Below are 72,089 nucleotides of genomic sequence, written 5' to 3' on the forward strand. Positions count from 1 at the left end.
TCTCCAAGGCAACAACTGGAGGTGTCCTCCAGTCCGTCCAATTGTAGTACTGTTACACCAGAGGTGTCAAACTCTTTCCACAGAGGGCCGAGTGTCTGCAGGTTTTTCCGTTCAATTAAGACCTAGACAACCAGGTGAGGGGAGTTCTCTACTAACTAGTGACCTTAATTCATCCCTCAAGTAGAAAAGGTGGAGCGAAAACCCGCAGCCGTTCGGCCCTCCGTGGAATGAGTTTGACACGTGCGTTTACACCATCCTTCCTTTACGCAGCCAAGATCCTCACTCCCAGTCCCCTCGCTCTCCCATGCCTTTCTGTGAAGCTCATCAGCACATCACTTATGACTGTTCAGAAGATATAGGACATGCCATGTATGAATAGACCAGTGGCCAGTAATGAGTGAGTCACATTTGATGGATGTACAATCTGTTCAGTAAAGTGTCCGACTATGTTCAGTTTCATGTTGAGCGCTTACTTGTGAAAGCATAGATTTGTATAGTATTCTATTGTAGACGCTGTGCTATACACACAGTAGATTAATAATAAACTAAACATGTAGATTAACAAGTTGATACTGGATCAAAAGCAAAAGTAGTTAGAAAGACTAACTTCAATAGAATCCATTTAATCATTTTCAGTAGCATGCACTGTTGTCTTTGGAATTAAGTCAGTGATTTAAGCTAACTTTAAGGTTTGGCCTTTAGCAGATCTAACACGACTAGTGTTATTCCAGTTTACCCCTCATGGCATTCAGTTGGTTATTTACACCAAGTACTAAAACAACATGGTTGCCCATTTCATGTCAGCTACTGAAATTGTGCTGTGTGTGTTAATTTGGTATGACAATTCTGAGTTGAAAAATAGTTATATTCAAGCTTTGTATTGTATTGTTAATTTTACCTCCCGTCATGTAACAGTTAAATAAAAGTTATCGCTCAAGATCAACATTGTCCACTAGGTGGCATCTGAAATTCAAGTTTCACAATTGCATCCACTTTCCTACTTCAAGGAAGTGGTGTTTGAATTTGTTAGATTATTTCATTTAAAAGATCACTGAAATATACAATATCTGTTTATTATTCAGAGAAACCATACATTTTTCCTATTTACATTTTCACATACATTATTGTGCAAGAACACAGGCCCAGTAGCGTGGCGCAAATGCAACTGAATTGGTTCATTTAGAGTAGTCATGGAGCTATGGCACACTGTCAAATACATAAGGAATACTCTCTATACCGGAGGGCTCCAAATTACAATCTCAGTATCCTTCAACATCACAGAACATACACATACAGTACAGTACGTATCTAAAGATACCTCCAGTCTCTCATACGTATCTATCGGTATCTGAGGTACTTTACAGGTACAGTGATGGCATACATTGCAATGTGTTAGATTTAAAATGGAACATTTGTTCAAGGATACTTGGCACAATATACATTCTTATGGAATTATTAGGAGAACTGTTTTAGTGCGCCCACAAACAAATACTTCTAAGAGAAGGCAAATCTCTTGGCAAAACTAAGCAAACTACAGTACAACAGAACTCATTCATAGAAATAACACTGTGCCAATTACATAAAAAAGCTAAATAGTGGTGACGGTTTATATGCAAACGCTTTGAGAGAGGTATAGTATGTCAGAGCTTTACTACCTTCCACTGTCAATGCAAAGTGTAAAACAAACATTTGTGTAAAAGGAGAAGCTGCCAATTAGACTTTCTAGACACGTACAGATGTAGGATCTTCACTTGATCACTGCTGTTGCTGAGAATCTGTGCCCCAGAATTGACATAGATTCACTAAAAACTCACATTATATTAACAGTATTGCACTTTTCATGTAGCCTAATCATGTAGCCTAATCTAGCAACATTACGTCGGCAGAAAAGTTAAATGGACTAAACGTTCAAATCCTGTTGCTGCAGGATTATTGTGCTGCGACAATACTGGTCAAATTAGGATCCCACATCTGTAGTTGACTACTGGTAAATCGTCCCGACATTACATATACAACACAGTAAACCTTATTACATTTGAGGGATAAGCTAATCTATTCATCAAATTGATCTGAAATGATCTGACAAATGTTATAACCCTTCTCTACTATTGGAAAATGTTAAATTGGTCCTGAACGAAATTCAGATTTCACGAAACCTAACCCAACTATTAACAAGGTTTACTTTTATTTTTTCAGTACATTTGTCAGACAGTGTAAACTGTACTGAATTAAATATAAAAGTAGTATAGTTACTGGTTTTGACTTAGCTAGTTGAAAAAACATTTTCATTAAAAATAAGTTGTCATTAGGAAAATCTATATTTTATTATTGTAGTGCAAGACTGTCTTTTTAAAAATGTCATTATCCATGTATGGCAGTGTCAGCACCTACCCTGGCCCTTTCATCGTGTGAAATGCTAAGACATGTTTATTTTTTATTTTTTTACCCCCTCAAAGACGTGTTTTTTTTTTAAAACCACAGATTCAAGAAACAGGTGTTCACACCGTAGGTGGACTGGGTGACAGTGAGAGGTATAGTGCTGTAGATCTTTGAGTTCTGAAGGAACTCTAGTCAGAATATACTGTATATTTAATTAGGTGAGTTCACCATCACCTTGTGTGTTGAGAAGATAGAAGCTAGCTAGTAGCCTTCTTGTTGCTAGCAGCAGGACCTCTTCTTATGTGAAGAGCCGTTTACCAGTTGGACTGTCTTCTCTTTCTCTCTGTCCTCCTGCTCTTTCAGAATTCTAGGGGACACAGAAGAGATTTTACTCAGAAATTAGCTAAAGTCACATACTGTAGGTTAATTGTTTATTACTGAGTGTGAGAACCCAACATAAATTACAGTGCAATAGACTTGACTATAGAAATGTCACAACATTAGATTCCGATACTATTATTGAAGTTGGGAGCATTAACTGCTAGGATAAAGTTGTTTATTATGTGTGTTGTGGGTATTTAGGAATGATACGATTGGTCATTGTTTGCCTTTCTTTCCCTGTACTTGTTAATATCAACACAGAGTTTTTTGTACCTCCAGACACACCGACACATTTGGCCTAATGTGAGTGTCAGATTTCACTGCAAACCACATAAAGCCTAGCTTGGATGAAGCCCAAGCAGACAGTTATTACATTTTTGGCCTGACAGTGTTAAGCTTGCTTTCCCTTCGTATAGCCTTGCTAATGGCCAACATTGAAATGACAAACAGTCGTGTTAAGACAATAGTAAGATGTGGAGGTAGTAAGACTTATGTCCTGTTAAAACGCTGGGCAGAATCCCACACAGCGCTCAACTTAACTCACCTTGCCAAATGTACCAGAGAGTGTACAACGTTTTGTCCAGAGCAAGCACTGCACTCATAGAAAATCAACTGGCAGTCCTGCAACAGAGATTTCATAACTGTCATTAGCAAATGAAAGACCGGGAAGTCAATGGGATGTACAGTAGAGTGCTCTGATTGGAACTGGCTGTAGTAGGTCGATCATGCTCTCCTCTTCCACACAGCCTCCTACTCAGGCCTGTTTAGTAACATTAAAGGTAATCATTGTCTGGACTAACGGCCATTGGAGCAAAATGAAAAATAAGAGCAGCTCGACTGATCTAAGGCACTTAGCAATTATCTATCACCATAGAAACTTCAGACCCAAAGTGGAAAAAAATGGAATATACAAATATACAAAATTATAGAGGGATGATAGAAGTCAAAAAACAACTCCTAGATCTTTAAGGCCCACACACATCTTGTTAAAAAAATAAAATAACAAAATTGTGTTGCTTTTTCTTATTCCGTGAGAAGATGGCCTACTACTTTGTGGCTGTGGGCACTGAGAAGCCTGTGAGTTGAAGACAGCGCCCAGGGAATTGCCGATAGACAGACCTTGGCCAATTTTTCGCCTACTCTCGTCTGAACCTCCCGCTCACTCTCCTTGTCCGTTTTGTTTCCCAGCAGCATGATGGGAATATCCTCGCCGGCCCCCTCCTGTGAAGAGAGATGGAGATGTTGGGCACTGATGCACTCCATTAGGGCTAGAACCTCAGTGGTATCTTTCAGATCCCCAGTGGGTGAGCAGCATTCAGCGTTGCAGGTTTTTAACGTCAGTGTTACACTGAGCAAGGTCACGGACAAATAACGGTAGTACATGACACACAATCCGTAACGATAATGAATGGTAACTTGTATCGTGCCGCTTTACAAATACATTGAATGTGCTATTGAGCAGGAGGAGGCTCTCCGTATGATCTACATTTCTCTGAGCTTGTATGTGTAGGCCTGCTATTTCAGAGGTGAGCAGTGAAGTGCTTGGGCTCGTCTTACCTGTACACTGGTCAGCCACTGTCTCACCGCAGTGAAGCTCTGCTCATCAGTGATGTCATACATGACTGCCACACCGTCAGCCTTGCGGAAGAACTGCTTGGTGATGCTGCGATACCTGAAGGGGTGGAGAAGGAAAACTGAGAACTCCCCCATTTGTACCTTATCCTCAAGCATAACAAAATTATTATGGAATTTGATCTTATACTAAAAATGTTGTCTCATTAGATACTATTGTCAAGTGTCATGTGCAACATGGTCTCATTAGAAAATACAGTAAAAGAAAAAAAGGAAAAGCAGTGCAGTAGTATTTCACTTCACTGACATCAGCAATGTGCCATGCAGCCTAACTGCATGTAGCAAAACAAAAGCTGCTGAGGTAAAAAGTTGAATGTGTTTAAATTCACTTATTATGGTCAAGCTCCCACCTCTCCTGTCCTGCTGTATCCCACATCTGCAGCGCCACCTGGCTGTTGTCCACCGTTATCGTTTTCACACTGTAGTCTATGCCTGTTGATGCAAGATGGACAAGATAATATTCCTCTGATTTAAGTCACCCAAGTCATTTACTAGATTTCTCCTTCCAATTATATTTTTTCTTGTCATTTTCTGTCAGTATTATTTGTAGAAGTGCTGGGTTTGTAGAAAAATAGAAAAGGTTGAACAATGATGAAAGGAACCAACAATTGATTTCCGGGCAAACTCTGGTAGAACAAGGAACTTCAAAAGGATATGTCCTTCTCTGAGTTTTTGAAATGTTACTCGATGGTTGCAATCAACAATATTTGTCCCCTGTGCTCAAATAGAAAAGGAGAAACATGTTTTTTTGTCAATGATTGCATCACAATTGCATCAATGAGAGTTGAGAGTATATTGCCCATTGTTCTAGAGGGACCATACAATTCAAAATCCATCTGACTCTCTCCTAAAAATGACTATTTTCAGAATCAAATCATTTTTGTGTGCTTCCAAACAGGGTCTAAATAGAGAGGAGATTAGAGTTCTGGAGCTGTTCGTACTAGGATTCTGAATAATTCAGTATTCTCGCAGTCAGTCAAAGAACAAACTAGGGTTGGGTGTGTAAAAATCTACTGTACAACAGAAAGGCCAATTGGAAGTATCCAGTTATGGTCTGTGTCACTGCAAGTCAGTCAATACAACAGTACCACAATATGGTTTATCCGCTTAGGCTGTTGCCTATGTAGTGCAAAATCAACAACAGTTGGCCTTCCACAGTGTAAGCAATCAGCATTTAAAAGAGCTTAATGAGCAAAGCCAGTATGAGGTGTGAGAGGGAGGGTGAGGTCAGCCAGCCACATGTCTGTGGGCTCAGCTCTGCCCTGCCCTGGGTCATGTTGATTAGAACCACACCGTATCAAAACAGTTTGCAACATAAAACTAGAGATTCTTATTCTTAAGTCCAGGTAGTTCCTCCCGGGTTTTCGTCCGCTTTGTTCCGTTGGTGCCTAATGAAAATCCTGCTCTGCTGTAGAAAAGGAACCCTGGAGAGGCCAGCCACTACTCACCCACGGTGGCAGAGGTGCCTGGGTAGAAGCAGTCGTCACAGAACCTCATGAGGAGGGAGGTCTTCCCCACGCTAGAGTTCCCTACCAGCACGATCTTAAACAGGCGGTCTGGGGGTGGTGCTGCAACCTCCTGGAAACAACACAGAGAGATAAAGCAGAGGGAAGAGGTCATTCTAGAAGTTTCATTGCATTTTGCCATACTCCCTTTTGTGCTTAGGTTAACTTTTCCTCAAGTAATAAGCAAGATATTTCAGATTGCGGCTATCCAAGTCGACATATGCTGGGAGAGGGTATACTAAAACGATGACATGGCCCTAGCTGAAGCACCAAATATTTGAGCAACATATTTTAGCATATTTTGAATACATCATATACCCCCTAATTCTAAGTCCACGACATAACTACTATCCTAGAAAACCATAAAGTTGTACATTTCTTGAAATACAGTGCATTCGTATTCAGACATACAGTGGGGCAAAAAGGTATTTAGTCAGCCACCAATTGTGCAAGTTCTCCCACTTAAAAAGATGAGGCCTGTAATTTATCATAGTACACTTCAACTATGACAGACAAAATGAAAAAAAAAAAAAATCCAGAAAATCACATTGTAGGATTTTTAATGAATTTGCAAATTATGGTGGAAAATAAGTATTTGGTCACCTACAAACAAGCAAGATTTCTGGCTCTCACAGACCTGTAACAACTTCTTTAAGAGGCTCCTCTGTCCTCCACTCGTTACCTGTATTAATGGCACCTGTTTGAACTTGTTATCAGTATAAAAGACACCTGTCCACGACCTCAAACAGTCACACTCCAAACTCCACTATGGCCAAGACCAAAGAGCTTTCAAAGGACACCAGAAACAAAATTGTAGACCTGCACCAGGCTGGGAAGACTGAATCTGCAATAGGTAAGCAGCTTAATTTGAAGAAATCAACTGTGGGAGCAATTATTAGGAAATGGAAGACATACAAGACCACTGATAATCTCCCTCGATCTGGGGCTCCACGTAAGATCTCACCCCGTGGGGTCAAAATAATCACAAGAACGGTGAGCAAAAATCCCAGAACCACACGGGGGGACCTAGTGAATGACCTGCAGAGAGCTGGGACCAAAGTAACAAAGCCTACCATCAGTAACACACTACGCCGCCAGGGACTCAAATCCTGCAGTGCCAGACGTGTCCCCCTGCTTAAGCCAGTACATGTCCAGGCCCGTCTGAAGTTTGCTAGAGAGCATTTGGATGATCCAGAAGAAGATTGGGAGAATGTCATATGGTCAGATGAAACCAAAATATAACTTTTTGGTAAAAACTCAACTCGTCGTGTTTGGAGGACAAAGAATGCTGAGTTGCATCCAAAGAACACCTATACCTACTGTGAAGCATGGGGTGGAAACATCATGCTTTGGGGCTGTTTTTCTGCAAAGGGACCAGGACGACTGATCCGTGTAAAGGAAAGAATGAATGGGGCCATGTATCGTGAGATTTTGAGTGAACCTCCTTCCATCAGCAAGGGCATTGAAGATGAAATGTGGCTGGGTCTTTCAGAATGACAATGATCCCAAACACACCGCCCGGGCAACGAAGGAGTGGCTTCGGAAGAAGCATTTCAAGGTCCTGGAGTGGCCTCGCCAGTCTCCAGATCTCAACCCCATAGAAAATCTTTGGAGGGAGTTGAAAGTCCATGTTGCCCAGCAACAGCCCCAAAACATCACTGCTCTAGAGGAGATCTGCATGGAGGAATGGGCCAAAATACCAGCAACAGTGTGTGAAAACCTTGTGAAGACTTACAGAAAACGTTTGACCTCTGTCATTGCCAACAAAGGGTATTTGACAAAGTATTGAGATAAGTATTTGGTCAATAACAAAAGTTTATCTTCCACCATAATTTGCAAATAAATTCATAAAAAATCCTACAATCTGATTTTCTGTTTTTTTTCTCTCTCATTTTCTCTGTAATAGTTGAAGTGTACCTATGATGAACATTACAGGCCTCTCATCTTTTTAAGTGGGAGAACTTGCACAATTGGTGGCTGACTAAATACTTTTTTGCCCCACTGTATACATGTTAGCCTTATTCTAAAATGTATTCAATTAATGGTTTTCCTCAATCTACACATAATACCCTATAACGACAAAGCAAAAACAGGTTATTCAAAATTTTAGCAAATTTATAAAAAATGGAAAACAGAAATATCTTGTTTACATAAGTATTCAGATCCTTTGCTATGAGACTCAAAATTGAGCTCTGGTGCATCCTGTTTCCATTGATCATCCTTGATATGTTTCTACAACTTGATTGGAGTCCACCTGTGGTCAATTCAATTGATTGGACATGATTTGGAAAGGCACATACAGTGCCTTGCGAAAGTATTCGGCCCCCTTGAACTTTGCGACCTTTTGCCACATTTCAGGCTTCAAACATAAAGATATAAAACTGTATTTGTTTGTGAAGAATCAACAACAAGTGGGACACAATCATGAAGTGGAACGACATTTATTGGATATTTCAAACTTTTTTAACAAATCAAAAACTGAAAAATTGGGCGTGCAAAATTATTCAGCCCCCTTAAGTTAATACTTTGTAGCGCCACCTTTTGCTGCGATTACAGCTGTAAGTCGCTTGGGGTATGTCTCTATCAGTTTTGCACATCGAGAGACTGACATTTTTTCCCATTCCTCCTTGCAAAACAGCTCGAGCTCAGTGAGGTTGGATGGAGAGCATTTGTGAACAGCAGTTTTCAGTTCTTTCCACAGATTCTCGATTGGATTCAGGTCTGGACTTTGACTTGGCCATTCTAACACCTGGATATGTTTATTTTTGAACCATTCCATTGTAGATTTTGCTTTATGTTTTGGATCATTGTCTTGTTGGAAGACAAATCTCCGTCCCAGTCTCAGGTCTTTTGCAGACTCCATCAGGTTTTCTTCCAGAATGGTCCTGTGTTTGGCTGCATCCATCTTCCCATCAATTTGAACCATCTTCCTTGTCCCTGCTGAAGAAAAGCAGGCCCAAACCATGATGCTGCCACCACCATGTTTGACAGTGGGGATGGTGTGTTCAGCTGTGTTGCTTTTACGCCAAACATAACGTTTTGTATTGTTGCCAAAAAGTTCAATTTTGGTTTCATCTGACCAGAGCACCTTCTTCCACATGTTTGGTGTGTCTCCCAGGTGGCTTGTGGCAAACTTTAAACAACACTTTTTATGGATATCTTTAAGAAATGGCTTTCTTCTTGCCACTCTTCCATAAAGGCCAGATTTGTGCAATATATGACTGATTGTTGTCCTATGGACAGAGTCTCCCACCTCAGCTGTAGATCTCTGCAGTTCATCCAGAGTGATCATGGGCCTCTTGGCTGCATCTCTGATCAGTCTTCTCCTTGTATGAGCTGAAAGTTTAGAGGGACGGCCAGGTCTTGGTAGATTTGCAGTGGTCTGATACTCCTTCCATTTCAATATTATCGCCTGCACAGTGCTCCTTGGGATGTTTAAAGCTTGGGAAATCTTTTTGTATCCAAATCCGTCTTTAAACTTCTTCACAACAGTATCTCGGACCTGCCTGGTGTGTTCCTTGTTCTTCATGATGCTCTCTGCGCTTTTAACGTACCTCTGAGACTATCACAGTGCAGGTGCATTTATACGGAGACTTGATTACACACAGATGGATTGTATTTATCATCATTAGTCATTTAGGTCAACATTGGATCATTCAGAGATCCTCACTGAACTTCTGGAGAGAGTTTGCTGCACTGAAAGTAAAGGGGCTGAATAATTTTGCACGCCCAATGTTTCAGTTTTTGATTTGTTAAAAAAGTTTGAAATATCCAATAAATGTCGTTCCACTTCATGATTGTGTCCCACTTGTTGTTGATTCTTCACAAAAAAATACAGTTTTATATCTTTATGTTTGAAGCCTGAAATGTGGCAAAAGGTCGCAAAGTTCAAGGGGGCCGAATACTTTCGCAAGGCACTGTACCCGTCTCTATAAGGTCCCACAGTTGACAGTGCATATCAGAGCAAAAACAAAGCCACGAGGTCAAAGGAATTGTCCGTAGAGCTCCGAGACAGGATTGTGTCGAGGCACAGATCTGGGGAAGGGTCTAAAAAAAAACATCTGCAGCATTAAACACATTCTTAAATGGAAGTTTGGAACCACCAAGACTCTTCCTAGAGCTGGCCACCCGGCCAAACTTTGCAATTAGGGGAGAAGGGCCTAGGTCAGGGAGGTGACCAAGAACCCGATGGTCACTGACAGAGCTCCAGAGGTCCTCTGTGGAGATGGGATAACCTTCCAGAAGGACAATCATCTCTGCAGCACTCCACCAATCAGGTCTTTATGGTAGAGTTTCCAGACGGAAGCCATTCCTCAGTAAAAGGCACATAACAGCCCGCTTGGAGTTTGCCAAAAGGCACCTAAAGGACTCTGACCATGAGAAACTAAATTCTCTGGTCTGATGAAACCACGATTGAACTCTTTGGTCGGAATGCCAAGCGTCACATCTGGAAGAAGCCTGGCACCATCCCTAAAGTGAAGCATGGTGGCAGCATCATGCTGTGGTAAGGTTTTTCAGCGGCAGGGACTGGGAGACCAGTCAGGATCGAGGGGAAGATGAACGGAGCAAATTACAGAGAACCTTGATGAAAACCTACTCCAGAGCGATCAGGACCTCAGACTGGGGTGAAGGTTCACCTTCCAACAGAACAACAACTCTAAGCACACAGCCAAGACAACGCAGGAGTGGCTTCGGGAGCTTGAGAGGATCTGCGGAGAACGGGAGACACGCCCCAAATACAGTTGAGCCAAGTTTGTAGCGTCAAGAAGACTCTAGGCTGGCAATTGTGCTTCAACAAAGTACTGAGTAAAGGTTCTGAATATTTATGTAAATGTGATTTAAGTTTAGCAAAAATGTCTGAATACCCCATAATGACAAAGCAAAAACAGGTTTTGTGTGTAGATTGGGGGGGGGGACGACAATTTAATCAATTTTAGAATAAGGCTAACTTAACAAAATGTGGAAAAAGTCAAGGGGTCTGAATACTTTCCAAATGCACAGCATATATATATATAGAGTAAGTTCCTAGATGACATTAAATCATGAAAACCTCCTGAAACATTCATTCAACACAAGTAGCTAAACCTGTTGCCAGGGTAACTGTGGGGTCAAGTCACTCAAAGTGAAAAACCCAACCCTGTGACCACTGTTCTATCTCAGGTCTGCTCAGACAGAAAAACAGGACTTTGAAAACACATTGTGCTGTACAACCACCTTCACCCCTCTCTATACGGGGTCAGGAGAACCAACAAAAACACACTGACCTACAAACAACCCTGAAGGACTGAAGAGGAAGGCAAGGTTCTTTTAAAGGGAAGATTACTAGGCCAACTGACACCTTCTCATTGTCTATTGATCAGAGACAAAACAAAGCCTGTCCACATTATGACCAATCAACCTCGTCTCTGAGCATAAAAGTCTTACGTTCACCACAGTCTCCTTGCCGACAGGCTGGCCCCTGGGGGATGTAGGCGTCTCTGACTCTCTGGTGTCAGCTGGCTGCTGCTCCCTAGTCGGAAGAGAACTTGGAGGATATATTGAGTTCATCTGCAGCTCTATGTGTTCTTCCTCCTCCCCGTCTTCCTCCGCCTCCTCGCTCCACTCACAGAGCTGGGCATGGTAGTCATCCTGCAAGAGCTGGGGTAGGTGGTCCTCCTCTATGGAGATGATCCTCTGTAGGGGTATGTGGGGGGGTTTGGAGGCTACCACATCCTCCAGGCTGTAGCCATTCACTCCCCCCGGGCTCTTCTTCTTAGAGTGGGGGAGCCCTACCTCTTCCTCACTGGAGAGACAGGGATGAGATGGTAATTGGAGGGACAAATGTGAATTGGCTGACAATTGCTTTTTTTTTTGGAACATAACGGTATGGCTGTAGAATGTGAAGCGACTCGCATATTTATATAAGCATTTGCATATTCAGAACAATGTAAATACAGTACGGACATGTTCTGCACAGAGTTACAACTGCAGCCCTATTGAACAGCTTTCTGTCCTACATTTGCATTCTGTGTCACGTGCTTTGTTCTACTTTGTGTAATGCCATCTACTTAGAAAATATGAATCATTCACCATTAATAACTACTCAAGCTACAGTCAGTCATACTGAAGTGTGTATTGTAGATGAATTGAACATTAGTATAAATTAAGGCCTCCACAACTGAATCAGACAGTATTCACTCAATTTGTATTAAAAGCATTTCAGAGCAAACGGTGTACCATTTAGAGGCCTTTTTGTCAAAGGGATTCAGAGTATTTGATCCAGGCCTCGGGTTCCAAGCAGGATTTTCAACAGTATTCCTCAGTTTCTGCAAAACAAATTTAAAATCTACAGTTTGATTGCAATTGGATTTGATTAAAAAAAAAAATGTTTAGGTTACATGCTTTTTCCAGGAATCACATTTGTAGGATTGGATCTATCAAACAGAGCAGACAGACATGGGATTTCACAAATCGACAATGAAAAAATGCATGCGAATACTTACTTGATACGAGGACATATCTCGTTCATCTCGTAAGTGTTTGTTCATTTCCCTGGAGACAATATAACAAGGAATGGGTTCATTGCAAAAAATAAACGTTTTCTAAGAACAAGTGAGAAAGCGCTTCGAGGAGTTTGCCTGAGGTCAATGCTATATGCTTTGCTATCTACTCGATGGATGCGTGGCCTTGGTTTGTAGTGAAAATGACATTGTACACTATTGTACAGTATGCTATTTGCTCATTGATTTGGAGAACAGTGGCCCCTGGACTGATATAACCCATTGCCTCTCTCCTAGTGTGCGTCTGTCTCCACTCTTACCTCAGCAGGTCAAGTTGTTTCAGCAGGCTTGCTCGCTCTCTCTGCAATCCCTCTGTGACCTGGTACATTTCCCTGTGTTGGGAAAAAAATCCACATATTCGTGTACTGTGGACTCACAAGGAGACCCAATCAGGATCCCAGACAGTCAGCTAGCCGACCAGACAGCCAGCCACAAACAAGCAGACTTACCTCTCCCTCTCCTTGTGCAGGCGTGACGACTGCTCCTGCAGGAGGCCCAGCTGCTCCTGGGCCAGGCTCAGCTCCTGACTGGTGTGCTCCAGCTCTTGGGCCAGATCCTCATTGGTCTGCTTCAGCTTCACATTCTCCACCTTGGTCACGTGCTGCTCGCTGTGAAGCTCCCGACACTGACACTCCAACTGGGGGAGGGGGACACAGGGGAGAGGGGCCACAGTCACACAGAGGAGAATGGCAGAGGGAACAACACACAAAAACACTACGGCCAAAAGCAGACACCCTACAAAACGCACTTTCATCTGATCATACAGCTTTTAAAACACAATTTCCCAGACACTACTATGCAGTAACAATCATAGCCTGATCGTCCTTAGCAATCAGTCTCTATTGTGTGATTGCTACGATACACCGAGCATTGATGAATGGAAAAGATGAAACAAGTGATATCTGCCGGCCTGGTCTGACCCACACGCATCCATTAAATCCAGGGGCTGTGTGAAGACACTCATAAGGCTGCTGTCTTGACTGTAGCCTCAAACACTACTATCACTGTTCTACATATATAAGCCAAAGTGCTCCAACAGGAGATCTAAAACAATAGATGTTTTAAATTGAGCGACACTGCGATGAGGCTAGCCAGCATAGGGTCTGGATGCCTCCTTTACAGAATGTGTTGGCAGCATAGAAATATAATCTCTAGAACAGACATTCCCATTAAAGTCAATGTTCTGCCATTCTATTTCCATGGTTGGCAGAGAGGAACATGAAATGTGAATTACAGACATAATAATTAAGAGGCGCTCAGGTACCTCAGAGAAAGCCTTGGTGACTTGGGTACAGTAGGAACTAAGGCCTTATTCCCCTTTGTAAAGCAAATGAAGAAGTACTGGTAAGACTAATTGTTGCCAATTAGTTTACGCCAGTTAGGGGAGATAGGGGAAAATAATACAGTGGAAATGATGCAGACAATTACATTGATGAAAGCCACAATCTGTAATATTAAAGCTCATCTCCACCCTCTAAAAAAATGAAAAATGAGACTAATTTCCAATGGACAAATTAGTCTTAAAAGCTTCAGTGGTGTTCTGTTTGTGAGAGTGTGATGGTTACACATGATCCTCTCTTAGTTTCCATTAAATAATATGCTGCAGACAGACACTCAGCAACAACTCTTAGAGTCTACTAATAATAACACCTGGTGACAAGTCGGTCACCAAAATTAGATTTAAAATCTAAAATAATAAGTTTTGCACAGAGCAAATCTACCCATCAGCCTGTGACCACGAAGGACTCATCATTCGTGTCCTGACTCACCCGCCTCTGTTTCTGGAAGATCTGCTCCAGCTCCCGCTCCTTACTGGAGAGCTGATGCTCTAGGTCCTGGCTCCTAGACAGGAAGCGCTCAGTGTCCTGCAGGGGGGGGGGGGGGGGGGGGGGGGGGGGGGGGGGAGAGAGAGAGAGAGAGAGAGAGAGAGAGCGAGCGGGAGGGAGAACAAGAGAGCAAGAGGATCTTCCCCAAAACTGAGGTTACTAACAAGGCGTATGCAGTGGGAGATCTCTTCCTTTACCTGCAGGAGGATCCTGTCCTTCTCATTTTTGATTTGCTGCTCCATTTCTTCATATAAGCGCTGGATCTCGTCGTCATGTGTTGCTGCTTTTCTGTTCGGATGTAGAATTCTTGTTAATGCTAATAAAGCATTTTCCATTAGCTTTGGCAGCACATAAGAAAATGGGCCACTCAAGTGTTATCAAATGTTTAGTTAAGCTTTCAGTCTGCCATTTCAAATCATACAGTAGGTCAACTGTAAGCTGGTATGACGCATTCCAAACAGGCATAGCAACAAATAACAGGTTCAGATGAGTACCAGAAAAAAAAAGTGCACTTATTTGCAGTGTAGTTCACATCTGAAAATCAAAAAGGATAACTATAATTACTTAACCATTCAAGGCCTGACCACTCCGGCCAGCTTAAATTTTCTTTTTGAATTCCCTGCGTCTCTACAGCTTTGAACAGAGCAAGAAAGACGGGCACGAGTTTTGAATCAGCTGCAGTGTGAGCCACCTGTCATAAAACCCAACCATAGCAGCCTCATCCAACATTTGCATTCCTTTCACTTAGAAACGACCTCAAAAACAGGTTGTTGTTCAGCTATGGGTAACTATGTAATGCACCACTATGGTACAAAAGCTAAGCTGTGCTCAGTTGAAACATGACAAAATAAACCAGTAGGTAGAGATTGTCAAGTAGTATTCCTTTGAGTAAAATTGCTATGATCATTGTCTGTCACAATTTGGAGAAAGTGAGAGTTTTGGGAGCACATTCACAAGCACTTAATATTGCTTTGGAGCTGGGAGATTAGGCACATCCCAACGGTGGACTAAAAGTTTTTCACCCACACTAAAACTTTAACACTTCTCCCCTCCCAAGGCAGCACTAGCTCTTAATGGGTGGAATTTAGCAGGCTTAACTAAGGACTACAAATATGTCAGTCAGAAAAAGTTATACTTTTAGTAATAAACATTTTTTTTTTAAAGGGGGAGAAAAACACAGAAAAAACAGATACCTGGGGACAATCATTCTATAGATGCCCTAAAGCAAAAAAGGTTTAAATGACATTCATATCGTAGCAAGCATATACAGCAAGCTACTTTGCCATTTGTTACTCCTGCAGAGGTTATCTGTAAAGGAACATTGAGCTAGCCTGGTCTCAGATCTGTTTGTATCATGTAGCCAATGACTATTTGAGATCTGGGACCAGGCTACAGTGAGCTACTAATTGCTTAAATTCTACATAGGTACCAATACCTGAAGAATGGCGATATTTCTACCTTTTAAGTGCGCTCTCCATCTCCCTCTTCTCCTGGTTGGCCTCTTTGATCTGGAAGGTGACCCTGGCCAGGAACTCCTCAAAGTTGGACAGGAGATGCGGCTCATCTCTTCTCAGCTGGGCCCACAGACTACGCACCTCACCAGGGCTGATGGGAAGGGGGTCAGAACAAAGATTAGTCTGAATGACAAGACCTGGAATACAGTCTGTACTCAGGTTTCTGTGTAGAACAACTGTACTGAGGTATTTCTTGGTGTGGGGGAAAGAAAAAAATATACTTTAAGTCGAATTATACTTTTAGGTCAATGTGAACAATGTTGGCAGGCGGGCAGGCAGTGGGTAGCTGTGGGCTGCCTGCAGCAGTGCTGACTTGCAAAATTGACATTTGGTCAAGATGATCTTAGCCTAGAAAATCCAATTTCCTGTTAGTTGAAAATAGTGCTATTTTGATACAACAGTTTAAACACAATCTTTGTCTGTGCCATGGTCTTCACGTCAGTGTTCAGATAATGACTGGAATCATTTATTTACGTAATTTTTTGGCAGGGCAATATGTGGAAAGACCAATTGAGAAAATTATCTCATACAATGCATGTTTGATGGATCTCTGTTCATAGAAATTTGGACTGATTGATAAGACTCCTATACAAATATGGAAACTTTCCAATCCTCACAGTAGAGTTACATGCCGTGTCAACTTCAGGAAAACACACCGGAGGTTTAAGCAAATTGATCTGATGTAAATTGTCAGCATTCCTTTCTGGTTCTAACCCAGCTTTACAGACTGTCAATAGGATGTACTTATCAAGTTGACATCCTCACCTACTACCGTTTACTTTTATTGAGCCACATTTGTTTGCTAAAGGTGAGTCTAGTCATGCATTAAAGGAGGCCCGGCTCTCTTGTTTCTCTCCTCTGAATGCCTGGAGTTCAAACGGCCAAAAGCACTGGTGCCAGCACCCACCAATGTCTGGAATACATCCATAGACATGAACGTCAGTGACGATAATGATTTGTTCAAGGTTAAATAACCCAACTCAATTTAGACAAACTTTTCCAATGTGAGTTTTTTTGGGTAGACGACAGTGACCTCAGGTATTTCATCTGTTTTCTACTTAAACATGTCTGTAGACTTTATGCTTGTTCGTTAAGCTTATAGAATGAGAAATATCAAAGCAAGCATGATTGAAACAGATTGGCTAGCACTACTTTGGAGCGGCAATTTAGCGCTTTTTGTTTTGCACAGCTGACTTCAATCAATCTAATCCTTCTAAAGGAATAGACTGGTCATTTGAGAGCATTATTGAGGGTTGGACAAAGATTCACATAGTATGGACGTCACAGACAAAAACAAACACTCACTCCTCAAAGACGTTGCTGGCGCCCAAGCTCTCCATGAGCATGCAGAAGTGCCTCTCTTCCTCGTCCTCGCTGCCCATCAGCCTTTCCTCCCACTGGGTCTGGTAAAGGGAGTCTGGGGGGCCCTGGTTGGCTTCCTTGGCAATGGGGCTGGCCTCCCCCATCCCTTCTGTTACAGAGATCCTTCGGCCAAACAGGAATTCACCTGGAGAAATAAGAGTCCAGGAGATGATTTATAACACCCTTTACTCCCTCTCTTTCTATGTATCTGTACCTACTCAGAGCTGCATAATCTGCTTGCACTAGCACAGTTCATGTTATTATGTAGAAAGGGAAGATGCATCAAATCAAACTACATCACTTTTTCAAAACAAATCACTGAACATCCAACATACATTGGACAGTAGAAAGCGAGAAGAGGACATAATCAACGTACTGAACCCTGAGGAGAACTCCTGCAGGGTGAGGTATCCGTTGCCGTCAGAATCCAGGGTGTCGAAGACATTCTCCAGCTCCTCTGCACTGAGGGGCAGCTGTCCATGGAGCCGCTGCGGAGCAGGACACGCAACACAAATCAGGTGCCATGGACACAACTGGGGACCTGAAGGACTCAAGAGTCTTTACATTAAAACAGACACCGTAATTGGGGGAGAACATGCTCATAGTAACAGAATAAATGGAATTGTATCAAACTAAAAAAAACACACAGCTTCCATGCGTTTCACGCAATTCCAATCACTCAATTCCAGCCGTTATTGCGAGCCATTATCCCTCAGAAGCCTCCTGTGCCAACAATACAGTACGGTACAACAGCTGCCAGCCAAGCACAAAAACCTGGGAACACACTCAACAGTATCATCAGCATCAGAAGAGACGGTCATGTGCCCAAGTACAGGAGAGCAGATGTTCTTCCTGTTCATAAAGTGTATCATTTGCATTCACACAACCGATGTAACGTGAGTTCATGACAAAGGAACCGTTAACTAGGACAGGCTGCTCCATAAAACGTTTATATTAATAAACTTGAGACATTCATTAGTTCAGATTAAACTCAAAACATTATAGAAATGAACATTTCTGCCCAAAGTCAAAAACAAACAGTCAGCATTCGCCCAAACTGCCATTTACACGACAAGGCCAAGCAGTGTGTGAAAGCAAACAGACTATGAAACCCTGAAAATAAGCAGTAAAGACCACAACGATGCAGAAAAGCCAAAGCCGCTGCCTCACCTCTGTGAGCTGGGCATGTCTATGTTTACAGCGAAATCACTTGTGAAATTTGTGGTAGGAACTCCTTGTTAAACTCTCTTATCTGTGCTGAACACATCCCTTATGTCAGCAGACAGAGATCACAGCCGGAGACACCACTGCCACCCTAATGGTCACGGTGCGAGAAACATCGTAAGGCTGTTTGTGCAATCAGCAGAAACAGTAATGCTGGCAGTCGCTAGAAAACATTCATTATTTTTTTTTTTTATAAAAAAAAAAAATGGATGTGTTCATAACTTTTCCAAATGACTTTTTTTGTCCACTTTGCCCTTTTGGATAAACAAGGTAAGCCTAATCAGGCATTGTAAATACCCGACTACATCTAAAACCAACTTGCATATGGCAGAGAAATACATTTCTACACAGGTCGTATGAGGATAGACCAGCAGAAATGCATTTCAGTTGCATAACACATTCACGCAGACAATTGTAATGTATTATACAGGAGTGCACACAGTTATGCACTGCCGTTATTACAACAACAAAATGTTTGGGCCTGAATTCATTACTTTCACAACTCATAAATGAACACGGGGAGTTGGTATAGGGACATTTTTTGTATATCTCCATTAACATCGGATCAAAGGGATCTATTCTATTGAGACTCTCGTCACGGCGTGGGCTCACAAGTGCTCGATCAAAGGAATACTCTGCCCATCGATGAATATGTAAGAAGCGTTCGGATCTGCACAGTCACGCAAATGAAGTTGCTGTATGACAAAGCACGGCTCTGTGTGGCTCTTTGCTGCCCGTATGTCTCGTGGGTTCCGGTCACTCTTTCACATGCTCTCCTGAATAAGATAGATACAGGCTACGTCCTCAGAATCATCTCTAATGAGCACGCCACAGAGATATAAAAGTGTCCCATTTAATTCTATGGAGCAAACGCAGGCCCTGTCCTCCACATGCAGCCTTGTGAAATGACCAGATTGTTGTCTCCAAATCTAACAAAGGGTCTATGGAGGATTTGTTGCAGTTGTTAGGTTTGGCATTATTTAGCATAATGACTCCTTCCCTTTTTCCAGATTTTATTACATTACAGCCTTATTCTAATATTGATTTGTATCAATCTACATACAATACCCCATATTAACAAAGCAAAATCAGGTTTAGAAATCTGGTAATTTATATATATATTTTTTTAATGAAAAATTCACAAGTATTCAGACCGTTTACTCAGTACTTTGTTGAATCACCTTTGGCAGCAATTACAACCTCGAGTCTTTTTGGGTATGACTCTACAAGCTTGGCACACCTGTCTTTGGGGAGTTTCTCGCATTCTTCTCTGCAGATACGCTCAAGCTCTGTCAGGTTGGATGGGGAGTTTCACTGCACAGCTATTTTCAGGTCTCTCCAGAGATGTTTGATTGTGGTCAAGTACGGGCTCTGGCTGGGCCACTCAAGGACATTCAGAGACTTGTCCCTAAGCCACTCTTGCGTTGTCTTGGCTGTGTGCTTACGGTCGTTGTTCTGTTGGAAGGTGAACCTTCGCCCCAGGCTAAGGTCCTGAGAGCTCTGGAGCAGGTTTTCAAAGATCTCTGTACTTTGCTGTATTCATCTTTCCCTCGATCATGTCTCCCAGTCCCTGCCACTGAAAAACATCCCCACAGCATGATGCTGCCACCACCATGGTTCACCGTAAGGATGGTGTCAGGTTTCCTCCACACATGACGCTTGGCATTCAGGCCAAAGAGTTCAATCTTGGTTTCATCAGACCAGAGAATCTTGTTTCTCATGGTCTCAGAGTCTGTAGGTGCCTTTTGGAAAATTCCAAGCGGGCTGTCATGCGCCTTTTACTGAGGATTGGGTTCCGTCTCACCACTCTACCAAAAAGGCCTGATTTGTGGTTGTGCTGCAGAGATGGTTGTCCTTCTGGAAGGTTCTCCCATCTCCACAGATGAACTCTGGAGCTCTGTCAGAGTGACCAATGGGTTCCCAGTCACCTCCCTGACCCAGGCCCTTCTACCCAGATTTGGCCAGGCGGCCAGATCTAGGAAGAGAGCAGGGGTTTCAAACTTCTTCCATTTAAGAATGATGGAGAGCACTGTATTCTTGAGGACTGTCAATGCTGCAGAAATGTGTTGGTACCCTTCCCAAAAACTGACACAATCAACAATGTGAGCTCTACAGACAATTCCTTCAACCTCATGACTTGGTTTTTGCTTTGACATGCACTGTCAACTGTGGGACCTTATATAGACAGGTGTGTGCCTTTCCAAATCATGTCCAATCAATTGAATTTACCACAGGTGGCCTCCAATCAAGTTGTAGGAACATCAAGGATGATCAATGGAAACAGGATGCACCTGAGCTCAATTTCATAGCAAAAGGTCTGAATACTTATGTATTTCTGTATTTCTGTATATATATATTTTTAAATGAATTTGCTAACATTTCTAAAAACCTGTTTTCGCTTTGTCATTATGGTGTATTGTGTGTAGATTGCTGAGGATTTTAAAAATAAGCAATTTTAGGATAAGGCTGTAAAAGAACAAAATTTGGATCAAGGTCAAGGGGTCTGAATCCTTTCCGAAGGCACTGTATGCTATTGTCAACAGCAGTCATTCAGATGCCCTGACAAAAGCCTAAATTACAACAATTAGCTATGGGAGCTGGTGCATAGGTTAGGATGCATCCACAGAGTACCATGTATTCTCTATCAGAGTAGGTCAAAGGAAACAATTATGCTAGGACTAGGCTGGGCCAATTCTTACTGGTTTCTCAGGGTAAAGAGGCTAACAGGAAATATGAATTATTCTTCTGAATTAAGCATCCAGTCCACAGGTGGGAAAAGCCTCAAATGGTACAGAATGCAACTCCAACAAAACCACCACAACTCATGATTGATTCTTGCTCTGAAGGATCAAAACACAGTTCAAAAAACAACTACAACAACTTGCACTGTCAATCAATATCAAAAGTCAATCATTTGAAATGTGCTACTCTGAAATAATGACAAAAGTAACATCTAGGGTATACATGACTAGGTAACTAATATATACACAGTACTAAGGATGGGAACATGCATAATGCTGGCGTGGACTAAAATCGTCAATAACTCCCATGGGACGGTTTGGTCACACTCAGTGAGCCCCATAGACAGTAGGTGATCTCACCTGCATGTCCCGGTGGGTGATGAAGCCTTTGTCCTCGATGTCACAGATCTGGAAGAAGTCCTGGGTCTTTTCCAGCATGGTGCTGTGTCCTGTAGATCTCTCGTTGCCTCCAGCCTCACAGTCCTTCCAGTCACACTCGGCCGGGATCTGGTCCCAGTCTCTGTGCCGAGGAGCACTCCTGGATCTCACTTTGGGGGTACTGGTGAAAGCTGCCATGGCGTGTGTGGTGTGGCTCCTCTCGCTCCCTCTCCCCCTACTCCTTCACATGGGTCAGGTGTAGTCAGGTCTAGACAGGGGTTGAGAAAAGAGACCCAGAGTAGAGACGCAGGTTCAGGCTGCAGCACAGAGGCTCTCAGCAGCGATGTCACCGCTTGTCATCTCTTAGCAACCGCCTCTTTAATTAGTCGATGAAGCCCAGGCTCTGAGCGAGAGAGAAAAGGTAAAATGGATCCCTTCAAAATAACCCCATCTCTGAATGATGGAGTGTGACATGTCAGACTATGGTCTTTCTTCACATAGCATTTTATGTTGTTCATTTTGTGGTAATAACCTAGGTCTTAATACAATATAATGACTTGTAGTCTAATAACGCAGCCAACTAAAAAAAAAAACGTACAGTACAACAAGCCTAGAAGGAGCGATGCAAAATTCATAGCTCACAAGGAGAGAGTTAGCCTGCTTTGAACACATCAACAAAGAACGGTGCTAAAGAGAAGTGCCCATAAACAGTTTAGACAAACAGATCCAATTTAGGCAGACTACTGGGACAAAGAGGAGCACCGAGTGTGTAACTAGATATTAGGCCCATCTTCGAAAAACCCACGAAGTAAAATTCACAGAGCAGATGGCAGAAGTCCCAAGTTCGAACTTAGTTCCCTCCCCCTATCAGTGGGAAGTAGCATGTTCTCTATCAGAGTAGTTCAAAGGAAACTATGCTAGCACTAGGCTGGGCCGATTCTTACTGGTTTCTCAGGGTAAAGAGGCTAACAGGAAAGAGACATTATTTTGAATTAAGCCTCCAGTCCACAGGGGCAAAAGCCTCAAATGGTACAGAATCCTACAATTCTTACAACACAGTATCATGCAATGCATCAACATAGGAGACTGTTGACCTCTCAATCCAACAAGGTTGACTGTGTTGTGCGTCCACAAAAGACCACAGTACTACTGTTCTCTAGGTACGGCACACATTGTGACCACAGCACGCACGAGTGAATGGATTAATGATCGGCGACAAGTTGAGAGCCGGAGGAGTACTTTGGCCTGTCTGGAAGGGCCGTGCATGGAAATATTGACTGGTAAAGGCACACGACGGTTAGGTCTATATGGGCTCCTGTGTGCACTGGTATGGAAGACTGCCTTAAAGGGGCTGACCCCCTCCTGTAGGCTGCAGGCTGAGTCACTGCAGGGCAGGCAGAGAACAGACAGCGCACCGCCACACATACACACCAATTCAGACACACACACTTCAGACTATCTGCAGCTGGAATACATGTGCTCACTATTCCTCCTCATGCTCCAACTAGCTTAATGTCTGATGCTCCACATCAACATTTTTGGATGGTTATTTTGTTGACAAAAAAAAACTGCTCACTCCAAAGTAAGACAAAACTTTGTAGCCTAAACCCTGAAAGCCGAACCGGAAGATTCTGAACACTATTAAATATAAAATATTAAATACTTTTTTATTGTGCATTGCTCTGAAGTTGACACTTTTCTTTTGCACAGGACCAGTAATCCTATCATTTTTAATCGCGTGACAACACGACTATCATGAATAGACATGCTCAGTTTATGATCTCGACCGAGAATCTCATCATCCTGGATGCATCTCGACCCACAGGGATCAGACAATATTTGACACGGAAGTTGAAAACTTGAGATCTTATGTAGTGGTCTCATAACAATCCACATGGCATGATGACACGTCGCCAACTCAAACACATTGGCTATTTACAATGCAATGAATGACAAATAGTACACCCTCTTGAATAAAATAAGAGACCGTGCATCTTAGCTAGGAGTCTATGACCTACAATGTAGGCTAATGAGAGAAGTAGAACAGAGTAGAATATGCCTTGTGCAGTTTCCATAACAATTGAATTTCAAACAGTCTAAGCTAAATGTTGCTGTAAGCTATTGGCTTGTTTCAATGGTCAACTTAGGAAAATAACCTGCTGTACTACTTTGCATACAGTTAGCTAACTTATCTTCCAAGTTGCTGCATCAAACCAGAAGTAATTCAGGGAGGCAACATAGGGCCTTCAATGTATGACATTATTTGATTAAGCGAGATACTAAAATAGACAACACTAAATCAATATAGGAAGCAAAAACTGTGTAAAGTCAGACATTCATTAAAGTAAAAAAAACAACAACAACAATGCACTAAGTTCAACAGAAAATTGTGGTTGCCTACAAATAGGCTGCCTATGAAAGTGACTCACCTCCGGAGCAGAACTGTTACTGGGCTACCTCTGAAGCACTCAGACTCTGTGCTGCCAGTCTCACTACTCTACATCCTTTATTTGAACTACACTGCTCAAAAAAATAAAGGGAACACTTAAACAACACAATGTAACTCCAAGTCAATCACACTTCTGTGAAATCAAACTGTTTACTTAGGAAGCAACACTGATTGACAATAAATGTCACATGCTGTTGTGCAAATGGAATAGACAACAGGTGGAAATTATACGCAATTAGCAAGACACCCCCAATAAAGGAGTGACTCTGCAGGTGGTGACCACAGACCACTTCTCAGTTCCTATGCTTCCTGGCTGATGTTTTGGTCACTTTTGAATGCTGGCGGTGCTTTCACTCTAGTGGTAGCATGAGACGGAGTCTACAACCCACACAAGTGGCTCAGGTAGTGCAGCTCATCCAGGATGGCACATCAATGCGAGCTGTGGCAAGAAGGTTTGCTGTGTCTGTCAGCGTAGTGTCCAGAGCATGGAGGCGCTACCAGGAGACAGGCCAGTACATCAGGAGACGTGGAGGAGGCCATAGGAGGGCAACAACCCAGTAGCAGGACCGCTACCTCCACCTTTGTGCAAGGAGGAGCAGGAGGAGCACTGCCAGAGCCCTGCAAAATGACCTCCAGCAGGCCACAAATGTGCATGTTTCTGCTCAAACAGTCAGAAACAGACTCCATGAGGGTGGTATGAGGGCCCGATGTCCACAGGTGGGGGTTGTGCTTACAGCCCAACACCGTGCAGGACGTTTGGCATTTGCCAGAGAACACCAAGATTGGCAAATTCGCCACTGGCGCCCTGTGCTCTTCACAGATTAAAGCAGGTTCACACTGAGCACGTGACAGACGTGACAGTCTGGAGACGCCGTGGAGAACGTTCTGCTGCATGCAACATCCTCCAGCATGACCAGTTTGACGGTGGGTCAGTCATGGTGTGGGGTGGCATTTCTTTGGGGGGCCGCACAGCCCTCCATGTGCTCGCCAGAGGTAGCCTGACTGCCATTAGGTACCGAGATGAGATCCTCAGACCCCTTGTGAGACCATATGCTGGTGCGGTTGGCCCTGGGTTCCTCCTAATGCAAGACAATGCTATACCTCATGTGGCTGGAGTGTGTCAGCAGTTCCTGCAAGAGGAAGGCATTGATGCTATGGACTGGCCTGTTCCCCAGACCTGAATCCAATTGAGCACATCTGGGACATCATGTCTCGCTCCATCCACCAACGCCACGTTGCACCACAGACTGTCCAGGAGTTGGCGGATGCTTTAGTCCAGGTCTGGGAGGAGATCCCTCAGTAGACCATCCGCCACCTCATCAGGAGCATGCCCTGGCGTTGTAGGGAGGTCATACAGGCACGTGGAGGCCACACACACTACTGCGCCTAATTTGGACTTTTTAAGGACATTACATCAAAGTTGGATCAGCCTGTAGTGTGGTTTTCCACTATAATTTTGAGTGTGACTCCAAATCCAGACCTCCATGGGTTGATAAATTTGATTTCCATTGATCCTTTGTGTGATTTTGTTGTCACCACATTCAACTATGTAAAGAAAAAAGTATTTAATAAGAATATTTCATTCATTCAGATCTAGGATGTGTTAATTTAAGTGTTCCCTTAATTTATTTGAGCAGTGTATGGACAAGAGCCATTTGCCCTAAAAGAATACAACTTATCCTGGGTGTGCTGGTCCACCAGCAGGTCAAAGTCATACTGGAGCTTATGACCACAGGTAAAGTTATTGAAGAGTACCTGAATGAACAGTCGGCAACCCCTTTTGACCACTTCACTAGGTTAAGCCCAATCCGCAAGTGTTTGGATGTTGAAGTGCAACAAAATAGCAAGAGGGAGCCAACCAACCTTTGCAAGGGAAAAAAAAGTTACGAAGCAAACTTTTTTTGTAAGACAATTACTGGATTGTGGAAACAGGATAAATGTGTAAATATGATGTATCAGCCTCCAGTATTTATGCTGCAGTAGTTTATGTGTCGGGGGGCTAGGGTCAGTTTGTTATATCTGGAGTACTTCTCCTGTCCTATTCGGTGTCCTGTGTGAATCTAAGTGTGCATTCTCTAATTCTCTAATTCTCTCTTTCTCTCTCTCGGAGGACCTGAGCCCTAGGACCATGCCCCAGGAATACCTGACATGATGACTCCTTGCTGTCCCCAGTCCACCTGACCGTGCTGCTGCTCCAGTTTAAACTGTTCTGCCTTATTATTATTCGACCATGCTGGTCATTTATGAACATTTGAACATCTTGGCCATGTTCTGTTATAATCTCCACCCGGCACAGCCAGAAGAGGACTGGCCACCCCACATAGCCTGGTTCCTCTCTTGGTTTCTTCCTAGGTTTTGGCCTTTCTAGGGAGTTTTTCCTAGCCAACGTGCTTCTACACCTGCATTGCTTGCTGTTTGGGGTTTTAGGCTGGGTTTCTGTACAGCACTTTGAGATATCAGCTGATGTACGAAGCGCTATATAAATAAATTTGATTTGATTCATTATTCCGCCTCCTACCACCCCAATTCATCCATCAAAGTTTGAAAAGTGCAGAATGGGTATATTGTCATTTGACAATTACTTTTCACTATGACATAAGTAACTAGGTCAATGTGTGGTAACTAAACCACTTCCTTTCTTGATATGTGATCTAATCTTTGTTCTTGGGACTGTACAAACAAACGCTGGCCTGCCTATCAGGCCGTGTCAGTCAGTGGTTTCAGCACATCCGACCTGGTCATAGGTTTTTCAAGTTTACCCAGAAAGATAACTGGCGATTGAAAGTCACTTCCTGGTTCTCAGTTTAACCATCATGGATAGTGAAAAATTATACGATTCCAATGTGGTGTAGTGCAATTGTCTAACAGGTCTGCAATGTAATATTGTGATGCAATGGCAAACCAGTGTTGCAGGTCATCATAAAAGTAATGACTGGATGAAAAATGTGGTTCTGATCTGCATTTTCTAAAGATGTAGTAGACTAACATTTTTAGTGAACTTTAGTGATAACCCATTCCTGTACAAAATCAATCAACAATATCCTGGCTGGCACAGTGCCCAGCACACCCTATGAGACAGATGCCAAAATCACCCAATATTAAGTTTACTTATTTGACCTCTAACAGGTAATCAAACCAGAAGCGTGTTCATTACGCCGATTTTGTTCGGGCTAATGATTAGGCCTAGACCCCACCGCATGTGAAACTTCCAGTTCACAACACGTAAAAAATATTTTTTAAATGATGCCACTTTTAAAACAATTGGGAACTCGGAAATCTCGATCTCCTACTTGGATGTCGGAATAAACGAACTCCGACTGTGAAAAATATTTTGAACGGTCATCCAACTCGGAATTGCAAGTCGGGAAACTCTGGCATCTTTCTAGTTACGACTTTCCGAACTGAGATCACTGACGTAATAAATTGGCCTTTTTGTTGTTGTTGTTTAAGTTATCAGTTGTCTTGAAAGCACCAACAAGTAAATCTAATTGAGTGACCCTTCTCAAACTGTTAACGTTACCCGCCACTTGAACCAGAATCTATGAGGAGAACGTATCCCGTAAACCCAGATTCTGGTTCCCCAGTCACTGCAGATAGTTGTCCAGTCCAACTAGCTAGCTAAAGTAGGCTACTTTCTAAAATAGTAAGCGAAAGTAAAGTAATACATTACCATGTGTTACTGGAAGGCACTAAAGACAGTCAAACGTGTATCTGTCACAACTTCAACAAGCTGCATTTCCTCTGTTTACAACATAACTGGAGGAATTTCACAGACCTGCCTGCGGGGAGGGACTCCAAGTCGATTCGCGTCTGTAGATATAGGGCAATTCCATGGCAACAGTGTGACTCAGATTATTTAAATTGAAATGTTATTTCAAACAAAAAAAAAACAATAATTGCAGTTCAACGAACCACATCTATGCACAATGACTACTTTTAACAATTTCTACTGAACATTTGTACAAAAAAACTTTACTTTAAGAACAATGCTGATGCAAAGTAACAGTGAGTGTTCGTGCCATCATTCTGTTACCAAAACGTATCTGCACTGTTATTCAAGTATATGTGTTGTAAACTTTTCAGTGGAAAGTAGGGTTTGTTTTTATGTCCAATAAAGCCATTTTTTAATCTCAATATCAAATAATTTCTGGGTAACAATTACATACCTTCCTGTGATTGTTTTTAAATTAAAATGGTCAAAAAGACCCCCCCTCCAAAAAAAAGCTTCTTAGCAAAGAGCAATTTATCAAGCAAGTATTTTGCTAGGACTGTTTGGGAGTGGACTGAGTGGGGAGAGGAAAACTGAAAACTAGCTGTAATTGGCAGAGTGGTTTAGAACCTTCTTTCTTGTTGGTCTATTCTAATTCACAAGGCTTGCCAAAACTCCATCACACCATAACAGACTAAATTTCAGGTGTTCGTTTCAAACAGCTCTTTATTATAATTTTCACAATTTCAGTATTATTCCAACCTCATAGTGTAATATATATATATATATTAAAGGCCCAGTGCAGTCCAGTTAAACTTTGCAATCATTGGATTTTGTTTGACACATTTTAAAGTGAAAAATCTGAGTCTCAATGTCACCCTCATGGAATTGAACATGGAATTGCCCTATAGTAAACTTTATAAGTGCCATATTTGACTACCTGGTTTTTCAGGTGGGATTATCTGTCTAGAACAGGAATGTCACTCTTTTCCCACATCCCGAGCAAAACAGGTGATTAAACTAATTGCATTCTAAACAGAAGATCATGATTAGTTGATTATTCATGATTAGTTGATTATTAGAGTCCGGTGTGTTAGCCCGGGGCCGGGGAAAAGTGAGACACCAGTGAAGCCCCTAAGGACTGGAGCTGCCCATCCCTGGTCCCAAACAAATCCGGTGCAGCAGCTGGACTTTCTCAAATCATATTATGCATATATATGCAGTGTACACTATCCAGAGAAGAAGAAGAAGAAATGAATGAAAATGTGTTTTTTGACATCATAATCAGACCATGACCTCCATGATCTGTATGCCTCAAATTTGCAGCTGAATCCTATTCACAGCTGGCAACTAATTACAGAGGCTGATTAATTAACAGAGCGCTATGACAACCCTGACACTTTTCCTCTTCAAAGCCATAGATACCTTTGAAATGCTTATTGACATGGGCAATAATTTATGCTCACTTACTCTTCTCCCCAGACGAGACAAGCATTATAAATGAAATGGTCACTATGTTGATGAATAAAACAATAATAAGTTGTTGTATAGACATTTAGGCCTACTCCATCTCCAAATAAGGAGAACATTCAATAACCCTGAACATTCTTGGAAAGAGTTTCCTGGCTTTTGTCCAATCGACAAAAGCTTATGTCCTCTTGGCTTGCAATGATGCACCATATGGGATGCTGATGCTTATTTTAAGATGCCAACAAGTTGTGCCAAATGAAACAACACTTCAAATTGATGGAACTTAATCAGTGTATAGACATTGGTCTAGTAGTGAGAACATGACAGAATAGCTAACTAAGATCCTCATAATGAACAAGGTGGGTTGTAATGTCACACTCAATGTGTTTTTGTTATTTTTTTACAGAATGGTACAGTATTTGTATGGTGACTGTACTCAGCAGATCAGAGGTATGAGTTGTAATGCCGGCAGTGTTCAGATGAGGGCATTAGAGGAGCATGTACAGTACCATACAGCCTGTATAAAATGTATGTACACTAGAGCTTTCGAGAATTAAGTACAGAACAGTATGGTAAAGGCCTTTGTGAATAGGAAACAGAGACGTTATGCATCTTTGATTCGAGGCATTGTTTTTTGGAAAACTGAGGTTTGTGCCGAGCATTTGGAAACTGCATTAGTTTTAATGTGGAAGAACATATATTCATCAAAACAGAATTATACCCTCTTAAGTTAACTGGACCAAGTCTTTCATAGCCTTTAGTGAGAATTAATTTGTCTTTGAGAGAATCAAAGACCAATAAATCAGAGTAGATAATGGTTCCATGGTTCATGATGGCTATGAAACTGTATCTATAGACATTTCTAAATAGGTCAAACTTGGCATTCAGTATGAAACTGTATCTATAGACATTTCTAAATAGGTCAAACTTGGCATTCAGTATGAAACTGTATCTATAGACATTTCTAAATAGGTCAAACTTGGCATTCAGTATGAAACTGTATTTATAGACATTTCTAAATAGGTCAAACTTGGCATTCAGTATGAAACTGTATCTATAGACATTTCTAAATAGGTCAAACTTGGCATTCAGTAGCAGTATTACTTGCAGGCAATTAGCCAGGCTTGGCAACTGTATATACTCTGACAAAATAACTAATTTAATTTACAGTAACACTGGCATGTATCCATAAACAACTTTTGATTACATTTGAACTTTTGACGGTTGATCGTTATTTAAAATGTGAATGTTCATCAACTTGCCAAAAGTGCTGTTTTATATGTGGCTGTTTCACAGATATAATCCAATAAATGCTGCATGGATTAGTCTTGTGCCGGTGGGGTCTCCACTTCAGGCAAGCAGCCTGATGCTATAAAAATGTGTCTGCTCCATCTCACAGCAGCCAAGCAGGTGTAAAAATACTCTCTCCAGCCATGTCTGTCACTGGACTAGACTAGGCCTCCAGAATGTTCCACATATTTTGTGATGATTAAGGCCCTAGAGAGCTTTGAACATCTTCTGAAATGTTGTTTTGTGAGTCTGGTGCTGCTGACAGATACAGGTGGGATTCCAAATTAGATTCTAAAGCCAGATGCATGTAAGGAGTTTTGAACAAAAAAGATTGTCATTGCAAGAAAGTACACAGACAACTATTTTAGGATGCACAGCACTGATGAAGGTTGTGATGGTGACTGCACTAGAAGCTAGGCTACAGGTCTCCTCTATATCTTGCTTACACAATTGATGGCTGTGAAGAGCACCAGTTTCCACTGTCTTCCAAGGGCTCAAGGTTTACAGCTTTGACTCATCCAGCCCTAACACTTCGGGAGGAACTCAGGAGACTGAAGAGAGGAACGGGAAGCTCTAGAAGTCATCTGAAGCTTACCAAAGAAAGGCACTACTAGACCCCTGGGAGCCATCTCACTGAGTGGAGAGGAAAAGCAGACCGCAGGAAGAGAGTGACAACGCTGCCAGGTCAGGGTCACACCGCACGGGTGTAAAGGGCGTGGAAGGACTGACATCCCACTTGGAGTCTCCCTCTGTCTCGCTGAGAATGAGAGGGGCAGTGGCCAGGGTCTTAGGACCAACCATGGTATCCCTGTTTCCGGAGAGGATACAGGAGAAGAGCCCACTTCTCTTTCAATCTGCTACATCACAAAAGAGAAAGACAACAACATAAACAATGTGTAAAGAGCAACCCATGCCTAATTGTTTTAGTGTACCACTGCAGTCTCTGCACTGCAAATAAATAGTCTGGTCATGAAAGGCTAGTCATGGCTCACATCAACTCCATCATCCGGGAAACCCTAGACCCACTTCAATTCGCATACCGCCCCAACTACCCTATGTAGAGCTTACGGTCGGGTGCAGAGCAGTTGCCATACCAGGCGGTGATGCAACCGGATGCTCTCGATGGTGCAGCTGTAGAACTTTTTGAGGATCTGGAGACTCTTGCCAAATCTTTTCAGTCTCTTGAGGGGGAAAAGGTGTTGTCATGCCACTTTCTTGGTGTGTTTGGACCATGATAGTTTGTTGATAATGTGGACACCAAGGAACTTGAAACTCTCGACCCGCTCCACTACAGCCCTGGTACTGTAGCTACTAACGCACCTACTCATTCAAGGGTTTTTCTTTATTTAAACTTATTTTCTACATTGTAGAATAATAGTGAAGACATCAAAACTATCAAAACTGTCAATGTGTTTATGAAATATTGGAAATATGAGGAATCATTTGCTTGTTACCACCCCTAGGTGGCAATCTTTAGCAGTGATAATCATGGTGGCAGAATTTTCCGTTGAGCACCTGACAATGGCTTCCATGCCCTAACTCTGACGTTACCCTGCAAGAGTGTCATTTTTATTTTCTTCCATTTATAGTTGAGCAAAATGTTTGACTTAAAGTGAATTAAATAAATATATTAAGTGAATAAATCTACACTAAACAAAATGCAACAAGTTATAGTTCATGTAAGGAAATCAGTCAATTGAAATAAATTCATTACTCCTAAAATATGGATTTCACATGACTGGGAATACAGATATGCATCTGTTGGTCAAATATACCTTCACAAAATGTCACGCCCTGATCTGTTACTCCTGTTCTTGTGCTTGTCTCCACCCCCCTCCAGGTGTCGCCGAGCTTCCCCATTATCCCCTGGGTACCTATACCTGTTTTCCGTCTGTCTGTTTGTCAAGTCAACCAGTGGTTTGTCTCAGCTCCTGCTTTTCCCCAGTCTCTCTTTTTCCTCGCCCTCCTGGTTTTGACCCTTGCCTGCCCTGTCTCTGAGCCTGCCTGTACCTTTGCCCCACCTCTGAATTACCGATCTCTGCCTGACCTGAGCCTGCCTGCCGTCCTGTACTTTTGCCCCACTACTCTGGATTGTCGACCCCTGCCTGCCTTGAGCTGTCGTTTGCCTGCCCCTGTTGCTGTAATAAACATTGTTACTTCGACATAGTCTAAATATGGCTCTTACCTTCAAACCTGATTTAAAAAAGGAAGGGGCGTAGATCAGAAAACCAGTCAGTATCTGGTGTGACCACCTTTTGCCTCATGCAGAGTGACACATCTCCTTCACGTAGAGTTGATCATGCTGTTGACTGTGGCCTGTGGAATGTTGTCCCACTCCAGATTTTTATCGTTTTACTTCTGACTTGTGTGATTAACCATGTGACAATGATTTTTACAAAGGAAAATGTTATTGAAATTAAACTGTTCCACAAAAATGCGCATCTAAAATGTTTTTATTAATAATACCTGGCACACAGATCGGTAGAAATGGTAGGATAAATTGTATGCTTCCCCATACTTGAAACTCACGAACCACCTATGGCTTTTAAATATAACACCCATCAAAAAAAATGTGCACGCGCTTGAGGTCCCTTGAGAAAACGTGCCTGCCTATGGAAATCAAAGGCCCATCCCACTGATTAGTTCTGGCGCCTGCCCTGCGTAGATGTTGTAGACCCTCCACAAGCCAGCACCACTTTGGCACTCAACAAACAGGCAGTATTTCTGGTGGGCGGAGACTGTAACGTAGGGAGACTTAAAGCCGTTCTACCTCACTTTTACCAATACGTCACAGGTTCATTATGGGTGCTGAAACTCTGATTCTACCCACAGAAATACATACGAGGCCCTCCCTCGTCCTCACTTTGGCGAATCTGACCATGACTCTATTTTCTCCTGCTTCCTGTTCACTTCAATACGGAAGTGGTCTGATGAAGCAGACACAAAACTACAAGACTGTTTTGCTAGTACAGACTGGGATATGTTCTGGGTTTCATCCGAATGCATTGAGGAGTTTACCACAGTCACAGGCTTCATCAATAAGTACGTAGACTACGTTGTTCCCATTGTGACTATATGAACGTATCCAAACCATAGATTACAAACACTATCCGCGCTAGGCTAAAGGCTAGAGCTACCACTTACAAGGAGCGGGGAGCGGACATGGACGCATACAAGAAAGCCAGCTACAACCGACAAGACTTCAAACATGCAAAAGGACAATATAGGAGAAAGGTGTAATCCTATTACACCAGCTCCAATGCTTGACATATGTGGCAGGGCTTGCAGACGATAATGGATTACAATGGTAAACCCAGCCGTGAGATGCCCAGTGATGCAGAACTCCCAAACAAGATATAAATGCCTTTAATGCTCTCTTCGAGGAAGAGTCTTGCGTGAAAGTTGTGTAGCCCTTTACAGGTTGAAAATTGCAGATTTGGACACTAAGCGCCTACATTGGAACGCCGTGGCTGTACAGTAACATGCTATACATGATGCTAGAGCTCTGGTGAGGCCTGTCCCCTCCAAGCTCATTGCCAAGTTTGGGACCCTGGGACTGAACACATCCATCTGCAACTGGATCCTGGACTTCCTGACTGGCCGGCCCCAGGTGGTGATGGTAGGCAACACCTCTGCCACGCTGACCCTCAACACGGGGGCCTCTCAGGGGTGTGTGCTTGGTCCCCTCCTGTACTCCCTGTTCACCCATGACTGCGTGGCCATGCACGACTCCAACACCATCATCAAGTTTGCTGTCGACCCGACGGTGGTAGGCCTGATTACTAACGGTGATGAGACAGCCTACAGGAAGTGGTCTCTGTATCTGAGACTTAGCAGTGTGGTGCCAAGACAACATCGGATCTTGGACTACAGGAGAAGGAGGGGAGAGCACGCCCCCATCTAAATTGACCAGGGATGCAGTGGAGCTGGTCGAGAGCTTCAAGTTCCTTGGCATCCACATCACTAAGGATTTAACATAGTTCACACACACCCGCACAGTCTTGAAAAGGGCATGACAGTTTCTCTTCCGCCTCAGGAGGCTGAAAAGATTTGACATGGGTCCTCAGATCCTCAAAAAGTTTTAGAACTGCACCATCCAGAGCATATTGACTGGCTGCATTACTGCTGGGTATGGCGAATTCACCACCCTGCACTCCAGAGGGTGGTGTGGACAGCCCAGTACATCATTGGGGCTGAGCTCCCTACCATCCAGGACCTCTATAATCACAAATTACTAGACTCCAGCCACCCACGCCATAGACTGTTCACTCTACTACCGTCTGGAGCATAGGCTCTCGGACCAACAGGCTCCAAGACAGCTTCTACTCCCAAGCCATAAAATTGGTAAATAGCCATAATACTGCTAAATAGTTAATTAAATGGTTACCCGGACTATCTGCACTGACCCTATCTTGCATTGACTTTACACACACACACACACACACACACACGCACACACACACACACACACACACACACACACACACATAAAACCCACACACATTCAGATACAACACATAACACACACAACGCACAAGCACATATAGACACAACATAAACACACACACACACTGATGCCTAGTCACTTTCCCCTGCCTTCATGTACATATCTACCTCAAACACCTTGTACCTCTGCACATTGATCTGGTACTGGTACTCTCTGTATTTAGCTCCACATTGATCTGGTACTGGTACTCCGTGTATTTAGCTCCACATTGATCTGGTACTGGTACTCTCTGTATTTAGCTCCACATTGATCTGGTACTGGTACTCCGTGTATTTAGCTCCACATTGATCTGGTACTGGTACTCTCTGTATTTAACTCCACATTGATCTGGTACTGGTACTCCCTGTATTTAGCTCCACATTGATCTGGTACTGGTACTCCCTGTATTTAGCTCCACATTGATCTGGTACTGGTACTCTCTGTATTTAGCTCCACATTGATCTGGTACTGGTACTCTCTGTATTTAGCTCCACATTGATCTGGTACTGGTACTCTCTGTATTTAGCTCCACATTGATCTGGTACTGGTACTCTCTGTATTTAGCTCCACATTGATCTGTAACTGGTACTCTCTGTATTTAGCTCCACATTGATCTGGTACTCCCTGTATTTAGCTCCACATTGATCTGTAACTGGTACTCTCTGTATTTAGCTTCACATTGATCTGGTACTGGTACTCCCTGTATTTAGCTCCACATTGATCTGTAACTGGTACTCTCTGTATTTAGCTCCACATTGATCTGGTACTCTCTGTATTTAGCTCCGCATTGATCTGGTACTCTCTGTATGTAGCTCCACATTGATCTGGTACTGGTACTCCCTGTATTTAGCTCCACATTGATCTGTAACTGGTACTCTGTATTTAGCTCCACATTGATCTGGTACTCTCTGTATTTAGCTCCACATTGATCTGGTACTGGTACTCCCTGTATTTAGCTCCACATTGATATGTAACTGGTACTCTGTATTTAGCTCCACATTGATCTGGTACTCTCTGTATTTAGCTCCACATTGATCTGTAACTGGTACTCTCTGTATTTAGCTTCACATTGATCTGGTACTCTCTGTATTTAGCTCCACATTGATCTGTAACTGGTACTCTCTGTATTTAGCCCCACATTGATCTGGTGTTCTCTGTATTTAGCTCCACATTGATCTGGTACTGGTACTCTCTGTATTTAGCTCCACATTGATCTGGTACTGGTACTCTCTGTATTTAGCTCCGCATTGATCTGGTACTCTCTGTATTTAGCTCCACATTGATCTGTAACTGGTACTCTCTGTATTTAGCTCCGCATTGATCTGGTACTCCCTGTATTTAGCTCCACATTGATCTGTAACTGGTGCTCTCTGTATTTAGCTCCACATTGATCTGGTACTCCCTGTATTTAGCTCCACATTGATCTGTAACTGGTACTCTCTGTATTTAGCTCCACATTGATCTGGTACTCTCTGTATTTAGCTCCGCATTGATCTGGTACTCTCTGTATTTAGCTCCACATTGATCTGGTACTCTCTGTATTTAGCTCCGCATTGATCTGGTACTCCCTGTATTTAGCTCCACATTGATCTGTAACTGGTACTCTCTGTATTTAGCTCCACATTGATCTGGCACTGGTACTCTCTGTATTTAGCTCCACATTGATCTGTAACTGGTACTCTCTGTATTTAGCTCCACATTGGTCTGTAACTGGTACTCTCTGTATTTAGCTCCACATTGACCTTGGACTCTCTGTATTTAGCTCCGCATTGATCTGGTACTCCCTGTATTTAGCTCCACATTGATCTGTAACTGGTACTCTCTGTATTTAGCTCCACATTGATCTGGCACTGGTACTCTCTGTATTTAGCTCCACATTGATCTGTAACTGGTACTCTCTGTATTTAGCTCCACATTGGTCTGTAACTGGTACTCTCTGTATTTAGCTCCACATTGATCTGGTACTGGTACTCTCTGTATTTAGCTCCACATTGATCTGGTACTGGTACTCTCTGTATTTAGCTCCACATTGATCTGGTACTGGTACTCTCTGTATTTAGCTCCACATTGATCTGTAACTGGTACTCTCTGTATTTAGCTCCACATTGATCTGGTACTCCCTGTATTTAGCTCCACATTGATCTGTAACTGGTACTCTCTGTATTTAGCTTCACATTGATCTGGTACTGGTACTCCCTGTATTTAGCTCCACATTGATCTGTAACTGGTACTCTCTGTATTTAGCTCCACATTGATCTGGTACTCTCTGTATTTAGCTCCGCATTGATCTGGTACTCTCTGTATGTAGCTCCACATTGATCTGGTACTGGTACTCCCTGTATTTAGCTCCACATTGATCTGTAACTGGTACTCTGTATTTAGCTCCACATTGATCTGGTACTCTCTGTATTTAGCTCCACATTGATCTGGTACTGGTACTCCCTGTATTTAGCTCCACATTGATATGTAACTGGTACTCTGTATTTAGCTCCACATTGATCTGGTACTCTCTGTATTTAGCTCCACATTGATCTGTAACTGGTACTCTCTGTATTTAGCTTCACATTGATCTGGTACTCTCTGTATTTAGCTCCACATTGATCTGTAACTGGTACTCTCTGTATTTAGCCCCACATTGATCTGGTGTTCTCTGTATTTAGCTCCACATTGATCTGGTACTGGTACTCTCTGTATTTAGCTCCACATTGATCTGGTACTGGTACTCTCTGTATTTAGCTCCGCATTGATCTGGTACTCTCTGTATTTAGCTCCACATTGATCTGTAACTGGTACTCTCTGTATTTAGCTCCGCATTGATCTGGTACTCCCTGTATTTAGCTCCACATTGATCTGTAACTGGTGCTCTCTGTATTTAGCTCCACATTGATCTGGTACTCCCTGTATTTAGCTCCACATTGATCTGTAACTGGTACTCTCTGTATTTAGCTCCACATTGATCTGGTACTCTCTGTATTTAGCTCCGCATTGATCTGGTACTCTCTGTATTTAGCTCCACATTGATCTGGTACTCTCTGTATTTAGCTCCGCATTGATCTGGTACTCCCTGTATTTAGCTCCACATTGATCTGTAACTGGTACTCTCTGTATTTAGCTCCACATTGATCTGCCACTGGTACTCTCTGTATTTAGCTCCACATTGATCTGTAACTGGTACTCTCTGTATTTAGCTCCACATTGGTCTGTAACTGGTACTCTCTGTATTTAGCTCCACATTGACCTTGGACTCTCTGTATTTAGCTCCACGTTGATCTGGTACTGGTACTCTCTGTATGTAGCTCCACATTGATCTGGTACTGGTACTCCCTGTATTTAGCTCCACATTGATCTGGTACTGGTACTCTCTGTATTGAACTCCACATTGATCTGGTACTGGTACTCTCTGTATTTAGCTACACATTGATCTGGTACTGGTACTCCCTGTATTTAGCTCCACATTGATCTGGTACTGGTACTCTCTGTATTTAGCTCCACATTGATCTGGTACTCTCTGTATTTAGTTCCATTCTTATGTATGTGATTTCTCTTGTGTTACTATTTTTATTTTTATTACATTTTTTTAACTCTGCATTGTTGGGAAGGCTAATAAGCAAGCATTTCATGGTAAGGTTGTATTCGGCGCATAGATTTGATTATCCCAGGATGCGGTCATGGTTGGCCTGCAGTCATTCGGCAACCTGGCTCGTAACCGTAGCCAAATTAAAGCTTAGGGCTGCATGCAGAGTAAGGTGCTTTCCTCGCTGCTATTGCCTCTTATCGCACAAAGCTTTATTGTGCAAGACAAGCTATTACACGCACCATTTTCAGCCTGGCTGCAGATACGATGTGGAAGGCCAAAGTTGCCAGATAACTTTGTGATAAGGTAGCAAAACTGCCCGTTACAGAGCGTTACCGATCCAGCCACTTAGCCTGGATTCGATCAAGATTAGCGTACTAAAATTACAGCTAATTGATTAGCCAGGTGCCTACTGTAGGGTACGTTGTCCTGTATTTCTGCTCACCCTTACAGTATATGAATGAGCATCAGGGATTTCCATCGTCTCTTGAAACTGGACTACGCCATTAGACATGATTGCATGTAAGCACCAGTCCCCATAGGCCTATCCCTTGAGAACATGTGTTTTCCATTGCTTAGTGAGTTCCACCATACAGTACAGCATTTTGGACTCTCTAGCTTTCCAGTGTTTCATTTGCCTCCATAGCGCTCCTCTCTCTCTGTATTTACAGACTAATTTCAGCACCCGACTTTAGTAGCACATTGCATGCTTTGTGTATTGAGTATCTAATCTAGCGTGAATCAACCACATTAGCTCTGTTGCGTTACTTTCATTTAGTAGAGTGGCAATTGGTGAGCTAAAAATTTGAGATTTATGTTGGTTTATATAAAAATTCCAGTTTCCAACATATTTCATTCTAATTAAGAGTTGAGGTGATCTGAAGGGGAAAATGGTGGTTAAGGGAATACTGCAAAGTGTTCCTCGTGTCAGAAGAGAACATTTAAGCCATGCACAACTGTTTTTCCAGTTGGTCGCTAAGTGTGCCATACTGCAGTTTCAAACATCTGTCTGAGTTCCTGCAATCCCTTTAATTTCAGCCCCAATGATAACCTAGGCAAGTGAAAACATTATCTTTTTATATTTTATTTGGCCCAGCCTCTCAAAAAACCCTTTAAACAACCCACAGGAGTCAAAACCTCATACTCAAAGGAGGAAAAAAGGCAACTTTTCTGGCCCGTACAGCTTAAAGGTAAATGTTTTATGTAGAAATGAATTGTTATTTCAATCATGTAACGGCCCTGTTTTAAGATGAATATTTTAAGGATTTGGTTAAACCGAACAAAACGTAGCTAATGATTTTGTATGTGCACCAAAAATATGACTAGAGAAAGTGAACTGTAGCTCCCCTCCCTTATAAAGAACAGTTCACACTAACATTGTGAATGCATGTCTCCCAGACCAGTGCCTCCCTCACTGTCCTCCTGCGCCTACATTAAAATACAACCAGAAAATCCTCAAGATGAACTTGAACCATTGGAATTTCACATTTAAAATGCCAGTAATTTTTTTGTTAGTTCTGCATTTTTCCCACCTCGGATTTGGATACGTAAACACACTACACTAAAGCATTATAGCATGGTAAGATGTGTGGCTGATTCTTTTCTAACAGTTTTCTAAGAATTCTTAAGCCTTGTCTCAAGACATTATTTGGTATGCCAAATAAAAATGTGATTCACATTTTCAAACAGTCCATTTAGAGTAGCCTCGTTTCACTGCCCAAAATAAAATTAAACCATCTAGTGTTCAGCAAAATAACAACAATGTCAAATACAGGTAGCCTAGTCAAATAATTAACATCCAATCACATTAACCGTTACTCTCTCGCAGGAATTCCACTATGTAGCCAAACGTAGCTGCTGCTCATTCCGTTTGCTCGAAAATTGATAAATGGTTCAAAAAAAGTAAGGCCCGGGTCCATAGAGACACATACCAACTCTACTGGTAGTACTGCTACTACCAGCAGTACTACACCTGTTGACGACACAAGTTGTTCTGCTTCCACGAGCACATCCAATGCTAGCATCAGTAATTCTACAGTTGTTGTTTGCCCAGCTAGCATGGACACTGACATGCTTTCCCTTACCCGGGAAAGCACCGAACAACAGACAGGGATGTTGGACCATCGAAGAGGCGCACATATGATGAGAACTACAGTGATTTGGGGTTCACTTATATTGGGAGTAGTGCCTTGCCTCAGCCACAGTGTGTGATATGTGCAAAAGTACTATCTCACAACTCGATGAAGCCTTCACTCTTGCGCAGACATTTAGAAACAAAACCTGCCAATTTGAAAATAAGCCACGGGCCTTTTTTTGAGCAAGAATTAAGACGACTTTTGAGTAGTACAAAAGTAACAGATACCATTAATTAAAAGGGTCTAGAAGCATCTTATATGGTGAGCTACCGGGTGGCTAGGACAGGCCAGCCCCATACAATTGTGGAGGACTGAATTTTTCCTGCTGCAGCAGATATGGCTCGGACAATGCTAGGGGAAAGGCCAAAATAAAACTATACAGACAATGCCTTCATCAAACAACACTGTTTCATGATGCATCAGTGACATGGCGACCTCGTAGGAGATGTTTTGAAGCACCTACTGCTTCGCATACAAGCCAGTGTTACACTATGCGTTACAGTTGGATGAGTCTACAGATGTGGCAGGCCTGACACAGCTCCTGGTATTTGTCTGTTATGTTTATGGGGGGTCAATTAAGGAAGACATCCTCTTATGCAAACCACTGGAAACCAGGACAACAGGAGAGGATATTTTTTAAGTACTGGACAGCTTTGTGACATCAAATGGACTTGTGGTCAAGATGTGTTGGTATCTGTACTGATGGCGCAAAAACCATGACAGGAAGTGGAGTGGTAACGCACGTGCAAGCATTTGCTCCCGACGCCATTTGGGTACACTGTTGCATCCACCGTGAGGCTATTGCTGCCAAGGGAATGCCTGACAGCTTGAAAGACGTTTTGGACAATGCAGTGAAAATGGTCAACTTTGTTAAAGCAAGCCCCCTGAATTCTCGTCTATTTTCTGCATTATGCAATGACATGGGCAGTGACCATTTAAGGGTTTTACAACATACAGAAGTGCGCTGGTTATCAAGGGGCAAAGTATTGACACGTTTAAAAAAAATTAGAGACGAGCTTAAAGTTTTCTTTACTGACCAAAATTTTCACTTGACTGACCGCTTGCATGACTATGAGTTTCTCACACGACTGGCCTATCTGGGTGATGTTTTTTCTCAGCTGAATGATCTGAATCTAGGATTACAGGGACTCTGTCACGTTCTGACCTTTATTTCCTTTGTTTTGTCGTTATTTAGTATGGTCAGGGCGTGAGTGTTTAGGATGACACGGAGGCGGACAATGAGGCGGAGAAAGACTGTGTTGAAGTGGGGTCCACGTCCCGCGCCAGAGCCGCCACCGTGGACAGACGCCCACCCAGACCCTCCCCTATAGGTTCAGGTTTTGCGGCCGGAGTCCGCACCTTTGGGGGGGGGGGGGGGGGGGGGGGGTACTGTCACGTTCTGACCTTTATTTCCTTTGTTTTGTTGTTATTTAGTATGGTCAGGGCGTGAGTTGGGGTGGGCAGTCTATGTTTGTTTTTCTATGATTTTGGGATTTCTATGTTTCGGCCTAGTTTGGTTCTCAATCAAAGGCAGGTGTCATTAGTTGTCTCTGATTGAGAATCATACTTAGGTAGCCTGGGTTTCACTGTTTGTTTGTGGGTGATTGTCTATGTTAGTTGCTTGTGTCAGCACAGTTCTCATTATAGCTTCACGGTCGTTATTCGTTTATTGTTTTGTATAGTTTGTATTCAGTGTTCAGTGCTTTTCTTTTATAAAAAAATCATCATGAACACATACGACGATCGTGACAGACTCTCTGCAACTATATTCAATGTGCGGGACAAAATTGAGGCTACGATTAAGAAGTTGGAGCTCTTCTCTGTCTGCATTAACAAGGACAACACATAGGTCTTTCCATCATTGTATGATTTTTGGTGTGCAATTAACTCAAGCGTACGGACAATGTCAAATGTGATATAGCGAAGCACCTGAGTGAGCTGGGTGCGCAATTATGCAGGTACTTTCTCGAAACGGATGACACAAACAACTGGATTCGTTATCCCTTTCATTCCTTGCCTCCAGTATACTTACTGATATCTGAACAAGAGAGCCTCATCGAAAGTGCAACAAGCGGTTCTGTGAAAATTTAATCAGAAGCCACTGCCAGGGCTCCCGAGTGGCGCAGTGGTCTAAGGCACTGCATCGTAGTGCTAGCTGTGCCGCTAGAGATCCTGGTTTGAGTCCAGGCTCTGTCGTAGCCAGCCGCGACTGGAAGACCATTGGGGCGGGGCACAATTGGGCCATGGTCGTCCGGGTTAGGGGAGAGTTTGGCCGGCAGGGATGTTCCTGTGGCGGGCCGGGCGCAATGTACACTGACACGGTTGCCCGGTGTACAGTGTTTCCTCCGACACATTGGTGTGGCTGGCTTCCGGGTTCCAGGCATTGTGTCAAGAAGCAGTGCGGCTTGGCTGTGTGGTGTTTCGGAGGACGCACGGCTCTCGACCTTCACCTCTCCCGAGTCCGTACGGGAGTTACAGGACAAGACTGTAACTACCAACTGGATACCACGAAATTGGGGAGATAAAGGGGCATAAAAAAAATAAAAGAAGCGACTGCCAGATTTCTGTATAGAGCTGCACTCACAGAATCCTGCTTTGTCAAATCGCGCTGTTAAGACACTGATGCCCTTTGCAACCTTGTACCTTTGTGAGAGTGGATTCTTGGCCCTCACTACCATGACAACTAAATACAGGCGCAGACTGTGTGTGGAAAACTGTTAAGACAGACTCTCTCCAATACAACCCAACATTGCAGAGTTATGTGCATCTTTTCAAGAACACCCTTCTCATTAACCTGCGGGGAGTTATTCACAATTTCAGATTAACAAATTAGGTTTTATATGTAAGATGGCAAAATAAAGAGCAAAATGACTGATTATAATTATGTTATTATTTGTGCCATGGTTTTATAATAGCTCTTTGTCACTTCCCACAAGCCAGGGTGTGACAAACTCACACTCATTCTTATATTTAATAAATTAATCGTATAGTGTGTGTGTCAGGCTTACAACGATGACAAAAACTTGAGTGTGGTGCTAGAGGGGGTAGGCAGCTGGAGGTTGAATGTTTGAAGGGGTACAGGACTATAAAAAGTTTGAGAAGCACTGAACACTGATTGAAGTGGGCTCCCGAGTGGCGCAGCGGTCTAAGGCACTGAATCTAAGTGTTAAATCAAATCAAGTGTATTTGTCACGTGCTCCGAATACAACAAGGTGTAAATCTTACAGTGAAATGCTTACTTACAGGTTCTAACCAACAGTGCGAAAAAAAGGTATGTGTGTGTGTAGGTAGAGGCAGGTTGTCTTTGATTGAGAATCATACTTAGGTAGCCTGGGTTGCACTGTTTGTTTGTGGGTGATTGTCTATGTTAATGGATTGTGTCAGCACAGGTCTAATTTGTGGCTTCATGGTCGTTATTTGTTTATTGTTTTGTATGCAGTGTTCAGTACTTTCTTTATTAAATATTTACCATGGACACTTACCACGCTGCATATTGGTCCTCGGATCCTTTTCGCCTCTCCTCTTCAGATGAAGATGCAGATAGCCCAGTTAGCCAATGTGCGGGAGCACTGGTTGGTCGGGCCAATTGAGGTAGTATGTACATGTAGGTATGGTTAACTTTTTATGGCTGCAGGGGCAGTATTGAGTAGCTTGGATGAAAGGTGCCCATATCAAATGGCCTGCTCCTCAGTCATAGTTGCTAATATTAGCATATTATTATTAGTATTGGATAGAAAACACTGACGTTTCTAAAACTGTTTGAATGATGTCTGTGAGTATAACAGAACTCATATTGGCAGGCAAAATCTTGAGTTGAAATCAAAACAGGAAGTCAGAAATCTGAGCTTGTATGTATTCACCAGAGTCCCCAATGAAATCCCTTGAGATATGAATGATGTTGCACTGCCTAGGGGTTCCACTAGATGTCAACCATCAATAGAAATTATAATGATGCTTCTATGTTGTTGTGGGAGTGAATGAGAGCAGAATATATCAGATGTCCATCAAGCAGCCATTTTGTGATCACAATTTTTCCTCATGGTAGTCACTTGCGTTCCATTGCTCACGAAAACAAGAAGGAATACTCCGGTTGGAACTTTATTGAAGCTATATGTTAAAAACATCCTAATGATTGATTCTGTACGTAGTTTGAAATGTTTCTTCGACTGGTAATATCACTTTCTGACATTTTTGTCCGATATAACGCTGACCAGAATTAGCGTTTGGATATGTTTACCAAACCCGCTAACAAAATAAGGTATTTGGACATAAATAACGGACATAAAACGAACAAAACAAACTTTTATTGTGGACCTGGGATTCCTGGAATGCTTTCATCAAAGATAAGGGAATATTTATCATGTAATTTCTTGTTTATGTTGACGCCATCTTTGCGGCTGTGGTGTTTTTACTTTTGAATGCCGTCTCAGATTATTGCATGCATTTCTTTTTCTGTAAAGTTTTTTTGAAATCTGACACAGCGGTTGCATTAAGGAGAGGTATATCTATAATATATACATATATATATATATATATATATATCTATATATCTAATATATATCTATAATTACATGTGTATAACTATATTATCATCTACATTTGTGATGAGTATTTCTGTTGAATGATTATGGCTATGCAAAATCACTTGATGTTTTTGGAACTAGTGAATCTAACGCGCAAACTCAGATTTTTTTTATTTTAAATATGAACTTTATCAAACAAAACATGCATGTATTGTGTAACATGAAGTCCTATGAGTGTCATCTGATGAAGATAATTCAAGGTTAGTGATTCATTTTCTCTTTATTTCTGGTTTTTGTGAATTCTATATTTTGCTGGAAAATGGCCGTGCTCATTGTGGTTTGGTGGAGACCTAACATAATCGTTTGTAGTGCTTTCACTGAAAAGCCTATTTGAAATTGGACACTTTGGTGGGATTAACAACGAGAATAGCTTTAAAATTATATAAAACACATGTATGTTTTAGGAATTGTAATTATGAGATTTTGGCACCCTCTATTTTCACTGCTAGTTGTCATATTGATCCCGGTATCGGGATTGCAGCCATAACAGGTTAAAGTGACGATGCATGTAAGATAAACAGAGAGTAGCAGCAGCGTAAAAGAGGGGTTGCATATAATGCATATAGTGCGGGTAACCATTGGTTACCTGTTCAGAAGTCTTATGGCTTGGGGGTAAAAACTGTTGAGAAGCCTTTTGTCCTAGACTTGGCACTCTGGTACCGCTTGCCATGCGGTGGTAGAGAGAACAGTCTATGACTGGGGTGGCTGGGGTCTTTGACAATTTTTAGGGCCTTCCTCTGGGTGAACAGTGAGTACAGGAGGGGACTGAGCACACACCCCTGGGGAGCTCCAGTGTTGAGGATCAGTGTGGTAGATGTGTTGCTACCTACCCTCACCACCTGGGGGCGACCCATCAGGAAGTCCAGGATCCAGTTGCAGAGGGAGGTGTAAAGTCCCAGGTTCCTTAGCTTAGTGATGAGCTTTGAGGGTACTATGGTATTGAATGCTGAGCTGTAGTCAATGAAAAGCATTCTCACATAGGTGTTCCTTTTGTCCAGTTGGGAAAGGGCAGTGTGGCGTGCAATAGAGATTGCATCATCTGTGGATCTGTTTGGGCGGTATGCAAATTAGGGTGGGTCTAGGGTTTCTGGGATAATGGTGTTGATGTGAGTCATTACCAGCACCATAGTCAAAGCACTTCCTGGCTACAGACGTGAGTGCTACGGGTCTGTAGTCATTTAGGCAGGTTGCCTTTGTGTTCTTGGGCACAGGGACTATGGTGGTCTGCTTGAAGCATGTTGGTATTAGACTCAATCAGGGACATGTTCACAATGTCAGTGAAGATACCTACTAGTTGGTCAGCACATGCCCGGAGCACACGTCCTGGTTATCCGTTTGGCCCCGCAGCCTTGTGTATGTTGACCTGTTCATAAACGTCTTACTCACGTCTGCTACGGAGAGCGTGATCACACAGTCGTCCAGAACAGCTGATGCTCTCATGCATGCCTCAGTGTTGCTTGCCTCGAAGCAAGAATAGAAGTGATTTAGCTCGTCTGGTAGGCTCATGTCACTGAGCAAGCTCGCAGCTGTGCTTCCCTTTGTAGTCTGTAATAGTTTGCAAGCCCTGCCACATCTGACGAGCGTCGGAGCCGGTGTAGTATGATTCAATCTTAGCCCTGTATTGACGCTTTGCCTGTTTGATGTTTCGTCGCAGGGCATTGCGGGATTTCTTATAAGCTTCCGGGTTAGAGTCCCGCACCTTGAATGCGGCAGCTCTACTCTTTAGCTCATTGCGAATGTTGCCTGTAATCCATGGCTTCTGGTTGAGGTATGGCCGTACAGTCACTGTGGGGACGCCGTCCTCAATGCACTTATTGATAAAGCCAGTGACTGATGTAGTGTATTCCTCAATGTCGTTGGAAGAATCCCGGAACATGTTCCAGTCTGTGATAGCAAAACAGTCCTGTAGTTTAGCATCTGCTTCATCTGACAATTTTTTTTATAGACCGAGTCACTGGTGCTTCCTGATTACATTTTTGCTTGTAAGCAGGAATCAGGAGGATAGAGTTGTGGTCAGATTTACCAAATGGAGGGCGAGGGAGAGCTTTGTACGCGTCTCTGTGTGTGGAGTACAGGTGATCTAGATTTTTCTTCCCTCTGGTTGCACATTTAACATGTTGATAGAGATTAGAGGCATCAATACAAACACCCTGGTTCACAACTGTGATTGGGAGTCCCATAGGGTGGCGCACAATTGGCCCAGCATCGTCCGGGTTTGGCTGGTGTAGGCTGTCATTGTAAATAATATATATATATATATAAATAAATTGTTCTTAACTGACTTGCCCAGTTAAATAAAAGTGGATTTTACAAGTGACATCAATAATAATCAGGGATCATAGCTTTCACTTGGATTCACCTGGTCAGTCTATGTCATGGAAAGAGCATGTTTTGTAAAGTCAGTGTATTTCCATAGGTTGTCAGTTTTTATTCTCAACTGGTCCCTTGCCCAGTTTTGTGCGAAAAGGTGAGAGTGTTTGATGAGGTGGAGGGATAGAGGGAGGGATCATGGAGTAGGGGTGGAGGGATGAGATCACAGGTTTTCCTATGTAAAAAGACATCTGATAGGTCCCCCCTGTAGAGGGCTGTATAAATTGTAGTGACTAATAAATAAAACAGACACTTGGTTTGGAAAGTGTCAAATGTTTATTGGCAGTAAAGCCAGCATTAAATGTGTCATATATATATATATATATATATATATATATATATATATATATATATATATATATATATATATATATATATATATATATATATATATATATATATATATATATATATATATGTATATATATATATATATATATATATATATATATATATATATGTATATATATATATATATATATATGTGTGTGTGTGTGTTTTCTGAATAAATTACAGGCATGATATTACGTCCCCAAAAATTATAAGGATGAGTGTTACTGTATGTGGATGCATGTGAGGATGAGCGGCTGTATAATATTGAGTGCTGTATTGTTTTTACTATATTCTCATTGATAAGATATTCTTGTCTGGTTGACATGGGTCACCTGTGTACTTTTGTTAGTTTGTCTCTTTATTATTTTGTCAACGGTTCGAGACAACTGCTTTTATGTCCCTGCGACATTTCAAGATGTACAGTCCAACGTTAAACAAGGAAATTCCAGGCCCACTATATTCTTTACAGGCCCAGCCATAAATAATTGATTGATTTATGAGATTGATAGCGAGCCAGATGAAATAGTCCTGTTCCGTCTCGCAGGTCATACAGACTTTATATGTTATTTTAATTAAATTCTGCCTCAGCTCTTTACGCCGTCTGAATGGGTTATATTTCCCATTTGACTGGTTAGAAGGACTTCCTAGGTCAGTGGATTCAAGTCGTTGTTAAATGCATTTTCAACTTCAAAGGGTATCTCAACGTTTTTTTACTCAGCACATAAAAGTGGTATTTTTTTTTTCTTCTTAGAATCTTTTCATTGGCACAAGAGGGCACTTGTTCATCTTTTTATCAGACCCGGTTGAATGACTTTACATAGTCAGGTAAAATTCACGGCCTAAACTCACAACTCAACTATTCAGTCTTGTATGTTGTATTTTTGTATAATATTTTTCTTTTCATCTCTTGATCCATATCATGCATTCCTCACGGGCGGCAGGGTAGCCTAGTGGTTAGAGCGTTGGACTAGTAACCGAAAGGTTACTAGTCCAAAAGTTCAAATCCCCAAGCTGACAAGGTACAAATCTGTCATTCTTCCCCTGCACAGGCAGTTAACCCACTGTTCCTAGGACATCATTGAAAATAAGAATTTGTTCTTAACTGACTTGCCTAGTTAAATAAAATTTAAAAAATTATGCTCACAAAGTGTCAGTACATTTTACAGTCAGAAATGTCAATGTTGGAAAAATGGTAACGCTATATCAGGCTAAAAAGAATGGAACATATACATTTGCTTTATATTCTTGGTATAGGCTACTACTATATTGTTTGATCAATTAACAGTGGATTTTCACTATAAACACTGCTGAAAAGCAGGAAAAAAGCTCCACCTAAAGATGTAACTTTTTAAAATATATTTAATGTACTGTACTGTAGGCATCTGTTGAAGCAAAAGGCACTTGTGCAACATTCTCAATTTGTATAATTTTTTAAAATCTCATTAAAATCCATGTAATGTCTTCTTATTGTAACTTGTAACATATTTCATTTAATTGCAACATATTAAATTAGATTTGAAGAACTAATCTGGTAGTCAACCTCTTGGTGCTATATGAACAACCTGAACCTGATGTCTCAATGCTTCCATATCAACCTACTACCTTTCTGTCTCATAATTCTGGAGATATCTTACACCAATGTGCCGTCATTATCCCTGTTTCCATTATCTAACATTCCAGCCATTACATTGATTTATGAAGAGAAACATTTGCAGGCGCACCAGAAACAATAGCCAATGTCATTTTATAGATTCTGTTATCTGTCTGAATGTAGAGGCCGTGATTAGAATAGTCACTTGTGAATGACATATATTTGTGCACTTCTGACATGGAAATACTTTTATTGACAACTATAATGTTTGATCTCTCATAATTGAGATACTGCTGTACTCTGGCATTGTCTGCTTGTTGAATTGACTAGGATTTTGAATATTCTCAGTTTAGTAGGTCTGCAGACAGTATCCGACTCCCACACAGTCCCCTCAATGACATACAGTTTGCCAGGATATAAAGGATGCCAGAGTGGCAAACATAAGAAACTAAGACGGTCCATTCATTGGTATGAGAAACTGAATATTCTTAAAATCAAGGATAGATGACGAGCCCGAGGCGGAGGATATACGGCTCCCTCAGGAACAGGCCCCAAAACAAGTGATCTGCGTGAAGAGTAGGTGGAGATAGAGAGGGCGGGCTGAGTCAGAGAAAATCGAATAAACTCCCACACCCCTCAATTCTGCTAGCAAACATGCAATCTTTGGACAATAAAATGGACGAGTTATTGGGAAGATTAAACTACCAACAGGATATTAAAAACTGTAACATCATGGCTGAACGACGACAATATCAACATACAGCTTGCTGGCTGGTTATACAATGTACCGGCAGGATAGAACAGCGCCGTCTGGTAAGACAAGGGGCGGAGGTCTTTGTATTTTTGTAAACAACAGCTGGTGCACGATATCTAAGGAAGTCTCGAGTTATTGCTTGCCTGTGTTAGAGTTTCTTATGATAAGCTGCAGACCACATTACCTACCCATAGAGTTTTCATCTATATTCTTTGTAGTTGTTTACATACCACCACAGTCAGAGGCTGGCACTAAGATAGCATTGAATGAGCTGTATTCCGCCATGAGCAAACAAGAAAACGCCCACCCAGAGGCGGCGCTCCTAGTAGCCTGGGACTTTAATGCAGGGAAACTTAAATCAGATTTACCAAATTTCTATCAACATGTTAAATGTGCAACCAGAGGGAAAATAACTCTGGACCACCTATACTCCACACACAGAGATGCATACAAAGCTCTCCCTCGCCCTCCATTTGGAAAATCTGACCATAATTCCATCCTCCTGATTCCTGCTAACAAGCAAAAGTTAAAGCAGGAAGCACAAGTGACTAGATCAAAAAAAAAGTGGTAATGCTAAGCAACAGGACTGTTTTGCTATCACAGACTAGAATATGTTCCGGGATTCCTCCTAGGGCATTGAGGAGTACACCACATCTGTCATTGGCTTTGTCAATAGGTGCATCGATGACGTCGTGCCCAAAGTGACCGTACGTACATACCCCAACCAGAAGCCATGGATTACAGGCAGCATCCGCACTGAACTAAAGAGTAGAGCTGCCGCTTTCAAGGAGCGGGACTCTAACCCGGAAGCTTATAAGAAATCCCGCTATGCCGTCCAACGAACCATCAAACAAGTAAAGCGTCAATACTACACCAAGTCGTACTACACCGACTCTGGCAGGGCCTGCAAACCATTACAGACTACAAAGGGAAGCACAGCCGAGAGCTGTCTAGTGACACGAGCCTACAGGACAAGCTAAACTACTTCTATGCTCGCTTCGAGGCAAATAACACTGAAACATGCATGAGAGCACCAGCTGTACCGGAAGACTGTGTGATCATGCTCTCCGCAGCCGATGTGAGTAAGATCTTTTAGCAGGTCAACATTCACAAGGCCGCAGGGCCAGACGGATTACCAGGATGTGTACTGCAACATGCGCTGACCAACTAGCATGTGTCTTCACTGACATTTTCCAACTCTCCCTGTCCGAGTCTGTAATACCAACATGTTTTAAGCAGACCACCATAGTGCCTGTGCCCAAGAACACTAAGGTAACCTGCCTAAATAACTACCAAATCGTAGCACTCACGTCTGTAGTCATGAAGTGCTTTGAAAGGCTGGTCATGGCTCACATCAACACCATCATCCCAGAAACCCTAGACCTACTCCAATTTGCATACCGCCCCAACGGATCCACAGATGATGCAGTCTCTATTGCACTCCACACTACACTCTCCCACCTGGACAAAAGGAACACCCATGTGAGAATGTTATTCATTGACTACAGCTCAGCGTTCAACACCATAGTGCCCTCAAAGCTCATCAATAAGCTAAGGACCCTGGGATTATACACATCCCTCTGCAACTGGATCCTGGACTTCCTGATGGGCCTCCCCCAGGTGGTAAAGGTAGGTAACAACACATCCGCAATGCTGATCCTCAGCAAAGGGAACTCAGGAGTTTGTGCTCAGCCCCCTCCTGATCAAGACTGAGGAGGTGATTGTGGAGTACAGGAAAAAGAGGACCGAGCATGCCCCATTCTCGTCGACGGGGCTGCAGTGGAGCAGGCTGAGAGCTTCAAGTTCCTTGGTGTCCACATCACCAACAAACTAACATGGTCCAAGCACACCATGACAGTCGTGAAGCAGGCACGACAAAACCTACCACCCCCCCCCCCCGATGGCTGCGCCATCGAGAGCATACTGACTGGTTGCATCACTGCCTGGTATGGCAACTGCTCGGCCTCCGACCACAAGGCACTACAGAGGGTAATCAAATCAAATCTGATTTGATTTGATTTTGATTTTGATTTTGATTTGAAGGCGCTACAGAGGGTAGTGCGAACTACCCAGTACATCACTGGGGCCAAGCTTCCTGCCATCCAGGACCTCTATACCAGGCAGTGTTAGAGGAAGGCCCTAAAAGTCACCATAGTCATAGACTGTTTACTCTGCTACTGCATGGCAAGCGGTACAGAAACGTCAAGTCCAGGTCCAAGAAGCTTCTAAACAGCTTCTACCCCCAAGCCATAAGACTCCTGAACATCTGGAGTACTCGCATTGCCCCCCTCCCCCTCTTCCCTCTCCACAACACTGCCATTGTCTGTTGTCATCTATGCATAGTCACTTTAATGAACTCTACCTACATGTACATACTACCTCAACTAGCCGGTGCCTCCGCAAATTGACTCGGCACCCCCCTGTATACAGTTGAAGTTGGAAGTTTACATACACATAGGTTGGAGTCATTAAAACTCATTTTCCAACCACTTTCCAACTATAGTTTTGGCAAGTCAGTTAGGACATATACTTTGTGCATGACACAAATTTTTCCAACAATTGTTTACAGACAAGTGAAATAATCTATAATTCCCTGTATCACAATTCCAGTTGGTCAGAAGTTTACATACACTAAGTTGACTGTGCCTTTAAACAGCTTGGAAAATTCCAGAAAATTATGTAATGGATTTAGAAGCTTCTGATAGGCTAATTGACATGATTTGAATCAATTTGAGGTGTAACTGTGGATGTATTTCAAGGCCTACCTTCAATCTCAGTGCCTCTTTGCTTGACATCATGGAAAAATCAAAAGAAATCAGTCAAGACCTCAGAATTATTTTTGTAGACCTCCACAAGTCTGGTTCATCCTTGGGAGCTTTTTCCAAACGCCTGAAGGTACCACGTTCATCTGTACAAACAGTAGTACGCAAGTATGAACACCATGGGACCACGCAGCCATCATGCTGCTCAGGAAGGAGACACATTCTGTCTCCTAGAGATGAACGTACTTTGGTGCGAAAAGTGCAAATCAATACCAGAACAACAGCAAAGGACCTTGTGAAGATGCTGGAGGAAACAGGTGCAAAAGTATCTATTTCCACAGTAAAACGAGTCCTATATCGACATAACCTGAAAGGCCGCTCAGCAGGGAAGTAGCCCCTCCTCCAAAACCACCATAAAAAGGCCAGACTACGGTTTGCAACTGCACGTGGGGACAAAGATCATACTTTTGGAGAAATGTCCTCTGATCTGATGAAACAAAAATGGAACTGTTTGGCCATAATGACCATCGTTATGTTTGGAGGAAATAGGGGGAGGCTTGCAAGCCGAAGAACACCATCCCAACCGTGAAGCACAGGGGTGGCAGCATCATGTTGTGGGGGTGCTTTGCTGCAGGATGGACTGGTGCACTTCACAAAATAGAGGGCATCATAAGGAAGGGAACTTATGTGGATATATTGAAGCAACATCACAAGACATCAGTCAGGAAGTTAAAGCTTGGTCGCAAATGGATCTTCCAAATGGACAATGACCCCAAGCATACTTCCAAAGTTGTGGCAAAATGGCTTAAGGACAACAAAGTCAAGGTATTGGAGTGGCCAACACAAAGCCCTGACCTCAATCCTATAGAAAAGTTGTGGGCAGAACGGAAAAAGCATGTGTGAGCAGGGCGGCCTACAAACATGACTCAGTTACACCAGCTCTGTCAGGAGGAATGGGTCAAAATTCACCCAACTTATTGTGAGAATCTTGTGGAAGGCTATCAAAACGTTTGACCCAAGTTAAACAATTGAAAGGCTAACAAATACTAATTGAGTGTATGTAAACTTCTTATTTTTTTACCCCTTTTATCTCCGCAAAGTCTTGTCTCATCACTGCAACTCCCGTACGGACTCGGGAGAGACAAAGATCAAGAGCCACGCGTCCCCCAAAACACAACCCAACCAAGCCACACTGCTTCTTGACACAATGCACATCCAACCCGGAAGCCAGCCGCACCAATGTCGGAGGAAACACTGTACACTTGGTCAGCATGCACTGAACCCAGCCCGCCACAGGAGTCACTAGTGCTCGATGAGACAAGGATCTCCCTGCCGGCCAAACCATTCCTAACCCGGACAACGCTGGGCCAATTGTGCGCTGCCCCTTGGGTCTCCCAGTCACGGCCTGCTGTGACAGAGCCTGGGCTCAAACCCAATGTGATGCAGTGCCTTAGACCACTGCGCCACCCGGGAGGCCTGAGTTCATGTAAACTTCTGACCCACTGGGAATGTGATGAAACAATTAAAAGCTGAAAAAAATGATTCTCTCTACTATTATTCTGTCATTTCACATTCTTAAAATAAAGTGTTGATCCTAACTGACCTAAAACAGGGAATATTTACTGGGATTAAATGTCAGGAATTGTGAAAAACTGAGTTCAAATGTATTTGGCTAAGGTGTATGTAAACTTCCGACTTCAACTGTTTATTGTTATTTTTTACTGCTGCTCTTTAATTACTTGTTACTTTTATCTCTTCTTATCCGTATTTTTTTGAAACTGCACTGTCGGTTAGGGTCTCGTATGTAAGCATTTCACTGTAAGGTGAAATGTATTCACCTTGTATTCATGTGATGAATAACATTTGATTTGAGATGAAGAAATAAATGTAGCTATGTTTCCTTCTTACACATCTTGAGGTTATTGTGTTTTTTCTTGTAGTCAGCAGTTTGCCAGCGTCTCTATGTGCACTACAGTTGACCTGTTAAACCAACTAAGATCTGACAACCTCCGTCTTTAGTAGAGTGTGGTTGATTACAGCTTTAAGCTTATCTTTTGGTATTCAACAGATAGAAATTAAAGTGTATGTGGATTTATGTTCTGTCAAGGTCTCAGGTCTGCTTTGGTCTGCTTGAGAGGCCACAGAACAACATGAACTGATTTGAAATGGCGCTTTATTTCAATACACTTAAATGAAGACTGTGTAAGAATCAACAACACAATAAAACAACTGTCTGTCCCATATTCGTACTGGCTATTTTTAGTTATAGCCACATAGTCCTCAGATTCAAAGGATAAGTATATTGGAGATCAAACTGCTTTCTTGCTCTGTAAATGCTTCCTGCTGTTGCTCTCGAACATCGTAGAACAAGTAACGCATTTTTTTAAACCAATTACAAGTGTTTCAGTTTTTGTAACGAACTGGACTCTTTCTTTGCCTCATAATTATTTTCAGAATTGAACAGAGGAATAGTAACTGCTGTTGATGGAATCAATGCAGTGTAAGAGCACAAATGTTATGAAAGTATCATTTGAAACTCTGGACTTACGCAGCCTAATTAACTGGGTTCTGAAAGTTCTGATTTAACCTCTGTTTCAATTTTCCTCATTAGGAAATGCGACAGAGCGAGATATGGGTTTTGGAGGCGTGCTTTGATGTGGGTGTCTCGTGTGTGTGTGTGTGTGTGTGTGTGTGTGTGTTCGAATGTGAGAAGTGTTTGTACTTTCATTCTGTCAAAAATAGTACACATTTACAGTCACTCTTCTAGATAACTTGAAACAGTCTAACCAGGTTGTGCTTGGAAGTAGCCTAGACTACCTCTTTCACCAACTAGCTTCAGCCAGGCCGGTGTCCGATCGTGGCAAAATTGGTTTGACTTTGAGGCTAGTTAGGGACCGGCAATACATGACAATCACACAATAGTTATGTAATTAAATGCTTTTAATATTTGTACATTAATATCTACAATTTAGAGTTGTTTTTAAGTTTTTAAGCCATTGAAATTTGGAGCTATTGACGTTTAAAAATATTGTCCCATGTACATTGTGTAATTTACTGATGGTAATAAATGAGCCGCAAAGGGATATAAAAGGTCAGACCAAATCAAACATGGGCATAACGATTGGGTTGCGTGCAGCTGCTCTCTGAATTGTGGGCATGTGGGCAAGATTGAAATAAACCCAATCCAAGGAACACTCTTATGGTATCCTTCATTCCGTGACATATTTTTTCCTAATTATCTCACAAATAGTTGGACGAGACTGACTTTTTCACTCTGTAGTCGATTCTGAAACTAGATTCCACTACCATTCCTCTGACACATTGCCAGTTTTCTACCAGATAAGTTGTTTATTGCCTTCAGTTGCTCTTTAAGTCCTGTGGCTCTTTCTGGTGGAGGGGCCACAGACAACACTTATCATCCGCACAGGGTTTCGGTCAGCTTGCTCCATGGGAGCCTCTCTGTCTCCTTCTCGACTCTCTCCACGCCAGGTGTTTACTTTCTCAATGGCAGTAGTTTCTTAGTTTAAATCTGACAGTTACTGTTGGCAATTGACTGTGAGACTTATAGTAATAACAATTGCATTTATCAGTCATACTGTATGTGGGTTGTAGGGAGGGTGAAACATTAAAGAAGTGACACAAGGAGGGGGGGATCACATGACCCTTGAACGAGATGGCCGCATGAACTAAGAGCTCCGCACAAGTAGTTTCCAATTCCTAATCTTACCTCCACTCCATGTTCAAACTCATTTAGCTTTAGTAAAAAAAGTAATGGCGGCTACAAAAGGCGACACTACAGGTGACATTTTTACCCGGACTCGAGCATTAGCGATGGAAAAAGCCTCCAAGAAGAAGCTAGCTTCAGAAAAAGCCAGCGCCGCTAGCCAGAAACAAGAGGACCCACTCCCCCCCGAGGCCCAACGAATGCCAACCTCGCACTCTGTCGAAAACATCCTTTCTGAGTTGAGATCCCACCGTACAGAACTAAACACTAAATTAGATGCCATTGACTCTCAGCTCAGTGCGATAGGGGGCAAGGTGACAATCCTGGAAAACGCTTTGCCTGACATCAACAACAAGATGTCCAGGTGCCCCGCGTTTATGGTTGCGGCAGAGCGGAGAATCCTATCCATGGAAAACTTACTGACAGATGCCATGGAAACAATAGCATATGCTAAAAAGAAAATAGAGCATCTGGAAGAGAAAATAGAGGACCTGGAAATCAGGGTGCGAAGGAATAATTGTGTTCTATTCAATCTGGGTGAAAAAGAAGAGGGAAACATGCCACTGATCCGCTGCCTGCAAGACAAACTTCCCGAGTGGCTCCACCTGTCCACCGACAAGCCCATAGAACTCAAGAGAGCCCACCGAGCACTGAGGCCCCCACCAGCAGCCAGACAACCACCAATCACCATACGTTTCCTGAGATTCACCGACAAGGAACGAGTCCTACAGGCGGCGAAAAACAACACCATCACAGTGGGAAACGCCAAACTCACTTTACACCAGGACCTGTCAGCTGGAATACGCCGAAAGCGCCGAGAGTTTGACGAAGTGAAGAAATACTCAATTGACCGAGGCATCTTCAGGGGATTCAAATACCCAAACGAGCTCAGGATTCCTCACCAAGGAGCCTTGTGTAACAGATGTGAAACGGCTAGCTTAGTTAGCGTGGGCGCTAAATAGCGTTTCAATCAGTGACGTCACTTGCTCTGAGACCTTGAAGTAGTAGTTCCCCTTGCTCTGCAAGGGCCGCGGCTTTTGTGGAGCGATGGGTAACGATGCTTCGAGGGTGACTGTTGATGTGTGCAGAAGGTCCCTAGTTCGCGCCCGGGTATGGGCGAGGGGACGGTCTAAATGTGTACTGTTACACTTGCGACACTTCAAAACTCCTGAAGAGGCAAAACGTTTTTTGAAAGACAATCCTGGTCAATGAAAAACGGACCAATGACTAAATGCGATTAATGCTATTACTTAAGGAGGTAAGACAACATATAGCCGATATCCAAAGACCCACCCGCCCCGCTAAATGTCATTATAGCCGTCCAATTTATATTTATTTTCCTTAGCTGAGAGGGATAGGCTCTATAGCCTAACCTAGGCCTACTAATGTTTCGGCCTACTTTTATTTCCCTGTTTTTTTGTTGCTATTATTACTTGGGGTTCCCCATGTCCCTTGGGGGAGGTATATGTAGGCTTGGCTATTGATTTTATTTTCTCCCTCTTTTAGTGTGGTCTGGGCGTGGGCTACTGTGTCATTTACTCAATGTGGGGTGGAGAGGATGAGGCATTTCTTTGGTGGGGAGAGGGAGACGTTGTGCGTTGCTAACTGGGGTAATAGATCCAACGGGATCTGTCGAGTCGTTTGGGAACTCGGCTGGGGTGTTCAGAGATTATTATTTATTTTCCTTTTATGTGAACTCAGCTGTAACTACTATCCACTTTTACCCAGCGATGACTTGCACTAAAGTTCGATTACTGTTCGATGACTAGCACCTTAAATCTATTGACATGGAACTGCCATGGTCTAGGGCATGCAATAAAACGGAAAAAGATACTATGTCCTCTAAAAAAGGAAAAAGCAGACATCGCGCTATTACAAGAGACACACCTCTGTGATGCTGAACATGCCAAACTCCGCAGAGCTTGGGTGGGACAGGTGTATTTCTCATCTTTCAAATCAAACAGTAGAGGCACAGCCATACTTATCCATAAAAATGTTCCATTCATAATTGACAAAAACATATCCGATCTGGAGGGGAGATTTATTTTGATAACTGGGTCACTATATGGTCAACCAATTACTATTTTAAATATATACGCCCCTAACACAGATACTCCTGCCTTCATGTCAAAAATGATAACCCTGTTCAATGAGCATTGTGTTTCCTTTGGCGTGGTGGCTGGAGATTTTAATTGTACCCTTAACCCAACCCTAGACAAATCATCTCAAGTCCCCACCACAAATCCTAGATCTGCAAAGATGTTGAACTCTCTTACTAAAGAGATGGGACTGATGGATATCTGGAGAGAGACTAATAGCTCATCTATTGACTATACATACTACTCTAATGTCGATAACACCTACTCCCATATAGATTATATTTTTAGCCCAAAGATTCATAAATTCAGCCACATGTACAATCGGACCCATAGCACTTTCAGATCACGCCTTTGTCCACCTCCGCTTTGACCTCGGCAAAAACATCCCGAGGTCAAAGAGCTGGAAATTCAACACCACCATGCTATCAAACGAAGCGCTACATACATTGGTAACTACATGGATAGACAACTACACACAAGACAACAAAGATTCTCCTGTTTCTCCGGCCACAATGTGGGATGCTGCTAAAGCCACACTAAGAGGTCATCTAATTGCATATGCTTACTCCAAGAAAAAAGCAATGGAAGCACACAGGCTAGATCTTGAGAGGGAGCTGGAATGCTGTGAAAGAATACATAAACAATCCCCAGACAGCACCTCCTGGAGTCATCTTAAAGCAGCCAAAGCCAAACTGAATTTGGACTACACTCGGGAGATAAAAAAAAAGGTTTTCTTTACTAAACAGAAATACCATGAGTATAGCAATAGGCCCAGTAGATTGCTTGCTTACCAATTAAAAAAGGAGCAGTCAGAGCTTACGATCATGGCTATCCGAACAGCAGAGGACGAGGTCACATATGACCCAAAAAAGATCAATTTAACTTTTCATGATTTTTACAGCAAACGATATACCTCTGAGAGAAAACACACGGAGGCAGAACTCCACTCTTTCCTAGAGGGAATCTCGCTACCTAAACTATCAGAGACCGACCAAGATCTCAACTCCCCCTTCACTCCTGAGGAGAACCTGGAGGCAATTACCTCCATGCCACCTAATAAGTCCCCAGGCCCAGATGGATTCCCCAGAGAGTTCTACAAAGCTTTTTGGCCCCAGCTCAGCCCTATCTTCATGCCAATGCTGGAGGATTTTTGCAAAAACGGAGTTCTCCCAGATTCAATGCACACAGCTCGCAGCTCGTGTTGCTCAAAAAGGATAAGGACCCCCTATCCTGCTCGTCGTTCCGGCCCCTAAGCTTGTTGGATTTCGACTATAAAATAATTACCAAATTGCTCGCCAAAAGACTAAACACTCTTCTTCCCAAAATAATAAAAGCGGACCAAACTGGATTTATTAGAGACGGATACTCTTCTGATAACATTCGCCGTCTTTTTGATATTATTGATCAAGTAAACGCACAGAAGACCCTGTCCTGCTGGCTTTACTGGATGCTGAGAAGGCGTTTGACAGGATGGCGTGGAGCTTTCTGTTTTCAGTCTTAGAAAAGTTCAATATTGGCCCAAATGTTATTAAATGGATCAAATCACTATACTCTCATCCAAATGCCATGGTGACTACTAATGGACTGAACTCTGACAGATTCCCTCTGGAATGGGGCACAAGACAAGGGTGCTCACTGTCCCCCCTGCTCTACTTGTTGGGGGCGGAGCCTCTGGCAGAGCTGATAAGGAGCAATCCAAGTATTATGGGTGTTTCTGCTGACGGCCTGCAGCACAAGATTTCGCTTTACGCGGATGAAGTCTTGCTCTACATATCCACCCCTGAGAAATCCCTCCCTCTCATTTTAGACACAATTGCTCAGTATGGCAAGTTTTCAGGTTATAAGATCAATTTTAACAATTTTAACTGCCCTCTCAATATTACACTCACCAGCTCTATGAAGACACTATGTCCTTTCCAATGGAAAACACAGGGGTTTCAATACCTCGGGATCTTCATAACACCAGATCTGAATAGCCTTTTCAAGGAAAATTATCTTCCACTCCTGGACCGAATCAAGAACGATCTCCAAACCTGGATCTCCCTCCCAATTAGCTTAGTAGGAAGAATTAATGTCATCCGTATGAATGTCCTCCCTAGACTGAACTACTTATTTCAGATGCTCCCATGCTATCTCCCAGTTTCCTTTTTCAAAACAACTAACCAAAGCATCACCAAATTTATATATGGCAATAAAAAACCTAGGATCAAGTTTTCCACTCTATCGAAACCTGAATCTAAGGGTGGTCTTGCCCTTCCCTCCCTTCAATTGTACTACTGGTCTGCCCAAATCCGCAACATGCTAACATGGATCACAAACAGACAAGAGTCAACGTGGATTCAGATAGAAGCCCAATCCTGTGGTTCATTGCCCTTAAGCTCAATTATATTCATTAATAACTTTAGTGAAGTGGGCAACATAGCCAAAACCTTTGATTTACAGCAACTACTAGCGTGGAGGGACTGTAAGAAATACCTGGGCATTTCCTCCCAAATATGTTCTCACTCGCCTATAGTAGGCAACCCAGACTTGCCAAAAGCCCTGAGGGATGCCAACCCTAATATTTGGCATACTCTAGGAATTAGGACCTTTTCAGACCTATTTCATCAGAAAACCACTACACTGAAATCCTTTCAAGAGCTCTGCAGTGAATTCAATGTGCCAAGATCCCATTTTTTTTTACATCTTCAAATTAGACATGTAATTTCCTAATTTACCTCCAAGAGGAGGTTTAGAACTCAGTTGAATGAAGTTGAAACTGCTGCACAGAAAATACTAGATGTACAGTTTGATATGACCCCATGTATCTATCTTCTTAATGCCCAGCAGGAATTTGTTCTTGATCCTGACAGAGAAAATTTGCTTATGACTATTACATACTTTGCTAAGAAATGCATTCTTCTATTGTGGGCCTCTAATACCCCTCCTACATTTAAAATGTGGATTGACCAGATTGTTGACTTTCTCCCTCTTGAAAAGCTCACTTATGACCTCCACAAGAGACAGCCCAAGTTTGATAGACTCCGATCTCCACTATTCAACTATATTTCAAACTGGACAGAGTGAACGGGGTGACTAGGGAAATGTGCAGATACGTGTTGTGGAAGGTGCTGTAAAACCTAAAAACAAATTATATATATACAGTGCCTTGCGAAAGTATTCGGCCCCCTTGAACTTTGCGACCTTTTGCCACATTTCAGGCTTCAAACATGAAGATATAAAACTGTATTTTTTTGTGAAGAATCAACAACAAGTGGGACACAATCATGAAGTGGAACGTCATTTATTGGATATTTCAAACTTTTTTAACAAATCAAAAACCGAAAAATTGGGGTTGCAAAATTATTCAGCCCCCTTAAGTTAATACTTTGTAGCGCCACCTTTTGCTGTGATTACAGCTGTAAGTCACTTGGGGTATGTCTCTATCAGTTTTGCACATCGAGAGACTGATTTTTTTTCCCATTCCTCCTTGCAAAACAGCTCGAGCTCAGTGAGGTTGGATGGAGAGCATTTGTGAACAGCAGTTTTCAGTTCTTTCCACAGATTCTCGATTGGATTCAGGTCTGGACTTTGACTTGGCCATTCTAACACCTGGATATGTTTATTTTTGAACCATTCCATTGTAGATTTTGCTTTATGTTTTTGATCATTGTCTTGTTGGAAGACAAATCTCCGTCCCAGTCTCAGGTCTTTTGCAGACTCCATCAGGTTTTCTTCCAGAATGGTCCTGTATTTGGCTCCATCCATCTTCCCATCAATTTTAACCATCTTCCCTGTCCCTGCTGAAGAAAAGCAGGCCCAAACCATGATGCTGCCACCACCATGTTTGACAGTGGGGATGGTGTGTTCAGCTGTGTTGCTTTTACGCCAAACATAACATTTTGCATTGTTACCAAAAAGTTCAATTTTGGTTTCATCTGACCAGAGCACCTTCTTTCACATGTTTGGTGTGTCTCCCAGGTGGCTTGTGGCAAACTTTAAACAACACTTTTTATGGATATCTGTAAGAAATGGCTTTCTTCTTGCCACTCTTCCATAAAAGGCCAGATTTGTGCAATATACGACTGATTGTTGTCCTATGGACAGAGTCTCCCACCTCAGCTGTAGATCTCTGCAGTTCATCCAGAGTGATCATGGGCCTCTTGGCTGCATCTCTGATCAGTCTTCTCCTTGTATGAGCTGAAAGTTTAGAGGGACGGCCAGGTCTTGGTAGATTTGCAGTGGTCTGATACTCCTTCCATTTCAATATTATCGCTTGCACAGTGCTCCTTGGGATGTTTAAAGCTTGGGAAATCTTTTTGTATCCAAATCCGGCTTTAAACTTCTTCACAACAATATCTCGGTCCTGCCTGGTGTGTTCCTTGTTCTTCATGATGCTCTCTGCGCTTTTAACGGACCTCTGAGACTATCACAGTGCAGGTGCATTTATACGGAGACTTGATTACACACAGGTGGATTGTATTTATCATCATTAGTCATTTAGGTCAACATTGGATCATTCAGAGATCCTCACTGAACTTATGGAGAGAGTTTGCTGCACTGAAAGTAAAGGGGCTGAATAATTTTGCACCCCCAATTTTTCAGTTTTTGATTTGTTAAAAAAGTTTGAAATATCCAATAAATGTCGTTCCACTTCATGATTGTGTCCCACTTGTTGTTGATTCTTCACAAAAAAATACAGTTTTATATCTTTATGTTTGAAGCCTGAAATGTGGCAAAAGGTCGCAAAGTTCAAGGGGGCCGAATACTTTCGCAAGGCACTGTATATATTTTTTTAAGCCTGTCACATCTGTGAATATGGAATATGTTTTGTTGGTTGATTGAAAAACAAAACGTAATAAAACTTTAAATTGAAAAAAGAAGTGACACAAGGTCACCTGACTGTTGAATTATTTATTTTCATATTTTTTGTGGGGGGGGGGGGGGGGGGGGGTCACCTGAATGTCTCATGAGTAAGTACAGGGAAGATGGATTGTGCTGTTGAATTGTATATAAGATTATTTGGTATGCTGTTGAATTATAGATTATATGGTATCATGCTAAATACAGTGCCTTCAGAAGGTATTCTCACCGCTTAACTTTTTCCCCATTTGGTTGTGATACGGCCTGAATTTAAAATGGATTAAATTAAGATTGTGTGTCACTGGTCTATACACAATTGTGTTTTTAGAAATGTTTACAAATGATAAATGAAATGCTGAAATGTATTGAATAAATAAGCATTCAACCCCTTTGTTATGACAAGCCTAAATAAGTTCAGGAGTAAAAATGTGCTTAATAAGTTGCATGGATCACTCTGTGTGCAGTAATAGTGTTTAACATGATTCTTGAATGACTACCTCATCTCTGTACACCACACATACAATTATCTGTAATCTCCCTCAGTCGAGCAGTGAATTTCAAACACAGATTCAACCACAAAGACCAGAGAGGTTTTCCAATGTCTCGCAAAGAAGGGCACCTATTGGTAGATGGGTAAAAAAAAAGCAGACATTGAATATCTCTTTGAGCATGGTGAAGTTATTAGTTACGTTTTGGATGGTGTATCAATACACCTAGTCACTAGAAAGATACAGGCGTCCTTCCTAACTCAGTTGCCGGAGTGGAAGGAAACCGCTCAGGGATTTCACCATGATGCCAATGGTGACTTTAAACAGTTACAGAGTTAATGGCTGTGACAGGAGAAAACAGAGGATGGATCAACAACATTGCAGTTACTCCACAATACTAACCAAATTGACAGAGTGAAAAGAAGGAAACATGTACAGAATAAAAATATTCTGTTTGCAACATTGCATGAGGCTTGGTGCTCATGAAATCAGTAGGCTATTAAACAAATACTCAAACAGGCTCCAAAAGCAAGATCTGTCTTATTTATGTAGATATATATGGATGATTTATAAAGCCAGGCATATTAAACGGTTAGGCTATTGATTATAGACCTAATTAAGTTGGGATTTCTTCTCTACTAAAGTAATACTAAAATAAATATGGCAAAGAAATGTACTTTTTGTCCTGAATACAAAGTGTTACGTTTGGGGGAAAATCCAATACAGCACATTACTGAATGCATCATGTTATGGGTATGCTTGTAATTGTTAAGGACTGAGGAGTTTTTCAGGATAGAAAATAAACGGAATGGAGTTAAGCACAGGCAAAATACTAGAGGAAAAACTGGCTCCGTCGGCTTTCCACCTGACACTGGAAGACGAATTCATCTTTCAGCATTCTGGCTGTAACACAACAAAATGTGGAATAAGTCAAGGGTTATGAATACTTTCTGAAGGAACTGTGAGTAGGGGTAAAAGTGACTAGTCTTTCAGGATATATAATAAACAGAGTAGCAGCAGAGTATGTATAATGTGTCTGTATGAGTGTGTGGCGTCAATATACGTGTGTGTGTGTGTGTGTGTGTGTGTGTGTGTGTGTGTGTGTGAGCGTACGTATGTAGTGTGTGTGCGTGTGTGTTGGAGTGTCAGTGTAGTATGTGTGTGGGTAGAGTCTAGTGAGTGTGCATAGAGCCATTGCAAAACAAGAATTTACATTGACCCCATTTATTATTTATTTATCTGGGTAGCCATTTGATTAACTGTTCAGCAGTCTTATGGCTTGGGAGTAGAAGTGGAGGGGGAGGGGGAGGGGAGGGGAGGACTTTGTATGGGTCTCTGTGTGTGAAATAAATGTGATCTAGAGTTTATTTTTCCCTCAAATTGCACAGTTGAGATGCTTGTAGAAATGAGGTAAAATTGATTTCAGTTTTTCTGCATTAAAATCACAAATCTTCTTTTCTTTCCTGTGACACCGGGTGCTGTAGATGTCCTGGAGGGCAGGCAGTGTGCCCCCGATGGTGCGTTGGGCTGACTGCACCACCCTCTGGAGAGCCCTGCGGGTGCGGCGGGTGCAATTGCCTTACCTGATATTGATACAGCCCGACAGGATGCTCTCAATGGTGCATCTGTAGAAGTTTGTGGGAGTATTAGGGGCCAAGACAACGTTCTTCAGTCCCCTGAGGTTGACGAGGCGCTTATCGGTCAGGGTTAGATCTTTCCTGGGGGACACCTCCCAGAACTACTAATATCCCAACAACAGGTTTAGGCTACATGTGGACATTAAACAAACATCACCCAGCTTGAGTGTAGATACATTTATCAACAAAAAAGTATGTTTGTGTTAGAAAGACAAAATAGGTTATTCTTTAAATATCACATCGATGTGCTTCTAAAGACAGTAACTATGCCTACACTTAAAAATAAGTTATGTGTTGAGTACAACTGCAGGTGTCTAACCAGAACTGGCATTGTATTTGTTATTTTTTGGCATTCTATTTGTCTATCTAAGGATTTGGCTGTCTAACCACACACTGACATGCACAGCTCTCTGGGTGAGGTTCTGTCTTCAAGTCTCCAGTGGGTGATAAAGTCCCTTCCATCTACTATATGTAATGTATTACAGGTTATGGACAGGTGCAGCCAGGTGGCAGAGTTCAATAACAACAGGGAGATGCAGGAGGATGGCCCTCTTCTCATACCACTCTGTAGGCTACTGACCAATTCAAAGCCTCCTCCAGGAGGAAGCATTGTATTGACCAGTAGCCTGCAGAGTAATATGAGAAGAGAGCAATTGCTGAACTTATGTAGATATTCTAAATAAGGTGTTTTGATAACTTTCAAGTGTGACAGTTCCATGTAGAACAAACCATACTTCACATAATACTGTAGAAGCAGTGTTCTGCTAATTTAACAATGTGCAAATAGTATACCTCCCTGTATGGCAGGGTTCCACAACTTCATTTGGACCCCCAAAATATCCACCAGGTTTTAGCATGTGATTGAAATAAAATATAATCACTCAATAAACATATAGCGAGAAAAATAACTCTCTACTTTGGAAGTCATTCATATGCTGATAGAGGAACTGTAACTACAGAATAGATTCAAGCTGGTGATGCTGACACTGTTACTGTGCAACCAGCTGGTTACGTTGCTGAATGCTTGTTGTTTTACTATTTGCTGCCAGAGCCATAGCTATCTTCGTAGTAGACAATTACCCCCCACAAAGTCAAAATTGGCAAAATTCAGGGTTAGGGTTAAGCATAAGGCCAGCAGTATGGTTAAGTTTAGGTTAGGTTTAAAATCACATTTTAAGAAGAGAAATTGTAGAAATAAGAGGGGTTCATAGTGCTGAGCGATTAAGCAAAATGTCGGTTATTTTCCATTGTTTAACAACTAATTGACCAATGTCGGTTCAATTATTTGAAATCCATTTCATTCAGTTATTTTTCCTGCAAGCTCAAAGCACAGTTTCTCTAGAGATAAATCTGATCCACCCTGAACTGTGCGATGTAGTAGGGAGTTTCCAACAGGCCAATATTCTCAATATAGTTTAGGGCACAAAACGTGGTAATTAACAACAATGATCATAATCCATTGCACATCTACTTGTCTGGTATGTGTTTCTTTCAGGGCCGGCCTGCTCTATGGCAGGATTAGGCGGTCGCCTATGGCGGCAGATTGACGAGGGCAGCATTTTCCAAGCTAAATCAACCAAATCACATTTCATTGGTTGCATACACATATTTAGCAGATGTTATTGCGGGTGTAGAGAAATGTTTGTTTTCCTACTGTAGCTCCAACAATTAAGTAATATCTAACAATACACACAAATCTAAAAGTAAAGAATGGAAATTAGAAATATTAGGAAGAGCAATGTCGGCGTCTGGAGTATAAATATATAAAATATATATACAGTATATGTGTGTGATGCATAGACATTATGGACAGTATATGGATAGAATATGTAGTATATCTGAAGAATAGTTAGGATAGAATAGTATATGTACATCAATAATTGAATAGGATGGCCTTGACTACAAAACAGTATATAAATATGAAATGGGTAAAACATGATTCAATTGACCAGTGTTCAATGTCTATGTACATAGAGCAGCAGCCTCTAAGGTGCAGGGATGTGTAACCGGGTGGTAGCTAGTGACAGCGACTAAGTTCTGGGTACTGGGTAGATGATCAGTAGTTTTAAGTTTGTATCCGTAGATTTTTTAAGAGCTGATCATAGCGGAGGAAAAAAATACTTTTGCATTTCCCGCTGTGTAAACACATTGCAAATAGGCTGAGGATTACTCTTCCTAATAAAGTTTGGTAGCTGATATTCAGATCTTAAATAGCCAAATTGGTTAGTCACAGAAGTCAGGACTGATAAGGCCAATGCAATGGTCTGTTTTACAAACGGTAGACCTACCACATAGATGGGCATTCCTCAAATGTAATTTCAGGCGACACTGTAGGCCAGGGATGGGCAACTCCAGTCTTCTGGGGCCTGATTGGTGTCACTCTTTTACCCCAGCCCCAGCTAAAACATTTGACACCAATAATCAACTAATCATGATCTTCAGTTTAGAATGCAATTAGTTTCAGCTGGAGTTGCCCATCCCTGTTGTAGGCTATAACTCAGTAAGCACGGACCAATGCTGATGCCTTTTGGACATCTTTTTTTTCTCCTTCAGTGACAGGGGACAGAGCTTGGTGTGGGAAGCGGGAATGCAGCAGGAGGAGAGTGAGAAATATGACTCAAGTTGCAAACTGAGTAAACATTGACATACCCTTATAGAAGGTAAAGTACAAACCCAAAGCAGTCTGCGTATCAATACCGGTGTATAGTAAAATACAGTATACCGCCCAGCCCCAACGTGATCTAATTCGTATGATATTGTACACTGCTATTCCTGTAATAATGTAACCTAATGTAACGTAGTATACAGTATAATACTAAACGGAGGGAAACAAAGATACGTACCAACTCCTACGAATTGAGTAGGTTGCAAGGATAGCCCTTTAAAAAATAGAAGCTTGTGAGTGAGTGGCTAAGCAGTTTAATGATGGTGGCAATAGGAAATGCTGTTGTAGTGGTTATATGCTTTTTGGTCAAATACACCCACCAGGTGGTCAATGGAGATGCATTTATTGGGCAATTCAACTCTGGTTGCTTGGTTTGGTCTGCAAACACATGGGGATAATTTATTGCTGCCCGTTTCAAAGTGAAATCCTGCCGCTGCACAGGCCTGTCAAATGAAGAGTAACAGACGGTAAATAAGAGAAAAGGGTCTGTGGAAAATACAACCTTGAGTTGCACACTGAGATGTATCTTTTCACTTCCATGATCCAAGGTCTAAAAATACAATCTGCCTCCTGTTTAACAATCAATAGCAAAGATATCAAGGGTATCAGACAGAAGTTTAAAGGGTGCTTTGGGTCTAAATGTTTACTGTTTGGATTGATGTAGGCTAGTTTCCATGACAGTAGTGTTCAATATAGTTCTGTATGGAAAGACAACCTCTAAAAAATGTTTATGTTGGATCTTAAATTACTTTATGGTTGGTGTTACAATTCACTCACAATAGTTGTGCATGTCCCAAGTTCATAGATTTTCAATACTTTTTTTATATTGTCATTGACCTTCACGATTGTGAAGATGATTAATGAACTTCTTACTTTTCTTCCTTGTGGCAAACTATTGATGCCATTTAATTTTACTGGTAAATTCCACTTGGAGATATCAAATGTTAGCTGGATTCACAGTAGGTTTGGTATCAGGCTGAAAGCTAACAGAATGAGAGTGTGGTGAGGGCCATATCGCCCTCTGGGGAGGGCGGGGCTTCAGATCAGGTGCACAGCTTCTTTTCCAGCCGTCTTCAACTGATTCTTTCCATTCCGGCCCACAGTCGCCACCTCTGCCAAAACACCATCTTTTTCACATAGTGCAGACTTACTGCACAGAGACTACTGATCACATAGCATCCTCAGAGACCTTCAGTCTGTTGAAGGACAAAGTGTCTATGCATTTAATGGTCGGCGGTTTTAGCTATCTGTATAGTGCTTATTAGTTAGTAGTAGCCCTTCCTGGATGCTGTTTGAATGTATAGGCAATGTCTGTCCACACATATTACTGTGTCATGTAATGGGTAGCCACAAACTGCTCTCTCAACCACAATGATGCCCTGCCTTAGGTAGCGAGACCACCCACCGGTACGCTGAGTGAGCATTGCTGTCTTTATGGGTGGCTTAGCTTGTAAAAAAAAAAGCTGACCTCACAAGACAGGCAGACAACCGCAATCAGGCCAACACTGTGTTTTGGTTGGTTAGGGCTCATGAAGGCCAAGACATCAGTCAGACAACAGCTTGAGAAAGCTCCCTGTGATAGGGTTCCAAACTAAATGGGAGGTGACCTAACCCAAGGCCAAACGGCTTGGAGGTTGATGTACAGGGCGGCATTATGAGGGTAGACAGGGCGATTTCAACACCCTGTTTTCTGTTGAAAGATGTGAGCGTGCATCATATTCTCGTTGGATATGTCAGACATGGATTATTGGGAGAATGGAGATTTATCTTGCTGGCTATAAATCAAAAGCCAGCTCATCCAGGAGATAAAGACATTGTAAAAATGAAATGCACTGAACAAGTGTTTTGTAAGCATGCAGTCACGTATGTACTGTAACTATGCCTCATACTCCAGAAATGGATTTGATATACAGTATGATTTATATATCTATCAGCCTCAGCAGTCCATGATGTCACTCTGCGGGAATTTCCTTCATGCCAGTCATTAAGTATGTTTGTCCTACTGAGAACTTTAAAGATCATTTAGAACAATTGGATCTATTAACTTTTGGCTTCGGATGGTAACTGTAAACGTCCACCAATATGCTATAACTCACATGGTTTTCTGGATGAGTTTTGTGAAAGCAGTCTGCAGTTTTATAGAGGAGAGAACCGTACTGAATACTACTCTGTTCTTACTGTGCCTTGGAGACACTTCTAATGCTATCACAGTCCATGTGAGGTAGTTTGTTGGAGGTAGTAATGTGGTGATACTGTCGGTATTCCAGAGGGTGGCACAATTTTACCTCTTAGAATCAATGGCTTCTCTACGTTGGAAACACAGTAACAGTGAGAGAGTGGTATTCTTGTGGGTTTGTCACGGGAAGAATGACAGTATATTTTCATATCAACTTTATTTGTCTTGTTTTTTTCACAGCGGGTAATCTGGTAGCAGTTACCCTTAAATAACTGTGGGTTGGTTGGTCTCTGCACCTTTTAGTGCCGTTTATATCTTTCATGATAAAAGCTCTGAATATACTGTCATTAGATCTGTTAATAAAAGGCTTTAAATGGAGTTGCTGTTGTCTGAGGAGTATAGTTATTGGCAGACCAGACATGAATATTAGGAATATAAAAGTGTCTGTCCTTCATGCCATGTGAGAGCCCATTCAGGTACTGCTGCTCTTACATGGAGTTACATTAGTTTCGTAAGTTTACTTCACTTTAGATCATCTGAGATTTCAAATCAATTCTGTATACTTGATTTGATTTGAGCTCTCGACATCGGGCTTCTCACTACCATAATGCAAAAATGAATATGCCACATTCCAAAGAAACCTGGGTATAGCTAGAGGTTAGGTTTAAAATAACATTTTAAGACGATACATTGCAGAAATGGGCGGGGTTTATAACTTTGGCTGTGGTAACTAATGACAACCCTTCCTCATATCAAGCAATGGGACAGCACTGACCATCAAGCCATGAAACGTCCCTCTTGGAGGATGCATGTACTCAAACACTTGGCTGCTGTTAAAACAGCCAACTCAGTCAGCTGATTCTAGCCATCCCTTCTGGTTAGTTTTAGTCGGGCATCCTAGTCTCCCATCCAGAGAACCCCCACTTTTCTTAGTGTCTTATTGGCCAAGGTCACGCCAAATCCTTATCACCACATGTCGATCAGCCTACCAGTGACCTTCACGGGACTTCAGTTTCAGTTGGTCTAACACGCTGTGTGGTCAGAAATGTGCTTTCACCATTCTGATGAGCAGTTCCACAGTTTTCCCTCCTACTGAACTTTTACTCCTGTGGGCTGAATCTCTTTATGTCTGATTGTGTGTGCATCTAAACGTAAGTGCCTTGAGATCTGTGTACTATTATGTGGAGCTAAGTTTTGTGGTCTATTGTATGTAATTACCGTGTGTTGAGCTTGTTAGCTAGCTCCTGCACCCGCTAGTGTTAGCACTATCTTTAGCATTTTGCATTGGAATACATGAGCATTTTAGCATGACTGTTAGGGATTAGCTGTTGATTAGCGATGCTAATTTATGGAGCCATCTAGACAATCGTAAAAACAAAATCAGTAACTCATATGGATACTCTGCCCTGCATTCTGCTGAGCAAACACTTCTCCTTTCCCAGCTAGCAATGAGGAATCACCCCAGAAGCGG

The 72,089-nt window shown here is 42.2% G+C and overlaps 1 protein-coding gene across 6 annotated transcripts; it reads right to left on the bottom strand.

The window, feature by feature from the left end:
- Nucleotides 1-1,052: 1,052 nt before the first annotated feature.
- On the bottom strand, nucleotides 1,053-28,158 carry cracr2aa (calcium release activated channel regulator 2Aa). Of its 6 annotated transcripts, none has more exons than XM_021601835.2 (19): nucleotides 28,097-28,158; nucleotides 27,601-27,740; nucleotides 21,464-21,884; nucleotides 17,515-17,626; nucleotides 17,082-17,283; nucleotides 15,721-15,867; nucleotides 14,460-14,550; nucleotides 14,206-14,301; nucleotides 12,886-13,073; nucleotides 12,697-12,768; nucleotides 12,380-12,428; nucleotides 12,114-12,202; nucleotides 11,322-11,679; nucleotides 5,841-5,970; nucleotides 4,743-4,824; nucleotides 4,318-4,432; nucleotides 3,880-3,981; nucleotides 3,305-3,381; nucleotides 1,053-2,746 (listed from the first exon to the last, which is right to left on the bottom strand). In XM_021601835.2, the coding sequence occupies exons 3-19, from the start codon at nucleotides 21,677-21,679 to the stop codon at nucleotides 2,659-2,661; spliced, it is 2,214 nt and encodes a 737-aa protein (XP_021457510.1). In that variant the 5' UTR covers nucleotides 21,680-21,884; nucleotides 27,601-27,740; nucleotides 28,097-28,158; the 3' UTR covers nucleotides 1,053-2,658. The 6 variants fall into 6 exon arrangements, with proteins under 6 accessions (XP_021457510.1, XP_036833783.1, XP_036833803.1 ...); XM_036977888.1 differs by having other exon boundaries at nucleotides 21,464-21,749; nucleotides 28,097-28,157; XM_036977908.1 differs by lacking the exon at nucleotides 27,601-27,740 and having other exon boundaries at nucleotides 21,464-21,749; nucleotides 28,097-28,131.
- Nucleotides 28,159-72,089: the final 43,931 nt, after the last annotated feature.

The sequence above is a fragment of the Oncorhynchus mykiss genome, chromosome 1 (genome assembly GCF_013265735.2).
Source record: "Oncorhynchus mykiss isolate Arlee chromosome 1, USDA_OmykA_1.1, whole genome shotgun sequence".
Lineage (NCBI taxonomy): Eukaryota > Metazoa > Chordata > Actinopteri > Salmoniformes > Salmonidae > Oncorhynchus > Oncorhynchus mykiss.

Bases quoted from the DNA above. Each gene is read 5' to 3' on its own strand.
- cracr2aa (XM_021601835.2), bottom strand. From the start codon at position 21,679: ATGGCAGCTTTCACCAGTACCCCCAAAGTGAGATCCAGGAGTGCTCCT. The intron at 17,627-21,463 runs GTGAGATCACCT...CCTGCTCCGCAG, and splicing joins TCACCCACCGGGACATGCAG to CGGCTCCATGGACAGCTGCC. The intron at 13,074-14,205 runs GTGAGTCAGGAC...CCCCTCCCCCAG, and splicing joins TCTTCCAGAAACAGAGGCGG to TTGGAGTGTCAGTGTCGGGA.